Source organism: Pleurodeles waltl, chromosome 7 (genome assembly GCF_031143425.1).
Source record: "Pleurodeles waltl isolate 20211129_DDA chromosome 7, aPleWal1.hap1.20221129, whole genome shotgun sequence".
NCBI lineage: Eukaryota > Metazoa > Chordata > Amphibia > Caudata > Salamandridae > Pleurodeles > Pleurodeles waltl.
Genome location: NC_090446.1, coordinates 1,296,814,221 through 1,296,886,309, shown reverse-complemented (window position 1 = coordinate 1,296,886,309; position 72,089 = coordinate 1,296,814,221).

The following is a 72,089-nucleotide window of genomic DNA, read 5'->3' as shown; positions in this document are numbered from 1 at the left end:
CCTTGACCATGGGGAGGGCGGCAAATGAACTCTTGCTAGTTCTTGTCACTACTTCAGTGACCACCCCGGTTCAAGATCTAGCTGTTTTTTACACAAACACATCTCAGACTAACAACACTGTCTACCAAGAGCCCCTAGATGAAGTGGACCAAAATACAGATGGTATACCTGCTCCCGTGTTTGCAGAGACTGCCTCTGGCTATTTCATTGACATTGATGATTTTTCTTCTGATTCATCCACTACTGTGATTGACACTGTTTCAAAAAGAAGTAAGCTGTATCAATGGCTTAAAAGGAACTATTTGAAATACCCATGGAACTATTTATGGTTCTGTTTGACATTTTTTGCATTATTTTTATGGATTGGTTTTGTGACTGTTTTCTTTTTGCTTGTAAATGGTCACTATATTCCTGATCGCTCTTCTGTGGAGCCTGTTGATGAAGTTTTAACGCCATATCATTCTTCACATAAGGTCTGAAGAGACTTGTCCCCTGTAAATGTTACAGCAATACTGATTTCTGATGGGATTGTGTGGGACAAAGTTCCATTCGATATATACGGCCTACAGAAATTATTCAAATACCATATGTGTTAAAAATTTCAATGACTGATGTAATTACACCTGATGTTGTCTCTGATGATCGGGATGTCCAAACACTTGATTCCATGCTAACTGAAATGAAGGACTATTCTGCCCTTGAAAGTGATGATGTATATGAACATACAATGAATTATCGGGAAATGTTCTGTTATAACAATTGGGGACATTACTACCTACACTGTGCCAGTATTGGCCACTGGATGCAGGCCAGTATTAAACTACCCACAGTGGGAACACTGTTTTACACCACCGGTGGGGAGCCCAAAGTACTATAGTGATAAATTGACATACTTTTCTGGGCATGACACAAAAAAAGCAAAGTCGTATTATTTTAAAATACATCCGGCACAAATTAGGAAAATGTTTCTAACTGATACAAAACTGATTTATTCAGATCCCTTTGTTTCCCGGCTCGCAGTTGAAGGTTACGAATACTGGAAGAGCACTATTGATTTGAAAAGTGTATGGGGAACACAAGATTGGCAGATACAGGGTAGGGAGGCTTCATTTCGAGCATGCCTGATTCCTGTGCAAATGATTTTCTTAAATGACACTATTCAGCAGACATCCTGTCTGGGGTTAGCAAAAATTTAAGACTTGAACACGCCCAGTATCCCCACTCCGGCAAGGTTTAAAGATTGGCAATACTTCCTTAATATCACTGAGGACAAGCTAGATGCAATGGTCAAGGCTGGTACCTACAATTCTTAACTTTCCAGTCCCGGCGGGTGGTTAATATGGCCCACTGACACTAATGAGTGTCAAGCGCGTTTTTTGAACTCTTCAGGGTTTTTTTCAATTAACAGGCCAGACCCTTGCTTTGTATCGGATCAACATACAGGTATAGTTACGACATACAGTGTGAGTAATCTGTGCCAGCAATGGGTACAGACCAACATGTTAGCTGCAGTTAAGAAACACCTGAACACTCTTTCTGAAGATGTAGACTGTCAGGATTTTCTGGTGGATCCTAGGAAACAGCACTCAAAAAGGTTTTTATATGCTATGTCAATGAAATGTGGAATTTTCCCAGTTTGAGGCTGCTGCGCGTTTGAGGCAATTGGATAAACAAAATTTTGAGAAGGCATTAGCTGTTGTCGACAACGGCATGAATACACTGTCCAACAGGATTTATTCACTATTGAATATAGTGTCGTCTGCTATTGATATCACTCAGACAGACTTGTTCCGGTTATATCATGGGCAAACACAGCTACGTTCCATCATGCAGCTGGGTTGGACATTACAGACACTGAAAAGTGGCCGCATTCCATGGAAGTATATTAATGGGAGTGAATTCTTCACTGCTTTTAATTTTTCCAGGGAACAACAGACAATGGCTAAAAGGGAGGCTAGTTTCACCATGCTTCGCGTAGAAAAATTAGATAAGTTGCCCTGCATGGTAGCAGAGAGTCCTTCAACTATCTGGCTCTTACATGGCATAATTAATTTACCGATTTCGACCTTTCGTTTCTTGAGCTGCCTGAAACATCTTGCAGTGGGAAGGTACGAGCAACTAGGAGATAGCTATGTTAAGGAAGAGTTGGAGTTGCCCTTTGACTATAAATGTCTGAACGGCGAAACAGAGGTCTTTCTTAGTGAAAGCCAATGTGAGACTGCTCTTCGTCATTCCATGATATGCAAGCAGGTGTCTCTTCACGGTCTTTGCAATGCAGGGGTCGCAAATTTAGCCTGTTTGCTGAAGGGTACTCCCGTCCCTTTGATTCGCCCGGTATTTCATGTACTTTCCAATGGAAGTTATGTGGTACTGAACGATCAAAACTGTTGCGGCATACGACCAGGAATTGCCTACGCAAACTCGGTCTCGAAGGTCGTTACGTGTTGTGGACATGTTTTGTTTCCCCCCACACGAGAGATAAAAGTATCTTACATGTGGCCCCACATAGATACTATTAATGTGAACTATGACAAGCTGAGCAGGCTAAAGGTGCTATTGTTTCAAAAACAGGTCGCCTTGACATCTGCAAAGGAGAAGTATGCTCTCCAGATTGCGAGATCATCAGCTGAGATACAATCCTTATTAATACCAACTTCCCCAAGCAATTTGGAGAACTGGTATCCAGAATATTCAATGCTTCGAGTACCACTGGGATTGTTCATTTCTTTAAGGCTGTTGGTCTGGTTTCGTGTCCATCTTCCAGTCTGTCTTCAGAGTCATCCCGTCAGCCATCCATTTGCTCTTTTCAAGTGTGTTTGGTGGCTTTCCAATTATTTTGGCTTTGATTGGCGGACTACTACTGCTATTTCTTCTGATTTGCAGTGGTTGTTTCTTTCCAGCTACGCAGAGGAGCTGCTCCCACCAACTCCACTGTGCCGTGAGCACATGGTTCGGATCTTCGGTGCACCCTTGCTGGTGGAATTGGAGCATGACTGGTCGTTGTCATTTCAACCCCTTCTCTGGTGCGTACAACCAGTCTTCCGCTGCATATGGTGCCTCTGGTCTGTCTTGCTGTTGCACCGACATCTCCTGTGGACCACGAACTGCTGATGTCCCCTATGAGGGTTCATACACGGTCATGCCCCTTGAGACTGAGGTTGCTCCTCGAGGCCACCTATGAGCCTTCCGTTTTGAGATCTACTGTGGATGAGGACACTGCAACGGGTAACGTTGCACCAGGAAATAATGCTCACTACTGCTCGGAGGATCTGTTTGTCCGCTCAGCACTCGACTTGACATCAGATGATGTTGACTCATTTTTTAGGTCCTTGGTTGGTGACTTCCATGACACTCTTCAAGATCATGTGTACAGCAAATAATTTTATGAATTGACTTGGCATTCCCTATTCAAAATTATGCATTTAAATTAACATTGCTTTGGCACGCTGTGCTTGTCATGGTTGACATTACCATCTCTGTATGTGTTTTAGCGGAATTGTTTTTATTATCTTATTCACACATTTTAAAGATTTTTTTAGCTGATTTTATGCTTTTTGGCTTTTTAGTTCAGAGCAATTTTAGCGTTTGGGTTCCTGTACCTTCGTCATACCTGTTACGGCAATGGGGAGGGTGTAGTGAATCCTAGTTTGTTTTTAATGGGATAACAGGAGTTAGCTTAGCCTCTGGCTTGCAGACTTGTGCCCCCGTCACCTAGTGACTTTTAACCTACTTAGCTTGCTCTGTCTTAGCCTATTTAATTATTTAATTCTTCTAAGATGGCTGCCTTGTTTATAGGTAGGCCACTTGTTATGAGTTACATTATCAGTGTTACCGCGCTAAGGCGTCAAGATCAAGCAACAAAGACAAACAAACAGTAGGTGTTCACACTTAGGGATTTTCCCTCTCTATACTTTCGAGGGATTGTTTATATTAATTGCTGTCCCAAGCATGTCTGTTATCTATTGTTTGGGAACACACCTACGTCAGGGGTCCTTGTAGATCTGTATAAATACATTGCACTTTAGACAGATAATCAGAGGGATTCCGACCAAAGGGCATCGCCACATTCGCTGATATAGATGCTGCACGTCGTCTTGACGCTGACCTAGTCTTCGTGTCCCTCCGGAGTCTGAGATAGAGACCTCATTCCAAGGTAACAAGGGTTTGGGGCTCCTCTCACGGACATGGCATTGGCAGATTAGGTTTAGCAAACCCAGCTCTCCTTTAGGTAGGAGGTTAGGCCTTTCACATTAAGGTATTAGCGCATATTACATCTCGTATGTCTTTTCTATGCATTGCAAGATGGTGAGGGTCTTTGTAATAATGACTCTTGTCTTCACAATTCTGTTCCTTGCATTATTTATTATCCTAATCATTGCAGTCCATGCAACTTATCGCAAATTGCAGTTATGTTAACCCCTTCTGTGCCCAGGACGTAATGGTTACGTCCTGAGGCACAGTGCTGCTGTGCCCAGGACGTAACCATTACGTCCTGTGCACAGAGCCCAGAGGGAGCGCTAGCGCTCCCTCTGTGGGGTTCCCCCCCACCCCCTCAAGTCAGGGATGGAAGGGGAAGCCCTTCCCCTCCCACCCCCAACCCCCCCTGTGACGTCAGCGCGCGAGCGCGCGCTGATTAGTCACAGGGTCTCCCCCAACGCGCTGGAAAGCAGAGCTTCCAGCGCGATTGAAAGAGAAATGCTTTTGCATTTCTCTTTCAATCCCATGGGGGAGGCCCCGAGAGGCTTCATGCAAGAGGAGCGACCTTTTAGTCAAGGGTCACTCCCGGGGGGGGGGGCAAAATTATTTTAGGCCATCTCTGCCCTCCCTGGGGGCAGATCGGCCAATTGGTATTAGGCCGATCTACCCCCAGGGGGGGCAGAAACCTCTAGGCGCCAGGGCAAATTTTTTTTTTGTGTTTTTTTTTTTCTGTTTGTTTGTTTTGTTAGAGATGGGGAGCGACCCATCAGACAAGGGTCGCTCCCCTGGGGGGCAAACTGTGTTTAGACCATTTCTGCCCCCCTTGGGGGCAGATTGGTCGATTTTAGGTGAATCTGCCCCCAAGGGGGCAGAAACCACTAGGCACCGGGGATTTGTTTTTTGGTGCCAATGTCACGCAGGGGGAGCGACCCCGTAGGCAAGGGTCGCTCCCGGGGGGGGGGGTGTGGGTTCAGGGGGAAAATTTATTTTAGGCCATTTTTCCCCCCCCTGGGGGCAGATCGGCCTATTATTAGGCCGATCTACCCCCAGGGGGGGCAAAAACCTCTTGTTGCCAGGGTTTTTTTTTTTTGTTTGTTTGTTTTTTTAGAGATGGGGAGCGACCCATCAGACAAGGGTCGCTCCCCTGGGGGGCAAACTGTATTTAGAGCATTTCTGCCCCCGTTATTAGGGCAGAAACCACTAGGCACCAGGGATTTGTTTTTTGGCGCCAATGTCACGCAGGGGGATGGGGATGCAAATTTATTTTAGGCCATTTCTGCCCCCCCTGGGGGCAGATCGGCCTATTATTAGGCCGATCTGCCACCAGGGGGGGCAGAAACCTCTAGGCGCCAGGGCAAATTTTTTTTGTGTGTTTTTTTTTTTTTTATGTTTTTTTTTTTAGAGATGGGGAGCGACCCATCAGGCAAGGGTCGCTCCCCTGGGGGGCAAACTGTGTTTAGACCATTTCTGCCCCCCTTGGGGGCAGATTGGTCGATTTTAGGTCAATCTGCCCCCAAGGGGGCAGAAACCACTAGGCACCGGGGATTTGTTTTTTGGCGCCAATGTCACGCAGGGGTAGCGACCCCGTAGGCAAGGGTCGCACCTGGGCAGGAGGGGTTTGGAGGGGTGGGGGGTCAAATTTATTTTAGGGCATTTCCCCCCCCCTGGGGCCGGCTGAGCTAGAGGCCAAAATCCACAGGTAGGCACTTTGCAAAAAACACCTCTGTTTTCTGTGAAAAAATATGTTGTGTCCACGTTGTGTTTTGGGCCATTTCCTTTCGTGGGCGCTGGGCCTACCCACACAAGTGAGGTACCATTTTTATGGAGAGACTTAGGGGAACGCTGGGTGGAAGGAAATTTGTGGCTCCTCTCAGATTCCAGAACTTTCTGTCACCGAAATGAGAGGAGAAAGTGTTTTTTGGCCAGATTTTCATGTTTGCACAGGATTCTGGGTAACAGAACCTGGTCAGAGCCCCGCAAATCACCCCATCTTGGATTCCCCTAGGTCTCTAGTTTTCAAAAATGCGCTGGTTTGCTAGGTTTCCCCAGGTGCCGGCTGAGCTAGAGGCCAAAATCCACACGTAGGCACTGTTTTCTATGAAAAAATGTGATGTGTCCACGTTGTGTTTTGGGCCATTTCCTGTCGCGAGCGCTAGGCCTACCCACACAAGTGAGGTATCATTTTTATCGGGAGACGTGGGGGAACGCTGGGTGGAAGGAAATTTGTGGCTCCTCTCAGATTCCAGAACTTTCTGCCACAGAAATGTGAGGAACATGTGTTTTTTTAGCCAAATTTTGAGGTTTGCAAAGGAGTCTGGGTAACAGAACCTGGTCCGAGCCACACAAGTCACCCCATCTTGGATTCCCCTAGGTCTCTAGTTTTCAGAAATGCACAGGTGTGGTAGGTTTCCCTAGGTGGCGGCTGAGCTACAGGCCAAAATCTACAGGTAGGCACTTTGCAAAAAACACCTCTGTTTTCCTTCAAAAATTTGGATGTGTCCACGTTGCGCTTTGGGGCGTTTCCTGTCGCGGGCGCTAGGCCTACCCACACAAGTGAGGTATCATTTTTATCGGGAGACGTGGGGGAACGCTGGGTGGAAGGAAATTTGTGGCTCCTCTCAGATTCCAGAACTTTCTGCCACTGAAATGTGAGGAACATGTGTTTTTTTAGCCAAATTTTGAGGTTTGCAAAGGATTCTGGGTAACAGAACCTGGTCCGAGCCACACAAGTCACCCCATCTTGGATTCCCCTAGGTCTCTATTTTTCAGAAATGCACAGGTTTGGTAGGTTTCCCTAGGTGGCGGCTGAGCTACAGGCCAAAATCTACAGGTAGGCACTTTGCAAAAAACACCTCTGTTTTCCTTCAAAAATTTGGCTGTGTCCACGTTGCGCTTTGGTGCGTTTCCTGTTGCGGGCGCTAGGCCTACCCACACAAGTGAGGTATCATTTTTATCGGGAGATGTGGGGGAACGCTGGGTGGAAGGAAATTTGTGGCTCCTCTCAGATTCCAGAACTTTCTGCCACAGAAATGTGAGGAACATGTGTTTTTTTAGCCAAATTATGAGGTTTGCAAAGGATTCTGGGTAACAGAACCTGATCCGAGCCACACAAGTCACCCCATCTTGGATTCCCCTAGGTCTCTAGTTTTCAGAAATGCACAGGTTTGGTAGATTTCCCTAGGTGGCGGCTGAGCTACAGGCCAAAATCTACAGGTAGGCACTTTGCAAAAAACACCTCTGTTTTCCTTCAAAAATTTGGATGTGTCCACGTTGCGCTTTGGGGCGTTTCCTGTCACGGGCGCTAGGCCTACCCACACAAGTGAGGTATCATTTTTATCGGGAGACGTGGGGGAACGCTGGGTGGAAGGAAATTTGTGGCTCCTCTCAGATTCCAGAACTTTCTGCCACTGAAATGTGAGGAACATGTGTTTTTTTAGCCAAATTTTGAGGTTTGCAAAGGATTCTGGGTAACAGAACCTGGTCCGAGCCACACAAGTCACCCCATCTTGGATTCCCCTAGGTCTCTAGTTTTCAGAAATGCACAGGTTTGGTAGGTTTCCCTAGGTGGCGGCTGAGCTACAGGCCAAAATCTACAGGTAGGCACTTTGCAAAAAACACCTCTGTTTTCCTTCAAAAATTTGGCTGTGTCCACGTTGCGCTTTGGTGCGTTTCCTGTCGCGGGCGCTAGGCCTACCCACACAAGTGAGGTATCATTTTTATCGGGAGACGTGGGGGAACGCTGGGTGGAAGGAAATTTGTGGCTCCTCTCATATTCCAGGACTTTCTGCCACAGAAATGTGAGGAACATGTGTTTTTTTAGCCAAATTATGAGGTTTGCAAAGGATTCTGGGTAACAGAACCTGATCCGAGCCACACAAGTCACCCCATCTTGGATGCCCCTAGGTCTCTAGTTTTCAGAAATGTACAGGTTTGGTAGGTTTCCCTAGGTGGCGGCTGAGCTACAGGCCAAAATCTACAGGTAGGCACTTTGCAAAAAACACCTCTGTTTTCCTTAAAAAATGTGGCTGTGTCCACGTTGCGCTTTGGGGCGTTTCCTGTCGCGGGCGCCAGGCCTACCCACACAAGTGAGGTATAATTTTTATCGGGAGACGTGGGGGAACGCTGGGTAGAAGGACATTTGTGGCTCCTCTCAGATTCCAGAACTTTCTGCCACAGAAATGTGAGGAACATGTGTTTTTTTAGCCAAATTATGAGGTTTGCAAAGGATTCTGGGTAACAGAACCTGATCCGAGCCACACAAGTCACCCCATCTTGGATGCCCCTAGGTCTCTAGTTTTCAGAAATGTACAGGTTTGGTAGGTTTCCCTAGGTGGCGGCTGAGCTACAGGCCAAAATCTACAGGTAGGCACTTTGCAAAAAACACCTCTGTTTTCCTTAAAAAATGTGGCTGTGTCCACGTTGCGCTTTGGGGCGTTTCCTGTCGCGGGCGCTAGGCCTACCCACACAAGTGAGGTATCATTTTTATCGGGAGACGTGGGGGAACGCTGGGTGGGAAGAAATTTGTGGCTCCTCTCAGATTCCAGAACTTTCTGCCACAGAAATGGGAGGAACATGTGTTTTTTTAGCCAAATTTTGAGGTTTGCGAAGGATTCTGGGTAACAGAACCTGGTCCGAGCCACACAAGTCACCCCATCTTGGATTCCCCTAGGTCTCTAGTTTTCAGAAATGCACAGGTTTGGTAGATTTCCCTAGGTGGCGGCTGAGCTACAGGCCAAAACCTACAGGTAGGCACTTTGCAAAAAACACCTCTGTTTTCCTTCAAAAATTTGGATGTGTCCACGTTGCGCTTTGGGGCGTTTCCTGTCGCGGGCGCTAGGCCTACCCACACAAGTGAGGTATCATTTTTATCGGGAGACGTGGGGGAACGCTGGGTGGAAGGAAATTTGTGGCTCCTCTCAGATTCCAGAACTTTCTGCCACTGAAATGTGAGGAACATGTGTTTTTTTAGCCAAATTTTGAGGTTTGCAAAGGATTCTGGGTAACAGAACCTGGTCCGAGCCACACAAGTCACCCCATCTTGGATTCCCCTAGGTCTCTATTTTTCAGAAATGCACAGGTTTGGTAGGTTTCCCTAGGTGGCGGCTGAGCTACAGGCCAAAATCTACAGGTAGGCACTTTGCAAAAAACACCTCTGTTTTCCTTCAAAAATTTGGCTGTGTCCACGTTGCGCTTTGGTGCGTTTCCTGTTGCGGGCGCTAGGCCTACCCACACAAGTGAGGTATCATTTTTATCGGGAGACGTGGGGGAACGCTGGGTGGAAGGAAATTTGTGGCTCCTCTCAGATTCCAGAACTTTCTGCCACAGAAATGTGAGGAACATGTGTTTTTTTAGCCAAATTATGAGGTTTGCAAAGGATTCTGGGTAACAGAACCTGATCCGAGCCACACAAGTCACCCCATCTTGGATTCCCCTAGGTCTCTAGTTTTCAGAAATGCACAGGTTTGGTAGATTTCCCTAGGTGGCGGCTGAGCTACAGGCCAAAATCTACAGGTAGGCACTTTGCAAAAAACACCTCTGTTTTCCTTCAAAAATTTGGATGTGTCCACGTTGCGCTTTGGGGCGTTTCCTGTCACGGGCGCTAGGCCTACCCACACAAGTGAGGTATCATTTTTATCGGGAGACGTGGGGGAACGCTGGGTGGAAGGAAATTTGTGGCTCCTCTCAGATTCCAGAACTTTCTGCCACTGAAATGTGAGGAACATGTGTTTTTTTATCCAAATTTTGAGGTTTGCAAAGGATTCTGGGTAACAGAACCTGGTCCGAGCCACACAAGTCACCCCATCTTGGATTCCCCTAGGTCTCTAGTTTTCAGAAATGCACAGGTTTGGTAGGTTTCCCTAGGTGGCGGCTGAGCTACAGGCCAAAATCTACAGGTAGGCACTTTGCAAAAAACACCTGTTTTCCTTCAAAAATTTGGCTGTGTCCACGTTGCGCTTTGGTGCGTTTCCTGTCGCGGGCGCTAGGCCTACCCACACAAGTGAGGTATCATTTTTATCGGGAGACGTGGGGGAACGGTGGGTGGAAGGAAATTTGTGGCTCCTCTCAGATTCCAGAACTTTCTGCCACAGAAATGTGAGGAACATGTGTTTTTTTAGCCAAATTATGAGGTTTGCAAAGGATTCTGGGTAACAGAACCTGATCCGAGCCACACAAGTCACCCCATCTTGGATGCCCCTAGGTCTCTAGTTTTCAGAAATGTACAGGTTTGGTAGGTTTCCCTAGGTGGCGGCTGAGCTACAGGCCAAAATCTACAGGTAGGCACTTTGCAAAAAACACCTCTGTTTTCCTTAAAAAATGTGGCTGTGTCCACGTTGCGCTTTGGGGCGTTTCCTGTCGCGGGCGCTAGGCCTACCCACACAAGTGAGGTATCATTTTTATCGGGAGACGTGGGGGAACGCTGGGTAGAAGGAAATTTGTGGCTCCTCTCAGATTCCAGAACTTTCTGCCACAGAAATGTGAGGAACATGTGTTTTTTTAGCCAAATTATGAGGTTTGCAAAGGATTCTGGGTAACAGAACCTGATCCGAGCCACACAAGTCACCCCATCTTGGATGCCCCTAGGTCTCTAGTTTTCAGAAATGTACAGGTTTGGTAGGTTTCCCTAGGTGGCGGCTGAGCTACAGGCCAAAATCTACAGGTAGGCACTTTGCAAAAAACACCTCTGTTTTCCTTAAAAAATGTGGCTGTGTCCACGTTGCGCTTTGGGGCGTTTCCTGTCGCGGGCGCTAGGCCTACCCACACAAGTGAGGTATCATTTTTATCGGGAGACGTGGGGGAACGCTGGGTGGGAAGAAATTTGTGGCTCCTCTCAGATTCCAGAACTTTCTGCCACAGAAATGTGAGGAACATGTGTTTTTTTAGCCAAATTTTGAGGTTTGCGAAGGATTCTGGGTAACAGAACCTGGTCCGAGCCACACAAGTCACCCCATCTTGGATTCCCCTAGGTCTCTAGTTTTCAGAAATGCACAGGTTTGGTAGATTTCCCTAGGTGGCGGCTGAGCTACAGGCCAAAATCTACAGGTAGGCACTTTGCAAAAAACACCTCTGTTTTCCTTCAAAAATTTGGATGTGTCCACGTTGCGCTTTGGGGCGTTTCCTGTCGTGGGCGCTAGGCCTACCCACACAAGTGAGGTATCATTTTTATCGGGAGACGTGGGGGAACGCTGGGTGGAAGGAAATTTGTGGCTCCTCTCAGATTCCAGAACATTCTGCCACTGAAATGTGAGGAACATGTGTTTTTTTAGCCAAAGTTTGAGGTTTGCAAAGGATTCTGGGTAACAGAACCTGGTCCGAGCCACACAAGTCACCCCATCTTGGATTCCCCTAGGTCTCTAGTTTTCAGAAATGCACAGGTTTGGTAGGTTTCCCTAGGTGGCGGCTGAGCTACAGGCCAAAATCTACAGGTAGGCACTTTGCAAAAAACACCTCTGTTTTCCTTCAAAAATTTGGCTGTGTCCACGTTGCGCTTTGGTGCGTTTCCTGTCGCGGGCGCTAGGCCTACCCACACAAGTGAGGTATCATTTTTATCGGGAGACGTGCGGGAACGCTGGGTGGAAGGAAATTTGTGGCTCCTCTCAGATTCCAGAACTTTCTGCCACAGAAATGTGAGGAACATGTGTTTTTTTAGCCAAATTATGAGGTTTGCAAAGGATTCTGGGTAACAGAACCTGATCCGAGCCACACAAGTCACCCCATCTTGGATGCCCCTAGGTCTCTAGTTTTCAGAAATGTACAGGTTTGGTAGGTTTCCCTAGGTGGCGGCTGAGCTACAGGCCAAAATCTACAGGTAGGCACTTTGCAAAAAACACCTCTGTTTTCCTTAAAAAATGTGGCTGTGTCCACGTTGCGCTTTGGGGCGTTTCCTGTCGCGGGCGCTAGGCCTACCCACACAAGTGAGGTATCATTTTTATCGGGAGACGTGGGGGAACGCTGGGTAGAAGGAAATTTGTGGCTCCTCTCAGATTCCAGAACTTTCTGCCACAGAAATGTGAGGAACATGTGTTTTTTTAGCCAAATTATGAGGTTTGCAAAGGATTCTGGGTAACAGAACCTGATCCGAGCCACACAAGTCACCCCATCTTGGATGCCCCTAGGTCTCTAGTTTTCAGAAATGTACAGGTTTGGTAGGTTTCCCTAGGTGGCGGCTGAGCTACAGGCCAAAATCTACAGGTAGGCACTTTGCAAAAAACACCTCTGTTTTCCTTAAAAAATGTGGCTGTGTCCACGTTGCGCTTTGGGGCGTTTCCTGTCGCGGGCGCTAGGCCTACCCACACAAGTGAGGTATCATTTTTATCGGGAGACGTGGGGGAACGCTGGGTGGGAAGAAATTTGTGGCTCCTCTCAGATTCCAGAACTTTCTGCCACAGAAATGTGAGGAACATGTGTTTTTTTAGCCAAATTTTGAGGTTTGCGAAGGATTCTGGGTAACAGAACCTGGTCCGAGCCACACAAGTCACCCCATCTTGGATTCCCCTAGGTCTCTAGTTTTCAGAAATGCACAGGTTTGGTAGATTTCCCTAGGTGGCGGCTGAGCTACAGGCCAAAATCTACAGGTAGGCACTTTGCAAAAAACACCTCTGTTTTCCTTCAAAAATTTGGATGTGTCCACGTTGCGCTTTGGGGCGTTTCCTGTCGTGGGCGCTAGGCCTACCCACACAAGTGAGGTATCATTTTTATCGGGAGACGTGGGGGAACGCTGGGTGGAAGGAAATTTGTGGCTCCTCTCAGATTCCAGAACATTCTGCCACTGAAATGTGAGGAACATGTGTTTTTTTAGCCAAAGTTTGAGGTTTGCAAAGGATTCTGGGTAACAGAACCTGGTCCGAGCCACACAAGTCACCCCATCTTGGATTCCCCTAGGTCTCTAGTTTTCAGAAATGCACAGGTTTGGTAGGTTTCCCTAGGTGGCGGCTGAGCTACAGGCCAAAATCTACAGGTAGGCACTTTGCAAAAAACACCTCTGTTTTCCTTCAAAAATTTGGCTGTGTCCACGTTGCACTTTGGGGCGTTTCCTGTCGCGGGCGCTAGGCCTACCCACACAAGTGAGGTATCATTTTTATCGGGAGACGTGCGGGAACGCTGGGTGGAAGGAAATTTGTGGCTCCTCTCAGATTCCAGAACTTTCTGCCACAGAAATGTGAGGAACATGTGTTTTTTTAGCCAAATTATGAGGTTTGCAAAGGATTCTGGGTAACAGAACCTGATCCGAGCCACACAAGTCACCCCATCTTGGATGCCCCTAGGTCTCTAGTTTTCAGAAATGTACAGGTTTGGTAGGTTTCCCTAGGTGGCGGCTGAGCTACAGGCCAAAATCTACAGGTAGGCACTTTGCAAAAAACACCTCTGTTTTCCTTAAAAAATGTGGCTGTGTCCACGTTGCGCTTTGGGGAGTTTCCTGTCGCGGGCGCTAGGCCTACCCACACAAGTGAGGTATCATTTTTATCGGGAGACGTGGGGGAACGCTGGGTAGAAGGAAATTTGTGGCTCCTCTCAGATTCCAGAACTTTCTGCCACAGAAATGTGAGGAACATGTGTTTTTTTAGCCAAATTATGAGGTTTGCAAAGGATTCTGGGTAACAGAACCTGATCCGAGCCACACAAGTCACCCCATCTTGGATGCCCCTAGGTCTCTAGTTTTCAGAAATGTACAGGTTTGGTAGGTTTCCCTAGGTGGCGGCTGAGCTACAGGCCAAAATCTACAGGTAGGCACTTTGCAAAAAACACCTCTGTTTTCCTTAAAAAATGTGGCTGTGTCCACGTTGCGCTTTGGGGCGTTTCCTGTCGCGGGCGCTAGGCCTACCCACACAAGTGAGGTATCATTTTTATCGGGAGACGTGGGGGAACGCTGGGTGGGAAGAAATTTGTGGCTCCTCTCAGATTCCAGAACTTTCTGCCACAGAAATGTGAGGAACATGTGTTTTTTTAGCCAAATTTTGAGGTTTGCGAAGGATTCTGGGTAACAGAACCTGGTCCGAGCCACACAAGTCACCCCATCTTGGATTCCCCTAGGTCTCTAGTTTTCAGAAATGCACAGGTTTGGTAGATTTCCCTAGGTGGCGGCTGAGCTACAGGCCAAAATCTACAGGTAGGCACTTTGCAAAAAACACCTCTGTTTTCCTTCAAAAATTTGGATGTGTCCACGTTGCGCTTTGGGGCGTTTCCTGTCGTGGGCGCTAGGCCTACCCACACAAGTGAGGTATCATTTTTATCGGGAGACGTGGGGGAACGCTGGGTGGAAGGAAATTTGTGGCTCCTCTCAGATTCCAGAACATTCTGCCACTGAAATGTGAGGAACATGTGTTTTTTTAGCCAAAGTTTGAGGTTTGCAAAGGATTCTGGGTAACAGAACCTGGTCCGAGCCACACAAGTCACCCCATCTTGGATTCCTCTAGGTCTCTAGTTTTCAGAAATGCACAGGTTTGGTAGGTTTCCCTAGGTGGCGGCTGAGCTACAGGCCAAAATCTACAGGTAGGCACTTTGCAAAAAACACCTCTGTTTTCCTTCAAAAATTTGGCTGTGTCCACGTTGCGCTTTGGGTGTTTCCTGTCGCGGGCGCTAGGCCTACCCACACAAGTGAGGTATCATTTTTATCGGGAGACGTGCGGGAACGCTGGGTGGAAGGAAATTTGTGGCTCCTCTCAGATTCCAGAACTTTCTGCCACAGAAATGTGAAGAACATGTGTTTTTTTAGCCAAATTTTGAGGTTTGCGAAGGATTCTGGGTAACAGAACCTGGTCCGAGCCACACAAGTCACCCCATCTTGGATTCCCCTAGGTCTCTAGTTTTCAGAAATGCACAGGTTTGGTAGATTTCCCTAGGTGGCGGCTGAGCTACAGGCCAAAATCTACAGGTAGGCACTTTGCAAAAAACACCTCTGTTTTCCTTAAAAAATTTGGATGTGTCCACGTTGCGCTTTGGGGCGTTTCCTGTCACGGGCGCTAGGCCTACCCACACAAGTGAGGTATCATTTTTATCGGGAGACGTGGGGGAACGCTGGGTGGAAGGAAATTTGTGGCTCCTCTCAGATTCCAGAACTTTCTGCCACAGAAATGTGAAGAACATGTGTTTTTTTAGCCAAATTTTGAGGTTTGCGAAGGATTCTGGGTAACAGAACCTGGTCCGAGCCACACAAGTCACCCCATCTTGGATTCCCCTAGGTCTCTAGTTTTCAGAAATGCACAGGTTTGGTAGGTTTCCATAGGTGGCGGCTGAGCTACAGGCCAAAATCTACAGGTAGGCACTTTGCAAAAAACACCTCTGTTTTCCTTCAAAAATTTGGATGTGTCCACGTTGCGCTTTGGGGCGTTTCCTGTCGCGGGCGCTAGGCCTACCCACACAAGTGAGGTATCATTTTTATCGGGAGACGTGGGGGAACGCTGGGTGGAAGGAAATTTGTAGCTCCTCTCAGATTCCAGAACTTTCTGCCACTGAAATGTGAGGAACATGTGTTTTTTTAGCCAAATTGTGAGGTTTGCAAAGGATTCTGGGTAACAGAACCTGGTCCGAGCCACACAAGTCACCCCATCTTGGATTCCCCTAGGTCTCTAGTTTTCAGAAATGCACAGGTTTGGTAGGTTTCCTTAGTTGGCGGCTGAGCTACAGGCCAAAATCTACAGGTAGGCACTTTGCAAAAAACACCTCTGTTTTCCTTCAAAAATTTGGATGTGTCCACATTGCGCTTTGGGGCGTTTCCTGTCGCGGGCGCTAGGCCTACCCACACAAGTGAGGTATCATTTTTATCGGGAGACGTGGGGGAACGCTGGGTGGAAGGAAATTTGTGGCTCCTCTCAGAATCCAGAACTTTATGCCACAGAAATGTGAGGAACATGTGTTTTTTTAGCCAAATTTTGAGGTTTGCAAAGGATTCTGGGTAACAGAACCTGGTCCGAGCCACACAAGTCACCCCATCTTGGATTCCCCTAGGTCTCTAGTTTTCAGAAATGCACAGGTTTGGTAGATTTCCCTAGGTGGCGGCTGAGCTAGAGGCCAAAATCTACAGGTAGGCACTTTGCTAAAAACAGCTCTGTTTTCTGTGATGTGTCCACGTTGTGTTTTGGGGCATTTCCTGTTGCGGGCGCTAGGCCTACCCACACAAGTGAGGTATCATTTTTATCGGGAGACTTGGGGGAACATAGAATAGTAAAACAAGTGTTATTGCCCCTTGTTTTTCTCTACATTTTTCCCTTCCAAATGTAAGACAGTGTGTAAAAAAGACGTCTATTTGAGAAATGCCCTGTAATTCACATGCTAGTATGGGCACCCCGGAATTCAGAGATGTGCAAATAACCACTGCTTCTCAACACCTTATCTTGTGCCCATTTTGGAAATACAAAGGTTTTCTTGATAGCTATTTTTTACTCTTTATATTTCAGCAAATGAATTGCTGTATACCCGGCATAGAATGAAATCCCACTGCAGGGTGCAGGTCATTTATTGGCTCTGGGTACCTACAGTTCTTGATGAACCTACAAACCCTATATATCCCCGCAACCAGAAGAGTCCAGCAGACGTAACGGTATATAGCTTTTAAAAATCTGACATTGCAGGTAAAAGTTACAGAGTAAAACGTAGAGAAAAAGTGATGTTTTTTTCACCTCAATTTCAATATTTTTCTTTTTCAGTTGTTATTTTCTGTAGGAAACCCTTGTAGGATCTACACAAATTACCCCTTGCTGAATTCAGAATTTTTTCTACTTTTCAGAAATGTTGCGGTTTCTGGGATCCAGCATTGGTTTCATGCCCATTTCTGTCACTGACTGGAAGGAGGCTGAAAGCACAAAAAATCGTAAAAATGGGGTATGTCCCAGTAAAATGCCAAAATTGTGTTGAAAAATTGGGTTTTCTGATTCAAGTCTGCCTGTTCCTGAAAGCTGGGAAGCTGGTGATTTTAGCACCGCAAACCCTTTGTTGATGCCCTTTTCAGGGGAAAAACCACAAGCCTTCTTCTGCAGCCCATTTTTCCCATTTTTTTGAAAAAAACGAAATTTTCACTGTTTTTTGGCTAATTTCTTGGCCTCCTTCTGGGGAACCCACAAAGTCTGGGTACCTCTAGAATCCCTAGGATGTTGGAAAAAAAGGATGCAAATTTGGCGTGGGTAGCTTATGTGAACAAAAAGTTATGAGGGCCTAAGCGCGAACTGCTCCAAATAGCCATAAAAAGGCTCAGCACAGGAGGGGGAAAAGGCCTGGCAGCGAAGGGGTTAAATAAAAACTATTGAAACTTTACTGCATCTTTGTCATTGCCTGTGTTTGTATGAGACATGATATATCTGTGAAAAAGGGGTAATCTCCGTTTAACCACGACATTCCCTGAGATGTCTTATTCTTGAGTCCATGCGTAAAGGCTGACACAAAACACCTTTTACTATTGTGTTTCTGGTGAGGTGCTGCTATTGAGCCGGTAAGGTTGGGACAACAGTTGCGACTTGTTGTAGGAAAGGCGTAGTGGTCTACAAACAAAAGTACTGTCATCCTTTAACCAGCAGTCTTGCCCAGAGCAAGAGTCCAAACTACGACATTAGAACCAGATTTGTTGCTTGGTGTGACATTGGTTATCTGTTGTTCCTTAACCCCTTCTCCGCCATGGACATAATGGTTACGTCCCATGGGGCAGCACTCAGGCACCACGGATGTAACCATTACGTCCTGGGACCGACCCTCGGAGGAAGCACTAACCCCTTGGGCAAGGGTCACCCCCCCAAAGGGGACACATGACTGTTGGCCATTTCTGCCTCCCTTGGGGGAAGATCAGCCTATTGTTTTTCGGTCCATCTGCCCCCAAGTGGGGCAGAAGCCACTAAGGCGCCAGGGATTTATTATTTTTGTTTTGTTTGTGGGGGGGCGGCCCCTTGGGCAAGGGTCATCCCCCAAAGCGGGCATACAACTGTTGGGCATTTCTCCCCGGCCAATTTTGTTTAGGCCCATCTGCCCACACGGGGGGCAGAAGCCACTAAGGCACCAGAGATTGTTTTTGTTTCTGTTGTTTTGTGTAGGGGGCGGCCCCTTGGGCAATGGTTCTCCCCGCTCAAAGAGGGCCATAACTGCTGGTCATTTTAGCCCCCCTGGGGGCCAGATTGGCTTATTATTTTTAGACCCATCTGCCCCCAGAAACCACTAGACACCAGGGGAAATTTCTAAATATTTGGTGGCGGGGTGTTTGTCGACTGGCAAAGTATTTGCATTTGTGATTATAATGTTTTATTTCTCTTTTTTGTTCTACTTCAAAACTTTTGCTTCCTTTGCTGTGACTCCTTGCGGTTCTGACAGTGGTTGACCAGCAGTTTACGTAGTTGTTTTAGGTAAAAAAATTATTTTGACTCCAAATGACTTTTGCTGCCATGCATGAATGAAATTTTGTAAGTGGTGTACTACATGCAGGATTGTGTGTGAAATTGTCCTTAGATTAGTGCACAAAAATATTTTTGTTCGTAGGAACGATCATGGCTAGCCGCAGATAACAGCTCAGCAGGTTGTTGGTATGCTTTTTGAGTTGTCTTCAGACCATGATTATGAGACTGACTCTGCATCTGAGGCAGAGGAAGAAGTGGGTGATTCTGGCAGTGAATTTTCTGTCCAAGAGTAATCTTCTGATGAGGAAGCCACTCTCAATGCAGATGAAGGGCCTGTTTTAGAGGAGGACACTGATGTGCCAATAGTGCAGCAACCTGGGCTGAAAGGCTTCCCATTGGAAGACCTGAACTCTGGGTTGCTCCAAACATGGAGCAGCCATAGTTGCCTGTCTTTACTGGTCTCCCGGGTTGTAGAATGAATACAGAAAACTTTTTGCCTGTCAATTTCTTTCAGTTGTTTATGGACGATGTATTTTTAGAAGAGGCTGTTTAGCAGACTAATTTGTATGCAGAGCAGTATGTGAGGGACAACGCTGCCAGACTTAGGCCACACTCTACAGCTAGCCAGTGGATTCCCACAAATCTGGAAGAGTTGAAAAAGTTCTTTAACTTTTTTGATGGGGCTGATAAGGAAGCCGTCACTGTCTTCATATTGGTCTACCAGTCCCTTGATGGCAAATGCTATATTTCCTGCAACCTTGAGTCATAAAATGAGCTTCTTCTTCGGATGCTGCATTTTGTTGATAATGCTTTAGCCTTGCCACAAGATCACCCTGATTCTGGCCGTCTTTTTAAGCTTAGACCTGTCCTTGATCATTTTGTAGATCGGTTTTCAGAGGTCTATGTTCCAGGGAAAGAAAGCTGTGGACGAGTCTTTGGTCCTGTTCAAGGGTCATTTGTTTTTTAGGCAGTACATTCTTAGCAAGAGGGAATGGTATGGAATTAAAATGTATATGCTGTCTGAAAGTATTACAGGATACGTTTATAATTCCCGGATCTACACTGGTAGGGATACCAGTATTGACCCCCTTTGTTTTCTGCCCACCTTTGGAGTTAGTAGGAAAATTGTGTTGGAACTTGGTAGACGACTGTTTAACAATGGTCACCATTTGTACGTAGATAACTTCTACACTGGAGTGCAGTTGTTCAGGGAATTGTTCAGGGTGGACACTGTTGCTTGTGGCACAATCCGTTCTAACCAGAAAGGCGATTCAAGGGAGTTTCTCTGTAAAAAACTTGAGAGGGGACAGAGGAGTGCCTTGCGGAATGATAAGCTGCTAGCTCTGAAATTTTCAGACAGGAGGGATGTCTATATGCTAACTACTTTCCATGATGAGAGTACTTCCCCTGTGACTGTTTGGGGTCAGGTTGCCGAAGTGCACAAACCTGTGTGCACTTTTGACTACAATAAGCACATGGGTGGTGTTGATAGAGTAGATCAGAGGTTGGAACCTTACACTGCTGTTCATAAGGCTTACGTTTGGTATAAGAAATTAGAAATTCATCTTTTCCATTTGGCAACTTTTAATGCTTTTGTTGTGTTCAAGAATAGTACTCCAGAGTCAAGGATAACATTTGTGAAATTTCAGGAGTCTGTCGTAGCGAGCCTTGTTGTGGTGGAACAGACAAGAGTTCCTAGAGAAGCAGTGGTGGAGGATGTGGCTAGATTGAAAGATCGCTACTTTGCTTGCTACATTGCTCAGCACATTCCACCCACGCCCAAAAAAGACTTTCCCTCTAAGAAATATAGGGGCATATTTATACTCCCTTTGCGCCGAATTTGCGTCGTTTTTTTCGACGCAAATTCAACGCAAAACGAACTCCATATTTATACTTTGGCGTTAGACGCGTCTAGCGCCAAAGTTCATGGAGTTAGCGTCATTTTTTGCGTGAACACCTTGCTTGCGTTAATGAGATGCAAGGTAGGCGTTCCCGTCTTAAAAAATGACTGTGATGCATATGCGTCGTATTTATACTTCCGGGCAAAAATGACGCCCGGGAGTGGGCGGGACTAAAAAACCCGCATTTGCGCCGGATTTTAGCGCCTGGGTCAGGGCAGGCGTTAAGGGACCTGTGGGCTCAGATTGAGCCCAGAGGTGCCCTCCCAAGCCCCCAGGGACACCCCCTGCCACCCTTGCCCACCCCAGGAGGACACCCAAGGATGGAGGGATCCATCCCAGGGAAGAAAAGGTAAGTTGTGGTAAGTATTTTTTTAAAAAAAAAATTGTGGCATAGGGGGGCCTGATTTGTGCCCCCCTACATGCCACTATGCCCAATGACCATGCCCAGGGGACAGAAGTCCCCTGGGCATGGCCATTGAGCAAGGGGGCATGACTCCTGTCTTTGCTAAGACAGGAGTCATGTTAATGGCGTCTGGGCGCCAAAAACAAATGGCGCAAATCGGGTTAAGATGATTTTTTTGCCTCAGCCTGACTTGCCCCATTTTTGGACGCCCAAACGCCATTTTTCCCTACGCCGGCGCTGCCTGGTTTACGTGGTTTTTTTTCACGCACACCAGGCAGCGCCGGTCGGCTAACGCCGGCTAACGCCATTCAATAAATACGGCGCCCGCATGGCGCTTCAGAATGGCGTTAGCCGGCGCTAATTTTTTTGGCGCAAAACTGCGTTAGCGCAGTTTTGCGTCAAAAAGTATAAATATGGCCTGTAGAGTCTGTGCTCGAAGAGGTATCTGGAGGGAGACTCGGATGTACTGCCCCGATGGTCCTTCAAAGCCTTGGCTGTGTGTGTGTGACTGTTTCAGGAGTCCACACCCAAGACAATTATTGGGAACTACAGTGAGCGTAAACTGCCTGTTTTATATTTTCATATGTTCAGTTTCACGGTTTCACGGTTGGTATTACTGTCATGTATTTAGTTAGAGTTTTTGTGTTTGTAGTTTGTACTTATTTATAATTAGTGGTTTCTTTGTTGTTTAAAATTTAAAAAAAGTGATGGTGGTGTGTGTGGGGTGGCGCTTGGCTGGCTGTGTGTGTGAAGTGGCGCTTGGCTGGCAGTGTGTGTGGAGTAGCGCTTGGCTGGCTGTGTGTGTGGAGTGGAGCTTGGCTGGCGGTGTGTTTGGAGTGGCGCTTGGCTGGCAGTGTAAATAGTGACTTATGTTTGGCCACTACAACACACTGCTAGCCAAACACTAATCCACATACTTCCTTCAGCTGGTGTGATTGCTTTGTCAGGTATGTGGGTGTATGAAAGTGATGGGCCCTTGAATGGCACTGTCTGTTGATGTTAGTGTTGTAATGTGCTGGGCCCGCGGCGTGAATGGTCTTGTGCATGTCACGTATGAAAGGTGTGTGAATGGACTGTAAAGCGGTTGGTGCCTTGTTGCGGGTTTACAGCTCACAAGATGAGAGTCATTGGTTCAGTTATTAACAGTGCATTTCATTTTTGTGAAATCTCTTGTTAATAAAATTTTATCTACTGAACCATCAATCACCCTCGTGCCAAATCCAACCAGTATGTGTGGTAAAAATGAAAAAACCTGCTCCACTATAATCAGGCATCGAAGCACACCCGTGACATGCTAGGTGTCTCGGGTGGGACCCTGATGAAGCATGCCACCAACTAGGTTGGTGGGTGAGGGGTCTAGATAACATAACTTAAGTGTGTTTCTTTTCACAATTTTAGTGTTTGGAACATCACAGAAGGACGTGGTCTATTACAAACCTACTTGTTTTTGCTGGAGGGGCATCTGCGTTTTTGGTCCCGGGTGCGGTGGTCATCTAGGGAAGCCTACCAAACCCAGACATTTTTCAGAAATAGACACCCGGTGGAGTCCTGGGAGGTGTGGCTTGCATGGATCCCCCAACATTTTCTTACCCATGCCCCCTGCAAAGCTCAAAATTTGCTTAAAAAAGCATATATTTTTCTCACTTTTATTTGTAGGATCACCATACCGGCACAAATTTCCTACCACCCAGCATTCCCCTCAGTCTCCAAAGTAAAATGATACCTCATTGGTGTGGGTCGCCAAAGCAAAGTCAGCCTAAAAATGTATTTAAAAAATAATTGTGCTTATCAACTCGCTGTGCTATCCCCTCATTCTCTACACGTTTTGGCCTTTTCCTTTTGCAGGCACCTGGGCCACCCACACAAGTGAGGTATAATTTTTATCGGCAGCCCAAGGAGAACACTTGGTGGTAGGAACTTTGTACCGGCACTGTGATCCTACAAAGAAAAGTAGCTATATTTAAGGTTTGCAGAGGAGTCTGGGTAAGAAAATGTTGGGAGATCCACACAAGCCACTCCCTTGACTCCTCCAGGTGTCTAGTTTTCAAAAATATCTGGGTTTGGTAGGTTTCCCTAGATGACCGACGCACTTGGGACCAAAAACGCAGCAAAACCCCCATCAAAAACATGTAGTTTTGTAATAGATCATTTTGATGGGTCCACGTTGTGTTTTGGGGCATTTACTAATGCCGACACTGGGTCTACCCACACAAGTGAGGTACCATTTTTATCGGGAGACCTGAGGGAATGCTGGGTATAAGGAAGTTTGTGGCTTCCCTCAGAGTCCAGAACTTTCCATCAACGAAAAGTATTTTTTTGCCAAATTTTGAGGTTTGCAAAGGATTCTGGGTAAGAGAACCTAGCGATGGCCCCACAAGTCACCCCATTCTGAATTCCCCAACGTGTCTAGTTTTAAAAAATGTATAGGTTTGCTAGGTTTCCCTGGGTGCCGGCTGAGCTGGAGGCAAAAATCCACAGCTAGGCACTTGCAAACAAACAGGTCAGTTTTCTTTGGGAAAATGTGATGTGTCTGTGTTGTGTTTTGGGGCATTTCCTGTCACGGGCACTAGGCCTACCCACAAAAGTGAGGTACCATTTTTATGGGGAGACTTGGGGGAATGCTGGTTGGAATGAAATGTGTGGCTCCTCTCAGATTCCAGAACTTTCTATCACCGAAATGTGAGGTAAAAGTAATTTATTTGCCAAATTCTGAGGTTTGTTAAAGGACTGTGGGTAACAGAACCTGGTGAACTAGAGGCCAAAATCCACAGCTAGGCACTTTTCAAAAAACACGTCAGATTTCAATGTAAAAATGTGATGTGTCCATATTGCACTTCCGGTAGCGGGCATTAGGCCTACCCATGCAAGTAAGTTACCATTTTTATCAGGAGACTCAATCAATCAATCAAACAAATTTCTTAAGCGCACTACTCACCCGGTAGGGTCTCAAGGTGCTGGGGGGGGTTACTGCTCAAAAAGCCATGTTTTGAGGTGCTTTCTGAAGGTTAGGAGGTCCTGGGTCTTGCGTAGGTTGGTAAGTTTCAGATCTTGGCGGCGAGGTGGGAGAAGGATCTGCCGCCGGAAGTGGTGCGTTGGATGCGGGGGAGTGTAGTGAGGTCGGCAGAGTGGAGCTGTCGAGTTGGTTTGTGGAAGTTGATTCGTTCGTTTAGATAGGATGGTCCAGTGTTGTGGAGGGCTCTGTGTGAGCGTGGACAAGGATTTTGAAGATTATCCTTTTGTTGATGGGCAGCCAGTGTAGGGATCTGAGGTGGGCGGAGATGTGTTCGTGGCGGGGGAGGTTGAGGATGAGACGTGCGGCTGCGTTCTGGATTCGCTGGAGTTTTCTCTGAAGCTTGGCTGTGGTCCCTGCGTAGAGGGCGTTGCCGTAGTCCAGTCTGCTGCTTATGAGGGCGTGAGTGACCATTCTTCTTGTTTCTAAAGGAATCCATTTGAAAGTCTTGCGTAGCATGCAAAGGGTGTTGAAGCAGGAGGATGATATGGCGTTGATTTGTTGAGTCATGGAGAGAGATGAGTCCAGTATGATGCCAAGATTGCATGCGTGGGTGGTGGGTGTTGTGGCTGGTCCAAGGGTGGTGGGCCACCAAGAGTCGTTCCATGCTGTGTTGTTGGGGCTGAAGAGGATGATCTCTGTTTTTTCTGAGTGCAATTTGAGGTGGCTTGCTGTCATCCAGTTAGCGATGGCGAGGGGTCCGGCGTGTAGGTTATTCTTGGCAGTAGATGGGTTCATCGTGAGGGAGATGATGAGCTGGGTGTCGATACCGTATGAAATGATGGTGAGGCCATGGGGGCAGATGATGTTGGCGAGAGGAGCCATGTAGATATTGAAATGGGTGGGGCTGAGGGAGGATCTTTGGGCGACCCCACAGATGGTCTTGGTGGCTGTCGACCGGAAAGGAGGGAGGTGAACTTTTTGGGTTCTTTCGGTGAGGAATGAGGTGAGCCAGGCCATGGCTTTGTGGCGAATTCCAACATCGAAGAGGCGTGTGCGGAGGGTTTGGTGGCATAAGGTGTCAAAAGCTGCAGAGAGATCTAGGAGGATGAGGGCGATGGTCTCGCCCTTGTCCAGTCTGGTCCTGATGTCGTCTGTACAGGTGATGAGGGTGGTCTTGGTGCTGTGGTTTTTGCGGAATCCAGACTGGGAGACGTTGAGAATGTTGTTGTCTTCTAGGAAGCAAGACAGTTGTATGTTTACTATCTTCTCTATGACCTTTGCGGGGAAGGGGAGTAGAGAGATGGGTCAGTAGTTTGTGAGGTCTTCAGGGTTTGCTTTGGGTTTTTTGAGAAGAGCGTTGACTTTGGCGTGTTTCCAAATATCTGGGAAGGTTGCGGTCTCAAAGGAACTGTTGATGACTGCCTGGAGCTTGAGAGCGATGATTTGGCTGGCCTTGTTGAAGATGTGGTGGGGGCAAGGGTCTGTTGGGGAGCCTGAGTGGATGGAGCTGATGGTATTGCCGATTTCTTTGTCCCTGGTGGGGGTCCAGGTGTTCAGTAGGATGGTGCGGCAGGGTGTTGTGGTGTTGGTTGTGTCGGTGGTGGTGCTGGTGGGTGATGATGATGTGTATGTCTGCGATCTTGCGGTGGAAGTAGTTGGAGAGGGAGTTGCAGAGATCTTGGGAGTGTGGAGGGTCGATGGTGCAGGATTTGGGTTTTGGTGAGTTCTTTGATGATAGCAAAAAGTTGCTTGCTGTTGTATGTGTTGTTGTCTATGCATTCTTTGTAGAAGGATCGTTTGGAGGTCCGGATGAGTTGGTGATGTTTGGGCATGGCTGATTTGATGGCGGAGAAGTTGCTCATTGAGGGTTCTTGGCGCCAGGCTTTCTAAATTTTTCGGCATTCTTGTTTGGAAGACGGAAGTTCTGTGGTAAACCAGGGGGCGGTCTTGATGGTGCAGGTGTTGTTGTTTATTTTTAATGGGGCGAGGGAGTCTGCGCATGTTTCTAGCCATCGTGGGAGGTTGAGGGCGGCAGCTTTGGGGTCATTTGTACTGGGAGGAGGGGCTTGTGCGAGGTTAGAGATTAGTTGTTCTTTGCAGATCTTGTTCCACTTGCGGTAGGGAGTAGGATGTTGTTGGTGGTGGGTGGGGGGGTTTCAGGAAGAGAAATGGATGCAGTGATGGTCAGTCCAGTGGAGTTCGGTGGTGTGAGTGAAGGCGATGTGGCTGCTGGAGGTGAAGATGGCGTCTAGCGTGTGTCCGGCTGAGTGGATGGGTGAGGTGACCAGTTGCTTGAAGCCGAGGTTTGTGAGGTTGTCTAGCAGGGCCGTGGAGTTGCAGTCGTGGGTGCTTTCCAGGTGAAAGTTAAGGTCACCAAGGAGTAGGTAGTCTGTGGAGGTGAGGGCATAGGAGCTGATAGTGTCAGCGATGGTGTCACAGAATGGGGGACGGGGTCCTGGTGGTCTGTTGATGAGGGTTCCTCTTAGGGTGGTTTTGGCGTTGATGTGTACCTGAAAGTGTAGGTGCTCTGCGTTGTCTAGGGTGTTGTTGTGTTGGTGGAAATCTTGATGGAGTTTTTGTGTATTATGGCGATTCCTCCTCCTGGTTTGTTGGTGCGGTCTCTACAGGTGATTTTGTATCCTTCTGGGATGGCTATGGCGATGTCGGGTTCTGATGAGGAGTTCATCCATGTTTCAGTGAGTAAGGCGATGTCGGGAGAGTTTGTGGTGAGTAGGTCCCAAAGCTCGATGGCGTGCTTGTGGACAGAGCGGGTGTTAAGGAGGATGCAGTTGAGGTGATTGGGGGGCTTGCTGTTGTTGTGGTGCTTGTTGGTGTTGGTATGAGTGCAAGAGAAGTGGCAAGAGTGGCATGTGAAAGGTCTGTGTGTGTGTCTAGGGTTGGCCTGGGCGCAGGCGGTGTGCCGGCTGGGGTTGAGAGCAAGGAGCTCTGTGGAGGAGTAGTGGAACATGGGGAGGCTGGAGGAGCGTGGACCAGGGGGACGGGCACTGGGCATGGTCCAGGCGCGGATGGGCGCAGACGGGCTTGCCTCTGGCACGCTGCAGCACAGCGGCCGCCATTAGTAAGGAGAGGTGGGAGGGAGGAGCAGCTGGGAGGCGCAAGGGAGTGGCCAATGGGGGCGTGAGGGGGGCCGGGGCTGCAGGGGACGCAGCGGCAGGGTCAGAACAAACCGGCAAGAGCCGGAAAAGGGAAAACGGGCACAATACGAAGTGGAGTAGAAAATGGGCACAAGTAAAGTTCAAAACTGTGTAATACGAAAAACAAATTGCAAAAAACGAAATACGATATACAAAAAATGAAAAAAACAAAATACACAGTACAAAGCAGATACGCCTAGCACTAGGCACCAGGGATGGGGTGCCAGCGGGTGCCTGCGGGTGGTGGAGGGCCTCGAACTTCTCTTTGGAGGGCCTCAAACTTCTCTTTGCAGCAACGGTGGGGTCAGGGGCATGGAGGCAGGGTGGTGGAGCCGAGTGTACTCCTGGCCCAAAACAGGTCAGGGGGTCACACTAGGCGCCGCGCAGCGGCCGCCATTAAGAAGGGGAGATGGGAGGGAGGAGCACCTGGGAGGCGGGAGGCAGGAAGGAGTGGCCAATGAGGGTGTGAGGGGGGCGGGCCGCAGGGGACGCTGCGGCAGGGTCAGAATAAACCGGCAAGAGCCAGAAAAGGGAAAACGGGCACAATAAGAAGTGGAGCAGAAAGTGGGCACAGGTAAGGTTCAAAACAGTCAATCAATCAATTTGTAAAGTGCGCTACATACCCGTGAGGGTTTCAAGGCGCTGGCGGGGGGGATGGAGGGTGCTGCTACTGCTCGAAGAGCCAAGTCTTGAGGAGTTTTCTGAAGGAAAGAAGGTCCTGGGTCTGTCGTAGATCCGGCGGGAGGGTGTTCCAGGTCATGGCGGCGAGGTACGAGAATGATCTGCCGCCGGAAGATTTGCATCGGATGCGGGGGATGGAGGCGAGGGCGAGGTTAGCAGAGCGGAGAAGCCGGGTGGGGGTGTAGAAGCTGAGTCTGTTGTTCAGGTATGATGGTCCAGTGTTGTGGAGTGCCTTGTGTGCGTGGGTGAGGAGCTTGAAGGTAATCCTCTTGTTGACGGGGAGCCAGTGAAGGTCTCTTAGGTGGGGGGTGATGTGGCAGTGGCGAGGGATGTTGAGGATGAGTCAGGCGGAGGCGTTTTGGATGAGTTGGAGGCGTTGGAGAAGTTTGGATGAGATACTGGTGTAGAGGGCGTTGCCGTAGTCGAGTCTGCTGCTGACGAGGGCCTGGGTTACTGTTTTTCTTGTTTCTGTTGGGACCCATTTGTAAACTCTGTGAAGCATGCAGAGGGTGTTGTAGCAGGAGGAGGAGATGGCAGGAGGAGACAGGAGGGATGTCTATATGCTAACTACTTTCCATGATGAGAGTACTTCCCCTGTGACTGTTTGGGGTCAGGTTGCCGAAGTGCACAAACCTGTGTGCACTTTTGACTACAATAAGCACATGGGTGGTGTTGATAGAGTAGATCAGAGGTTGGAACCTTACACTGCTGTTCATAAGGCTTACGTTTGGTATAAGAAATTAGAAATTCATCTTTTCCATTTGGCAACTTTTAATGCTTTTGTTGTGTTCAAGAATAGTTCTCCAGAGTCAAGGATAACATTTGTGAAATTTCAGGAGTCTGTCGTAGCGAGCCTTGTTGTGGTGGAACAGACAAGAGTTCCTAGAGAAGCAGTGGTGGAGGATGTGGCTAGATTGAAAGATCGCTACTTTGCTTGCTACATTGCTCAGCACATTCCACCCATGCCCAAAAAAGACTTTCCCTCTAAGAAATATAGGGGAATATTTATACTCCCTTTGCGCCGAATTTGCGTCGTTTTTTTCGACGCAAAACGAACTCCATATTTATACTTTGGCGTTAGACGCGTCTAGCGCCAAAGTTCATGGAGTTAGCGTCATTTTTTTGCGTGAACACCTTCCTTGCGTTAATGAGATGCAAGGTAGGCGTTCCCGTCTTAAAAAATGACTGCGATGCATATGCGTCGTATTTATACTCCCGGGCAAAAATGACGCCCGGGAGTGGGCGGGACTAAAAAACCCGCATTTGCGCCGGATTTTAGCGCCTGGGTCAGGGCAGGCGTTAAGGGACCTGTGGGCTCAGATTGAGCCCAGAGGTGCCCTCCCAAGCCCCCAGGGACACCCCCTGCCACCCTTGCCCACCCCAGGAGGACACCCAAGGATGGAGGGATCCATCCCAGGGAAGAAAAGGTAAGTTGTGGTAAGTATTTTTTTTTAAAAAAAATTGTGGCATAGGGGGGCCTGATTTGTGCCCCCCTACATGCCACTATGCCCAATGACCATGCCCAGGGGACAGAAGTCCCCTGGGCATGGCCATTGAGCAAGGGGGCATGACTCCTGTCTTTGCTAAGACAGGAGTCATGTTAATGGCGTCTGGGCGCCAAAAACAAATGGCGCAAATCGGGTTAAGATGATTTTTTTGCCTCAGCCTGACTTGCCCCATTTTTGGACGCCCAAACGCCATTTTTTCCTACGCCGGCGCTGCCTGGTTTACGTGTTTTTTTTTCACGCACACCAGGCAGCGCCGGTCGGCTAACGCCGGCTAATGCCATTCAATAAATACGGCGCCCGCATGGCGCTTCAGAATGGCGTTAGCCGGCGCTCATTTTTTTGGCGCAAAACTGCGTTAGCGCAGTTTTGCGTCAAAAAGTATAAATATGGCCTGTAGAGTCTGTGCTCGAAGAGGTATCTGGAGGGAGACTCGGATGTACTGCCCCGATGGTCCTTCAAAGCCTTGGCTGTGTGTGTGTGACTGTTTCAGGAGTCCACACCCAAGACAATTATTGGGAACTACAGTGAGCGTAAACTGCCTGTTTTATATTTTCATATGTTCAGTTTCACGGTTTCACGGTTGGTATTACTGTCATGTATTTAGTTAGAGTTTTTGTGTTTGTAGTTTGTACTTATTTATAATTAGTGGTTTCTTTGTTGTTTAAAATTTAAAAAAAGTGATGGTGGTGTGTGTGGGGTGGCGCTTGGCTGGCTGTGTGTGTGGAGTGGCGCTTGGCTGGCAGTGTAAATAGTGACTTATGTTTGGCCACTACAACACACTACGAGCCAAACACTAATCCACATACTTCCTTCAGCTGGTGTGATTGCTTTGTCAGGTATGTGGGTGTATGAAAGTGATGGGCCCTTGAATGGCACTGTCTGTTGATGTTAGTGTTGTAATGTGCTGGGCCCGCGGCGTGAATGGTCTTGTGCATGTCACGTATGAAAGGTGTGTGAATGGACTGTAAAGCGGTTGGTGCCTTGTTGCGGGTTTACAGCTCACAAGATGAGAGTCATTGGTTCAGTTATTAACAGTGCATTTCATTTTTGCGAAATCTCTTGTTAATAAAATTTGATCTACTGAACCATCACTCACCCTCGTGCCAAATCCAACCAGTATGTGTGGTAAAAATGAAAAAACCTGCTCCACTATAATCAGGCATCGAAGCACACCCGTGACATGCTAGGTGTCTCGGGTGGGACCCTGATGAAGCATGCCACCAACTAGGTTGGTGGGTGAGGGGTCTAGTTAACATAACTTAAGTGTGTTTCTTTTCACAATTTTAGTGTTTGGAACATCACAGAAGGACGTGGTCTATTACAAACCTACTTGTTTTTGCTGGAGGGGCATCTGCGTTTTTGGTCCCGGGTGCGGTGGTCATCTAGGGAAGCCTACCAAACCCAGACATTTTTCAGAAATAGACACCCGGTGGAGTCCTGGGAGGTGTGGCTTGCATGGATCCCCCAACATTTTCTTACCCATGCCCCCTGCAAAGCTCAAAATTTGCTTAAAAAAGCATATATTTTTCTCACTTTTATTTGTAGGATCACCGTACCGGCACAAATTTCCTACCACCCAGCATTCCCCTCAGTCTCCAAAGTAAAATGATACCTCATTGGTGTGGGTCGCCAAAGCAAAGTCAGCCTAAAAATGTATTTAAAAAATAATTGTGCTTATCAACTCGCTGTGCTATCCCCTCATTCTCTACACGTTTTGGCCTTTTCCTTTTGCAGGCACCTGGGCCACCCACACAAGTGAGGTATAATTTTTATCGGCAGCCCAAGGAGAACACTTGGTGGTAGGAACTTTGTACCGGCACTGTGATCCTACAAAGAAAAGTAGCTATATTAAAGGTTTGCAGAGGAGTCTGGGTAAGAAAATGTTGGGAGATCCACACAAGCCACTCCCTTGAACCCTCCAGGTGTCTAGTTTTCAAAAATATCTGGGTTTGGTAGGTTTCCATAGATGACCGACGCACTTGGGACCAAAAACGCAGCAAAACCCCCATCAAAAACATGTAGTTTTGTAATAGATCATTTTGATGGGTCCACGTTGTGTTTTGGGGCATTTACTAATGCCGACACTGGGTCTACCCACACAAGTGAGGTACCATTTTTATCGGGAGACCTGAGGGAATGCTGGGTATAAGGAAGTTTGTGGCTTCCCTCAGAGTCCAGAACTTTCCATCAACGAAAAGTATTTTTTTGCCAAATTTTGAGGTTTGCAAAGGATTCTGGGTAAGAGAACCTAGCGATGGCCCCACAAGTCACCCCATTCTGAATTCCCCAACGTGTCTAGTTTTAAAAAATGTATAGGTTTGCTAGGTTTCCCTGGGTGCCGGCTGAGCTGGAGGCAAAAATCCACAGCTAGGCACTTGCAAACAAACAGGTCAGTTTTCTTTGGGAAAATGTGATGTGTCTGTGTTGTGTTTTGGGGCATTTCCTGTCACGGGCACTAGGCCTACCCACAAAAGTGAGGTACCATTTTTATGGGGAGACTTGGGGGAATGCTGGTTGGAATGAAATGTGTGGCTCCTCTCAGATTCCAGAACTTTCTATCACCGAAATGTGAGGTAAAAGTAATTTATTTGCCAAATTCTGAGGTTTGTTAAAGGACTGTGGGTAACAGAACCTGGTGAACTAGAGGCCAAAATCCACAGCTAGGCACTTTTCAAAAAACACGTCAGATTTCAATGTAAAAATGTGATGTGTCCATATTGCACTTCCGGTAGCGGGCATTAGGCCTACCCATGCAAGTAAGTTACCATTTTTATCAGGAGACTCAATCAATCAATCAAACAAATTTCTTAAGCGCACTACTCACCCGGTAGGGTCTCAAGGTGCTGGGGGGGGTTACTGCTCAAAAAGCCATGTTTTGAGGTGCTTTCTGAAGGTTAGGAGGTCCTGGGTCTTGCGTAGGTTGGTAAGTTTCAGATCTTGGCGGCGAGGTGGGAGAAGGATCTGCCGCCGGAAGTGGTGCGTTGGATGCGGGGGAGTGTAGTGAGGTCGGCAGAGTGGAGCTGTCGAGTTGGTTTGTGGAAGTTGATTCGTTCGTTTAGATAGGATGGTCCAGTGTTGTGGAGGGCTCTGTGTGAGCGTGGACAAGGATTTTGAAGATTATCCTTTTGTTGATGGGCAGCCAGTGTAGGGATCTGAGGTGGGCGGAGATGTGTTCGTGGCGGGGGAGGTTGAGGATGAGACGTGCGGCTGCGTTCTGGATTCGCTGGAGTTTTCTCTGAAGCTTGGCTGTGGTCCCTGCGTAGAGGGCGTTGCCGTAGTCCAGTCTGCTGCTTATGAGGGCGTGAGTGACCAATCTTCTTGTTTCTAAAGGAATCCATTTGAAAGTCTTGCGTAGCATGCGAAGGGTGTTGAAGCAGGAGGATGATATGGCGTTGATTTGTTGAGTCATGGAGAGAGATGAGTCCAGTATGATGCCAAGATTGCATGCGTGGGTGGTGGGTGTTGTGGCTGGTCCAAGGGTGGTGGGCCACCAAGAGTCGTTCCATGCTGTGTTGTTGGGGCTGAAGAGGATGATCTCTGTTTTTTCTGAGTGCAATTTGAGGTGGCTTGCTGTCATCCAGTTAGCGATGGCGAGGGGTCCGGCGTGTAGGTTATTCTTGGCAGTAGATGGGTTCATCGTGAGGGAGATGATGAGCTGGGTGTCGATACCGTATGAAATGATGGTGAGGCCATGGGGGCAGATGATGTTGGCGAGAGGAGCCATGTAGATATAGAAATGGGTGGGGCTGAGGGAGGATCTTTGGGCGACCCCACAGATGGTCTTGGTGGCTGTCGACCGGAAAGGAGGGAGGTGAACTTTTTGGGTTCTTTCGGTGAGGAATGAGGTGAGCCAGGCCATGGCTTTGTGGCGAATTCCAACATCGAAGAGGCGTGTGCGGAGGGTTTGGTGGCATAAGGTGTCAAAAGCTGCAGAGAGATCTAGGAGGATGAGGGCGATGGTCTCGCCCTTGTCCAGTCTGGTCCTGATGTCGTCTGTACAGGTGATGAGGGTGGTCTTGGTGCTGTGGTTTTTGCGGAATCCAGACTGGGAGACGTTGAGAATGTTGTTGTCTTCTAGGAAGCAAGACAGTTGTATGTTTACTATCTTCTCTATGACCTTTGCGGGGAAGGGGAGTAGAGAGATGGGTCAGTAGTTTGTGAGGTCTTCAGGGTTTGCTTTGGGTTTTTTGAGAAGAGCGTTGACTTTGGCGTGTTTCCAAATATCTGGGAAGGTTGCGGTCTCAAAGGAACTGTTGATGACTGCCTGGAGCTTGAGAGCGATGATTTGGCTGGCCTTGTTGAAGATGTGGTGGGGGCAAGGGTCTGTTGGGGAGCCTGAGTGGATGGAGCTGATGGTATTGCCGATTTCTTTGTCCCTGGTGGGGGTCCAGGTGTTCAGTAGGATGGTGCGGCAGGGTGTTGTGGTGTTGGTTGTGTCGGTGGTGGTGCTGGTGGGTGATGATGATGTGTATGTCTGCGATCTTGCGGTGGAAGTAGTTGGAGAGGGAGTTGCAGAGATCTTGGGAGTGTGGAGGGTCGATGGTGCAGGATTTGGGTTTTGGTGAGTTCTTTGATGATAGCAAAAAGTTGCTTGCTGTTGTATGTGTTGTTGTCTATGCATTCTTTGTAGAAGGATCGTTTGGAGGTCCGGATGAGTTGGTGATGTTTGGGCATGGCTGATTTGATGGCGGAGAAGTTGCTCATTGAGGGTTCTTGGCGCCAGGCTTTCTCAATTTTTCAGCATTCTTGTTTGGAAGACGGAAGTTCTGTGGTAAACCAGGGGGCGGTCTTGATGGTGCAGGTGTTGTTGTTTATTTTTAATGGGGCGAGGGAGTCTGCGCATGTTTCTAGCCATCGTGGGAGGTTGAGGGCGGCAGCGTTGGGGTCATTTGTACTGGGAGGAGGGGCTTGTGCGAGGTTAGAGATTAGTTGTTCTTTGCAGATCTTGTTCCACTTGCGGTAGGGAGTAGGATGTTGTTGGTGGTGGGTGGGGGGGTTTCAGGAAAGAGAAATGGATGCAGTGATGGTCAGTCCAGTGGAGTTCGGTGGTGTGAGTGAAGGCGATGTGGCTGCTGGAGGTGAAGATGGCGTCTAGCGTGTGTCCGGCTGAGTGGATGGGTGAGGTGACCAGTTGCTTGAAGCCGAGGTTTGTGAGGTTGTCTAGCAGGGCCGTGGAGTTGCAGTCGTGGGTGCTTTCCAGGTGAAAGTTAAGGTCACCAAGGAGTAGGTAGTCTGTGGAGGTGAGGGCATAGGAGCTGATAGTGTCAGCGATGGTGTCACAGAATGGGGGACGGGGTCCTGGTGGTCTGTTGATGAGGGTTCCTCTTAGGGTGGTTTTGGCGTTGATGTGTACCTGAAAGTGTAGGTGCTCTGCGTTGTCTAGGGTGTCGTTGTGTTGGTGGAAATCTTGATGGAGTTTTTGTGTATTATGGCGATTCCTCCTCCTGGTTTGTTGGTGCGGTCTCTACAGGTGATTTTGTATCCTTCTGGGATGGCTATGGCGATGTCGGGTGCTGATGAGGAGTTCATCCATGTTTCAGTGAGTAAGGCGATGTCGGGAGAGTTTGTGGTGAGTAGGTCCCAAAGCTCGATGGCGTGCTTGTGGACAGAGCGGGTGTTAAGGAGGATGCAGTTGAGGTGATTGGGGGGCTTGCTGTTGTTGTGGTGCTTGTTGGTGTTGGTATGAGTGCAAGAGAAGTGGCAAGAGTGGCATGTGAAAGGTCTGTGTGTGTGTCTAGGGTTGGCCTGGGCGCAGGCGGTGTGCCGGCTGGGGTTGAGAGCAAGGAGCTCTGTGGAGGAGTAGTGGAACATGGGGAGGCTGGAGGAGCGTGGACCAGGGGGACGGGCACTGGGCATGGTCCAGGCGCGGATGGGCGCAGACGGGCTTGCCTCTGGCACGCTGCCGCACAGCGGCCGCCATTAGTAAGGAGAGGTGGAAGGGAGGAGCAGCTGGGAGGTGCAAGGGAGTGGCCAATGGGGGCGCGAGGGGGGCCGGGGCTGCAGGGGACGCAGCGGCAGGGTCAGAACAAACCGGCAAGAGCCGGAAAAGGGAAAACGGGCACAATACGAAGTGGAGTAGAAAATGGGCACAAGTAAAGTTCAAAACTGTGTAATACGAAAAACAAATTGCAAAAAACGAAATACGATATACAAAAAATGAAAAAAACAAAATACACAGTACAAAGCAGATACGCCTAGCACTAGGCACCAGGGATGGGGTGCCAGCGGGTGCCTGCAGGTGGTGGAGGGCCTCGAACTTCTCTTTGGAGGGCCTCAAACTTCTCTTTGCAGCAATGGTGGGGTCAGGGGCATGGAGGCAGGGTGGTGGAGCCGAGTGTACTCCTGGCCCAAAACAGGTCAGGGGGTCACACTAGGCGCCGCGCAGCGGCCGCCATTAAGAAGGGGAGATGGGAGGGAGGAGCACCTGGGAGGCGGGAGGCAGGAAGGAGTGGCCAATGAGGGTGTGAGGGGGGCGGGCCGCAGGGGACGCTGCGGCAGGGTCAGAATAAACCGGCAAGAGCCAGAAAAGGGAAAACGGGCACAATAAGAAGTGGAGCAGAAAGTGGGCACAGGTAAGGTTCAAAACAGTCAATCAATCAATTTGTAAAGTGCGCTACATACCCGTGAGGGTTTCAAGGCGCTGGCGGGGGGGATGGAGGGTGCTGCTACTGCTCGAAGAGCCAAGTCTTGAGGAGTTTTCTGAAGGAAAGAAGGTCCTGGGTCTGTCGTAGATCCGGCGGGAGGGTGTTCCAGGTCATGGCGGCGAGGTACGAGAATGATCTGCCGCCGGAAGATTTGCATCGGATGCGGGGGATGGAGGCGAGGGCGAGGTTAGCAGAGCGGAGAAGCCGGGTGGGGGTGTAGAAGCTGAGTCTGTTGTTCAGGTATGATGGTCCAGTGTTGTGGAGTGCCTTGTGTGCGTGGGTGAGGAGCTTGAAGGTAATCCTCTTGTTGACGGGGAGCCAGTGAAGGTCTCTTAGGTGGGGGGTGATGTGGCAGTGGCGAGGGATGTTGAGGATGAGTCAGGCGGAGGCGTTTTGGATGAGTTGGAGGCGTTGGAGAAGTTTGGATGAGATACTGGTGTAGAGGGCGTTGCCGTAGTCGAGTCTGCTGCTGACGAGGGCCTGGGTTACTGTTTTTCTTGTTTCTGTTGGGACCCATTTGTAAACTCTGTGAAGCATGCAGAGGGTGTTGTAGCAGGAGGAGGAGATGGCGCCGACCTGCTTTGACATGGAGAGTGAGGAGTCGAGGGTGAAGCCGAGGTTTTGTGCGCTGTCGGTGGGTGTCGATGGGGGACCTAGCGTGGACGGCCACCATGAGTTGTCCCAGGCGGAGGGGGTGTGCCCAAAGATGAGGACCTCTGTTTTGTCCGAGTTCAGTTTTAGCCGGCTGTCTCTCATCCAGTCGTCGATGGCTTTTAGTCCCTCGTGGAGGTTGGTTTTGGCGGTGTGCAGGTCCTTGGTGAGGGAGAGGATGAGTTGGGTGTCATCGGCGTAGGAGATGATGTTGAGGTTGTGCTGGCAGGCCACTTGTGCGAGGGGGGCCATGTAGATGTTGAACAGTGGAAGTTTTTCAGGTCCTTTGCGTCCGCCTTTGGTTTCTTGAGAAGGGCGTTGATTTTGGCGTGTTTCCAGCTTTCCGGGAATCTTGCAGTTTGGAAGGAGATGTTGATGGCTTTCCGTAGGTGTGGTGCGATGGCTGTGTCTGCTTTGTTGAAGATGTGGTGTGGGCAGGTGTCTGATGGTGATCCGGAGTGGATGGAGTTCATGGTCTTGCGGGTATCGTTGTCGCTGATGTTGGTCCAGGAGGTCAGTCGGCTGTAGCGGGTGGAGTTCGTGGTGGGTGGGGAGTTGAAGCTGTTGTGGATGTCCATGATTTTTTGGTGGAAGGCGGTTGCTAGGGCGTCGCATAGTTCTTGGGAGGGGGTGATGTCGTTGACGGTGGCGTTTGAGTTGGAGAGTTCTTTTACGATGCTGAAAAGTTCTTTGCAGTCGTGGGCATTGTTTTCTAGGCGGGTTTTGAAGGAGGATCTTTTTGCTAGCCTGATGAGTTGGTGGTGTTTGCGTGTGGCATCCTTGAGTGCCGTGTTGTTGTCTAGAGTTCGTTCGAGTAGCCATATTTGCTTGAGTTTTCGGCAGTGGCGTTTGGAGGCTTGGAGGTCGTCGGTGAACCAGGTGGCTTTTTTGTTGATGTGGTTGTTGGAGGGTTTTCTGAGTGGAGCAAGGCGGTCGGCGCAGTCATTGATCCATAGCTTGAGGTTGTGTGCCGCAATGTCGGGGTCGATGGGTGGTTTCTGGGCTAGGGCGTTGGTTAGTTGAAATTCGGTGACTTTGCCCCATTGAAGGTGTGGTGGTTGTTCGGTGAGGTGGTGTTCTGTCTGTTTCTTGAAGGTGAAGTGGGTGCAGTGGTGGTCGGTCCAGTAGAGTTCGGTGGTATGGTTGAAGGTGACGTGGTTGCTTGTGGAGAAGATGGGGTCAAGGGTGTGACCAGCTGTGTGGGTGGGTGTGTTGACAAGCTGTGTGAAGCCGAGGTTGGCGAGGTTTTCGGTCAGGGTGGTGGAGTTGGTGTCATTGTTGTTTTCGAGGTGAAAGTTCAGGTCCTCGAGGAGGATATAGTCCATGGAGGCGAGTGCGTGGGTGCTGGCCAGGTCGGCGATGGCGTTGCTGAAAGGTGCCCTGGGGGTCTATAGATGAGTGTTCCTCTGAGCGTGGTGTGGGGGTCGGTGCGGACTTGGAAGTGAAGTAGTTCGGCGGTGCTGAAGGAATAGTCCAGGGTGGTTTTGACTTCGAGGGTGGCTTTGTGGACGATGGCTATGCCTCCTCCGATTCTGTTGATGCGGTCTCGGCGCGCGACTTTGTATCCGTTCGGGATGGCTATGGCGATGTCGTGTGCTAAGGAGTCGTTCCACCAAGTGCGGGGGAACACAGAATAGAAGAACAAGTGTTATTGCCCCTTGTCTTTCTCTACATTTTTTCCTTCCAAATGTAAGACAGTGTGTAAAAAATACATCTATTTGAGAAATGACCTGTAATTCACATGCTAGTATGGGGACCCCGGAATTCAGAGATGTGCAAATAACCACTGCTTCTCAACACCTTATCTTGTGCCCATTTTGGAAATACAAAGGTTTCCTAGGTACCTATTTTTCACTCTTTATATTTCACCAAATTAATATTTGTTTTCCTGGTATACAGTGAAAACCCACTGCAAGGTGCAGCTCCGTTATTGGCTCGGGGTACCTAGGGTTCTTGATGAAGCTGCAAGCCATATATATCCCCGCAACCAGGAGAGTCCAGCAGATGTAACGGTATATTGCTTTAAAAAATCTGCCATAGATGGAAAAAGTTATAGAAGAAAACGTGGACAGAAATGGCTCTTTTTCACCTCATTTACAATATTTTTTAATTTAGCTGTTACTTTCTGTAGGAAAACCTTGAAGAATCTACACAAATGACCTCTTGCTGAATTTAAAATGTTGTCTACTTATCAGAAATGTTGAGCTGTCCGGGATCCCCCATTGGTTTCACACCCATTTCTGTCACTAACTGGAAGAAGGCTGAAAGCAGAAAAAATTGTATAAATGGGGTATGTCCCAGTAAATGCCAAAATTGTGTTGAAAAATGTGGTTTTCTGATTCAAGTCTGCCTGTTCCTGAAGGCTGGGAAGATGGTGATTTTAGTACTGCAAACCATTTGTTGATGCCATTTTCAGAGAAAAACACATGCTATCTTCTGTAGCCCTTTTTTCCAATTTTTCTGAGAAAAAAAAACGAAATTGGATCTGTAATTTGGATAATTTTTTGGTCTCCTCCAGTGGAACCCACAAACTCTGGGTACCTCCAGAATCTCTATGATGTTGGAAAAAAAGGACGCAAATTTGACGTGGATAGCTTATGTGGACAAAACTTTATGAGGGCCTAGGCGCAAACTGCCCCGAATAGCCAAAAAAAGGCTTGGCACAGGAGGGGGAAAATGCCTGGCAGTGAAGGGGTTAAACAGCATACACAAGCTTTGGGAAAACACTACCCACGGATGCCAAGCCAAATAACGGTAACAAGTACTTATAAGCTGGGAATGGTGCAAAAAAAGTGATGAAAGATTGAGAGTTGGACTCAAGTGCACCCTGATGCTACGCTGCTTTCAGGTCTGCTATCATGGAATACTTAGCATCGCCTAGCATGAATAGCATTTCCTGTATTTTAGGTAGCGAATGACACTCAATTACAATCTTCTTGCTGTGAGAGCACAAATCTACAGAATATCTTTTTTGACCCCTTTCTTTTTTGCATTAACAACAGCAGAAATCTATTCCACCACATTGACGGGCTTAATAATCCCTTGCACACACAATTTATCCTGTGATCTGAATTCACCTCTGATACTGACAGGCACATTACTCACCTCATGTGTAACAGAAATAGCACCCTCCTTCAAAACAATTTTGTGCTCAAACCATTTCATGCAACCATTTTTTGTCTGTTAAGACGTCACCAAACTTGCTCAAAATATCACTCACACTTGCATCCATCCCACTGTCAAGATCAGGGATATTAGGAGGCACAAAATCAATAAGAGCAGTAGATAGGCAGGCAGGGAAAGAATAGGAAGAAGCAACATTGGAGGACTTGGAGAGCTGGTCACCATTATGACGACTGGGGCTCAATGGTGTCAGGCATGCCTTTCAAATAAAAAAAAACACTAATAGACCAATTAGAAGGAAGCCCCAAAGGAAGGAAGAAGCTTCTAGGGAAATTCAAGAATTATCAGAAACATATCAGTTGCCCTGCAACTGCTTAGTTGTGCGGCTGTCGGAGTCATGATTCTCACCCACTATTTACTCCTTGACTACACTTTTGTTTGTTTCCTCCCTTCCTTTCCTTGTTTCCTCGCCCCTTTACAGTTGTCTAACTTGTTTGACTCACTCTCTACTATATCTCTTGTCTAACTGTACCAGTTATGTGATGGACATACCTCGATGGCATGTTCCTCTGGTGCGTCCTACCATAACATTCCTTTTGTCTCAACAGTAAGTCATCTTAGACAGAAACAGTTGTATTTATAGAAAGCAGAGGTGGACCGGAGTGACATGCCATGTGGAAGTTTACAAAGAGAGGCAATTATTTTAGTGCTGTTGATAGATTATGAGGATTACTTATTAATGTTCAACTGGGTAAATATCGAAACTTCACAGGTTAAGATATGTTACATTTAGGTTACTGATTTTATCATCCAATAGGATTCCAAAAATGTTACTTCCTGTTTACGTTTCTTATGTTGTTCCTGGGCTATGACAATTAATTGTTTTATCATGTTATTCGATACCTGCCTGAGACTGTCTTCCCATCTTTTAACTTTTTGGGGTCCCTAGTGTCTGCTGAGGGAAAGATCAGTATTCAGGGACCCCTTGGAATCTACCTTTTTATAAGTATTTCTTTAAGGATGATGATTCCTAGCATTCAGTTGTTTCTTTTTAAATCGCTTATCCAAAGCTTGGAATGTAGATTTAGAATAGGAAGAGATTTGATTTGTGATTGTTATGAGTATCTTTGCCGTATGCATCGCATACCTCATCTATGTAATTTGATTGTTTTTCTCTGCTGGATTTAAATTCTGCCATTTGTTGATTAGTATACTGCTTTTTAAAATGTATAGATAGGGGAAAGATAGGGAACACCTCTGAAAAATTGCTTTAAAAGTGAAAGGGTTGTAAGCTTCAGCCCTCTTTTCTGTAATTCTCTGTTCTATTTTTCTAAGTGGTTTGTGAATACATCCTACTAGGTCAACGCCCAAGAACTTAAAAATATATTGAGTGTGTACATGAGGGATGCATTTACCACTTGACATACATCACACAATATCTAATTCCACAGATGTATGTTCATTTATATTTTTCCAAATTTCCAAAAAGGTTTGTATAATACAACATACACATCAATTCAAAAAACGTGATCACAAACAAAATATATTATTTGCAGTTTTCATCTAGTGTAAGACTTTATTCCAGATGTCACAAACTGTTTGGACAAAGCTCGAAGAGTTCCAGGCCTCCTGGGTACTTGCTAATGGGATACAAGTTCCAAAGTCCTGTCTCTATTTTATTTAGCTTTGACCAATTGCTTGTTACTTCCTGTTTCCATTGGAATTGTAGTTTGGATAAAAAAGTGATTTTGTTAAATAAACAAAACGTGATCAAACAAAGTGCTGTGATATTTTAAAACGACTGATGTACATTCTAGGGAGAAACCTACTATTCGTTACGTGATTTGTGTACATTAAACACTTATATTAACATGATTGTCTATGAAATTCATTCTTTGAAACTATTTCAATCCTCACAGTGCATATGCGTTCAAGTGCCCGCTGGATCCTGTAGTTATTCAAACCATACATGTATTTCTTATAAAATCCACAAATCTAACTGGTTTCATTCAACATGTCTGACCATTACTGTTTAAGCTCTGTCCGTACTGTTTACATGAACATGTTAATTTTTAATACCAATGATTTTTCTGTCCAAAGTGCTTTTATTTGGCCCTCTAGTGGACTGATTTCAGATGTTGCTGATACTGTGCTGCACCTTCATCGGTTGATATTTTATTAAATTTCGATCTCTCTATTTGAACATCATTTAGAGTTCCTCTTCCAAGAGATACACATGTAAAATAAAGTGAATGTAAGTGTTTGAGTGCTTATGAGTGAGGCAATTTTTTTTTGTTCCAGTATTTCCTCTCGGATTTCTAAACTCTTAACCATGTTCTTTTTAGTAAACTAGTCTTTTTTTAACCCTTGCTGTTGGAATGATTTCCTTGGATGCTATCTTTACATTTGTTGTTATATTTCTGGGTGATGCTATATTCAGTTTATATCACATGCTATGTAGATTTCAAATCCTTTCATTCAAATCAAATTATTTGATTTTTTTCTATTGCATCACCTCTCAGTAATTTATATTGCATAATTATTGCTGATTGTTTTCCTGTTCCTTCCTATCCTATATGTCTCTATATTTGTAGGTGGACATATAACCCCCCATCCTGGTTAAGCCCATGTGGTGTTAATGTGCGTAATGATAAAATGAAGTGAGATTCTTTTTATCGCAGGTTTCATTCTTTATCACCTCCTCTTTCCATCTTTTCCACTCTGACTATACCATAAAACTTCAGTTTAGACCAATCGCTTTGATGTTGTTGCTCCATGTGGCTAGCGCATTAAGTCTATCCTTGTTTTTCATAGCCCGTACATGTTCCAGGATTCGTTTCTTTAGTTTACAATTAATGCTTCCAACATATTGCAAGCCACATGGACATTCAATCACATAAACCACATATTGGCTTTTGCATGTTATCTTTTGTCTGATATTTAGTTTTTGAGTATTTTGCTGTGATGAATTCTTGTTTTTTTGATCGCAATTGCACACAATTTGCACAGTTTGCTCTTCCAAAAACCTGGATGTTTTAACCAGTTTTCTTTTTTGTTGTGAAATGGGTCTGCACTAGTTTGTCTTCTAAATTTTAGGCTCTTCTGTACCTTATTTACAGGTGACTGCCCATTATGTTGGCAACCGTTGGGTCGTGTTGCAGCAAGACCCAATGATTTCTCAGAATTTGGCCTAGTTGTTTTGCTTCCACTGAATAGGTTGTGATTAAACTTATGGTGCCTGTGTCCTTCTTGTTCTTTTTCTCATATAGGATTTGCATTCTATTTATTTTCTTAATTCTGGTCAGTCCCATCTTTATTGCATGTCTTGGGTACTTTCTTGATTCAGATCATTTGATGGTCTCCCTATTATGTTTTTCCATTTCATTTTCTCTTGAATGATTCCTTTTGATCCTCATGAGCTCTCAAAGGGGATGCTCTATTTTAGACTTTGTTGATGAGAGCTAACTGCGTGCAATACAATATTTGTGTCTGTGAGGGAGGATACACTGCTTGATATATCTGCTTTGGCCTGCTCCAGCTGGTCTTGTTGTTTTAGAGTGTTGTACCTTCTTGCAAATGTGAATATTTGCCTCTCCTCATAATCTGATTTGTCTCTCTGAAACTTGGTTTTTTTTCTGAATCTCACATCCTCTTTATGTTTCTCTATTCTCTGGTAGCTAGAATGCTAATTGTTAACTCCTAAATGAAAATCAAAAAAAGACTCAAAAGAAACTTCAAACTGAAAAGTACATTGAAAAATAAAAACTCACCATTGGCCAAAATAAATCTGACGCCAAATCTAGACATGATTCACCTCGACATCAAAAAAGAAAGAACGATGAAAGCAAAAATTAGCACATAGATGAAGAAATAAAAGATGATATTATACTCCAAATGCCACATGGACAAGAGAGGTATTCCTTACTAAATCACTAAGGAACTTCAGTCTAAGGCACTGCTATTAGGAAATAGCATTTGCCATTATTATTCTGAACCCTTATGTGCAAATGAAATTAATGCTCAGGTGCATTCCTTTTTGCAACAAATTTGCTTAACAGAGCCCCAGGCCTACAGAGGTGACTTCAACAGTCACCTCATATTTAGCTCAGACACAGAAGGCTACATGGTGGGCGGATTAATAATATCTCTTGTTTGAAAGCATTCAGTTGTCTTTCTTTCAAAAAACAATCTTGCCCTTTTCTTTAGAACTACTCTAAGAGGTTCAACAACCATGGCATAGTCATGAACAAACCTACTACAATGTTAAATAAGTCCAAATGTTAATGAAAGCATCCTTATCCTTCAGTTTTGCTCCTTTGATTTCTGACAGCATATAACAAAGGCATGAATATGTGTCCTAAATACTCCAAAGTGTGTCAAGAACTTAAATTACCTTTACTTACAGCCATACCTCTATCCCTGAGGATGCTTAACATACAAGCCAACCTAGTGCTATTTTGTGTCTTCAAATAGTTTCCGGACACCGACGAAGTTGAACAAAAGGGACTTATTCAAAAGGACACACAAGGACAGCACACAACATTCCCTGATTACTTTTTACAGCCTCCCACAGCAACTGTAAGAGCCTGCAACTTTCACCAAGATAAGACAATGCTAAGATTCTAAAGTTAAAGGGACAATGCAAAAGTGAGTAGAGCAATATATATGTATACATAGACATGAAAACATAGCACACATCTCCCCGTCCATAAACTAAAAGAAGAAAAGTGAAAAGAGGTGAAATGAACCACTTCAAACTTTCCTACATGAGAGTTCAGAGACAACATGCTGTAACAAACTGAAAACCAGAAAGACGTTTAATGATTACACTAAAAAAATGCATGCTTACTCAAAATATAATCCTGCAAATATCTAGGTGCACAAACCTGTCATCTCCTACTCCCAACAACCCAGTCAGGCACACCATGCCCTTAATTTCCACCCTCACTTCAACATCCCTCACAGAATTCACCTAAGCCTCAACACCCCTCTCGTAACTGCCCTAAGCATCAACCTTCTCTACACATTCAAAATTGGGCATCCCTGAACCTTGATTACGACCTGTACCAACCCCACCAACATCTCCAAGCCACCAGTAATCCAATCCTGCCAAACAATGACCATCTCTTTACTGCTGATCATTAACAGTGGTTTCCTTACTCCCAATATCAACCTTATTTCTGACCAGAGCATACTCCATCACTTTCCATTCCCCACCATTATTGCATGCTTAGAAACTTTTACTACACATGCACTGGGAAAACAATTTATAATTGCCTTTCTAAGAACTCACAGGTCTCTTAAGCCTCACTAGATCACCCACCTGAAACAGTACCTATCTCACCTTGTTCATGGCATCGTATTTTTTTTTACCTTTCAAACCAACAGTGCCCTCAAAATCACTGGTGGAATTAACAAATTCCCTCTCAAAATCAATTCTCTCTCCATAGACAATTCATCTTTTAGTTTAAGATACATCTTGATTCCCCCTTCCACATTTCTTTCAAGCAGCCAACCCTTGACATACATTTTATAAGTGTGATTTGACATTTGTCTCTTTCTGAACACTGCACCCACTCCTTGAGTGTAATAGAAACACCACTGACAGTAATTCCACCAACCTTTCCCTTATACATTCAACGTAATCTCCAATTTGGTCTCCAAACAAACCTTCTAGAGAGCGCCTTGACAACAAAATTAGCTCTGAAATTCTTTCCTCCAGGAACATGCCTCACCTCCCAATTAAATTTATAAATTCTTGCTAACAATCTCACCAACCTTTGACTTGCCCTACTAAAGCATTTCTGAGATATCAAATACAGCAACTGCTTATGCTGGGTAAGCAATGAAAATTTCCTCCCCCACAAATAAGTGGAACAGTGTTTAATGGTCCACACATAAGCCAACGCCTTCCTCTCAATGGTGCTGTAATTCCTTTCAGATGCAGACAAACACCTTGAAGCAAAAGCAACCATACATTTTTTCCTTTTAATCATTTGGGTGAGAAGTGCTCCAAGACCCACACCGATTGTATCCACAGTTATTATAGAATTCATATCAACTCTGAAAGCACTCAGAGAACAAATGCATTATTCTGCTCCATATCCCCCACGCATACTTTTTCCCTTTGCATAGAATTTTCTATAGCGGTCCTGTCTGTAAGGTAAAATTATATATAAATCGGGAGTAGTACACTGAAATTCCCCTAAAAGGACCTTACTTGATCTTTATCAAAAAAAGCTTAGGGCTTCTTTGTTAGCATCCACCAAATCTGCCTTAGGGTTGATTCCCTTCCCTGACAGCATATGCCCCTAATATTCCACTTCCCTCACAGAGAATAGAAATGTTTCCTTTATAACAGTGATACCATGGGCCATATTTATACTTTTTGACGCAAAACTGCGCTAACGCAGTTTTGCGCCCAAAAAATGAGCGCCGGCTAACGCCATTCTGAAGCGCCATGCGGGCGCCGTATTTATTGAATGGTGTTAGCCGACCGGCGCTGCCTGGTGTGCGTGAAAAAAAACGACGTAAACCAGGCAGCGCCGGCGTAGGGAAAAATGGCGTTTGGGTGTCCAAAAATGGAGCAAGTCAGGCTGAGGCAAAAAAATCGTCTTAACCCGATTTGCGCCATTTTTTTTTGGCGCCCAGACGCCATTAACATGACTCCTGTCTTAGCAAAGACAGGAGTCATGCCCCCTTGCCCAATGGCCATGCCCAGGGGACTTCTGTCCCCTGGGCATGGTCATTGGGCATAGTGGCATGTAGGGGGGCACAAATCAGGCCCCCCTATGCCACAAAAAATAATTAAAAAAAATACTTACCACAACTTACCTTTTCTTCCCTGGGATGGGTCCCTCCATCCTTGGGTGTCCTCCTGGGGTGGGCAAGGGTGGCAGGGGGTGTCCCTGGGGGCAGGGGAGGGCACCTCTAGGCTCAATCTGAGCCCACAGGTCCCTTAACCCCTGCCCGGACCCAGGCGTTAAAAAGAGGCGCAAATGCGGGGTTTTTTGCCACGCCCACTCCCGGGCGTCATTTTTGCCCGGGAGTATAAATACCACGCACATGCCTGGGAGTCATTTTTTAAGACGGGAACGCCTACCTTGCATATCATTAACGCAAGGAAGGTGTTCACGCCAAAAAATGACGCTAACTCCATGAACTTTGGCGCTAGACGGGTCTAACGCCAAAGTATAAATATGGAGTTAGTTTTGCGTCGAATTTGCAGCGAAAAAAACGACGCAAATTCGGCGCAAACGGAGTATAAATATGCCCCCATGACTTTTGTAACTTGCTCAACACTTTGCCCCAAACATTTGCATGACTGTCTTCATCATTTGTAAAAAACAGGATATCATCTGGATACGCCAACACATATGTTCTGTCATCAAACAAATGAAACATCAATTTTTGAAAATTTTATGGTGCTGAGGCCAAGCCGAATGGTATATGCAAGAACCTGCGTGCCACAATGGGGGTGCTAAAGGCAGTCAAGGATTTGGATTCATCACATAGTTCCACATGGCAGCAAGATGCTTTCAAGTTAATAGTGGAAAACACCTTAGCATGCCCTAATTGGGCCAACATTTCATGGATTTTAGAAAGCAGAAAGTAGACAGCCCAAATATTCTTTTTCAGTGACCTAAGGTCAATACACAACCTACCCTCTCCCTTTTTTTCTTTGCTACTACAATATGAGAAATCCATTAAAAAGATTTGGTTCAATAACTTTCTCCACATGTAGCATTTCCAAATGTTCCTTCAATTGACTACTGATGCTCAAAGGAACCTTCCCGATCTTGTGTAACAGGCACAGCATCTCCTTTCAGCACTATTTTATGTTTGTATCCTTGCACCAAACCTAATTTATCTTGGAACAAGGACTCATGCATCCAAAGTAATTGGTGTAAGGTAGTGTGGAGCAAAGTAGGGCATATCTACTAATAAAATGGGAAATTCTGTGCCACGTTAATACCACCTAATACCATCTCAAAGGCACCTTGATCCCTCCATCCGAGAATGTTATAACCCTTTTAGGCTACATATACTTTAGTATAAATAGATCTATTTTAATACGCAAACTTGTCAGGGAAATAACCCATCAAGTCTATAGAATGACCACCAAAAGCCACTTTGTGAATGTCTGGAGGAAGCATTTCAACTGAACTCCACTCTTTCAAGTACACCATGTTAGTAATTACGGTAATAAGAGAACCTGAATCAACTGTGATCTCCAACTTTATACCCCAACACCAATTTTATAAATGGGATCACCTCCTTTTAATTAATTTTGATAAGTATCAACTGTTATACTGTTATCATCTCCTATTATACTGTCCGTCTCCACATTAGTGCCCTTGGAAGAGTCTGATTATTGACATATACCACCTTTATTGTGTTTCTACACACCCTAGCAAAGTGTCATTTTTTCCTACATTCATCAAACAAGTCTTCCCTAGTACATTACAGATGTTAGCATTAGCCAAATGTGTATTCAACCCACATCTGAAGGAATTAGAACTTCAATTTGTAATTGTTTTTTCTACTTTCCTGAGGTCTGAATGACTGAAATATGTTCCACATCCATGAAGGTTTTGCAGTTACTTAATTCCTTCAATGCCATTACAGACCTTTCTATGCCTCTGGCTATCTCCAAAGTTCCCTTTATATTGAGACTGCGCAACAAAGCAACTTGTCTTGGTTGCTAATATCATAACAATTAACTACTTATGATCCTTTAGATAATCATCCAAATTCCCATCAAACTCACAGGTAGAAGCCAAACATGAAGTGCTGCTAGGAAATTGTCAACTGATTTATGGTGCAACTGTCTCCTTGAGAAAAATCTATGATGTTCAACAATTATGCTGGTTTCATATTTGAAATGGTTCTACAATCTGTTGACCACTTCAGTGTACACATACCATTCAATTCCTGATGTCTGAGTGGTAGATGTTCAAGAATTCTCTGCCCTTCTGATCCCAAACAGTTAAACTTGGAGTCATCAATAGCAATTAAATAACTGTGAACATTCTTGTACTATTGCTTCCACTTAAACTTGTAGACACCTGGCTCAAATAGAAAAGTAGTGGGAACAGTGGCACTTTGCATACCAAGGCTTTATTTGAATGGAATTATCATACGAAAACTAACCTGAAGCAAGTTTGTGTGATCTATAGCAAATCACGCACGACCACACTGCACAGGCCCAGCAATAGTCCATGAGCAAATCCACAATGAGGAGATGAGTGGGTGTTGTAGTGTAACCGTATTGTATATTATACAGTGTAGGTCATGAAGTTGTCAAAAACATTTAATAACTTCTGCAAGCCATTTGCGGTTCTTGCCATCAAGACCGCATCATCCGCATATAATAAACCCGTTAGAGGGTGGGAGCCAATTAAGGGGCATTCAGACTTCATCTCTACTAGCAACTTCTCTAGCCCATTCAAATATAAACAAAGAGGGTTTGCCATCCACTATAGTCACAGATAATGGGAAACAGTTTACTTCTCTTAAGTTTCAAAAGTTTCTTAGAGATAATGTAATTTACCATGACAAAACTTCACTTTATTCACCTACTATGAATGGTCTTGTGAAAAGATTTTTGAAACTGTAAGAGCAGCCTTTGCCATTAAGCTGGATGTTAGGGAGTTTGTTTTAGAAAAAATGTGGGCGTATCATTCTACTCCCAACCTTGGTACAGGGGTTTCCCCATTTTGTGTGCTTAAAGGTCTCATGGCTTGCACATCTCTCATGCCTTCCTAGATCAAGAAGGAATTACCCATATTAGATATCAAAGCTATGTTTGGGGAAGCTAAACAAATGTAGAGGAAAAAATAAAAGTGGGAAGCAAACAGATTACTGATAAATGAAGGCAAGAACAATCCAAGTTAACGATGGTGATTGTGTTAAAATCAAGCTCTTCCCTATCATGTAAAAAGGTGAATCTAAGTTTTCAGAGGGTTTTAAAGTTATCAGAATTGGTAAAACTAAGGTTAAACTAAACAATGGTTTATGGTGGAAAGACCAAACTGGCTAAAGTTATTAAAGGACTTTTAACTTATGACTCTTATGTAGATGAGAGTGATTTGCACTTTTCTTCACAGTTGCTTTCTTTTTCAGATTCTAAGGCCAAATTGCATATTGCCGAAGATGACCCTGGAGAAAGTTCAGGTATTAATGATTCTGAGGTCTATTTTGAGTTCATTGAACCCACTGCCTCAACTAGTTTAAAGGATATTTCTGTTCAAAACAAAGATGTTTCTGATTCTGATTTTCAAGTTATTGAACAAAATACTTCGTCTATGAGTTGTGATGGTTCGTCCTGCACAGGGGATCAGTTGTAGAAGGACTGTCGACATAGGAGAAAAAAATCGCAACACCTAAAAAATCTTTCTGATTTTATTTTTAGTTAAGCTTGCAATTGTTTTTCTACTTTGTTTTAATTATTTTCATAGTTTTTACAGTTGTATTATCCTTATTTATTTTATTTATGTAAAAGGGAGGAGATACGTTGTAGTGTAAACTTATTTTATGTCATACAGTGTATATTACTGTGTTACTTCTTGTTACATTACTGTTTAACTAAGCACAAGCTGTTTACTGGCCGTGCTTTGTGTTCTAACTTCTACTTGTTGGAATGTTTGAGTTTAATTTCCTGGCAGTTGGAGTCTATGCTCTGTCGTGATTAGTCGCACCCTCCACTGCCTGGGAGATTTCCTATAATAAAGCTTAACAGTTACCCTTAACTGTTGTTTGCTGTGAATGCCACAGTCGGGTTACAATGGGCTAAAATAGGATTAACTAGCAATCTGTGCTGAAGACAGTTAGGGGGTCATTCCGACCCTGGCGGTCCATGACCGCCAGGGCGGAGGGCAGCGGAAGCACCGCCAACAGGCTGGCGGTGCTTCCTGGGCTATTCGGACCGCCGCGGTCAGAAAAGGGGAACCGGCGGTTTCCCGCCGGTTTTCCCCTGGCCCAGGGAATCCTCCATGGCGGCGCTGCTTGCAGCGCCGCCACGGGGATTCCGACCCCCTTCCCGCCAGCCTGTTTCTGGCAGTTGTCACCGCCAGAACCAGGATGGCGGGAACGGGTGTCGTGGGGCCCCCTCACAGGGCCCCATACAGATTTTCACTGTCTGCTTAGCAGACAGTGAAAATCGCGACGGGTGCCACTGCACCCGTCGCACCCCTGCAACTCCACCGGCTCCATTCGGAGCCGGCTTCCTCGTTGCAGGGGCTTTCCCGCTGGGCCGGCGGGCCGCTTTTTGGCGGTCGCCCGCCGGCCCAGCGGGAAAGTTGGAATGGCCACCGCGGTCTTTTGACCGTGGGGCGGTCATTCGGCGGTAACCGAATGACCGCCTTAGTGTACTGTAAGCGTTACTTTGGCGTGGAGCGCAGACATCTTGCAGCATAGGAGGAACCGTCACAGGTAATAGTGCTGCTTGCACAAGGCTTTTGCTAAAGCGAAAGCCTGTAACACGTTCAGTGCCAAGGAGTGTACAAGAACTACTCACAAGAGTGAGGCCTCTGTCCAGCGCGAGTGCTTAACAGAAACATGCACTATGGGAAGCGCGTTTTATAGTAACGAGTAACAATACCCCAAAGGCTATCCAACATGATGGGCTAAAGTCATTAGGCAGAAATGACCAGTTCACCAGTTGTTCCCCAACACAACCAAATATACTCCAAACTAGAAAAGCAGGAAAACTTTCACAGTAGATCTTCATACGTGAAGTTCTTCTGTTCCTGGAGAAGAGATGTGGATCCCATCTTCATTGCTAAGTTATGTTGTGTCTTCAAATAGATTTCGGACAGTGGTGAAGTTCAACAAAAGGGATTTATTCAAAAGGGCACACAGAAGGATAGCACACAACATTCCATGATGACTGCTCCAGCTTCCCAGAGCTACTGTCAGAGCCTGGAGCTTTCACCAGGACAAGACAGAGCTAAGAGTCTAATCTTAAGGAGGCAATATAAACGCGAATACAGCAATACATTTGTTAATTCAAAACAAGAAAATATAAAAATTATGATCTCTTGTGGTGTTAGCATAAACAAGGATGTCATTCTGAAATGTTTGAACCCCACCTAGATCGGCAAACAAACATTCATCAGGTTCTGAAACTCAATGTGCACTGTTGCTAGGCCAAACAGCAGCCTCGGGTATTTGAATGTCCCAAGACGCTTTACTAAAGTGGTAAAATGCTGTGAATGAGGTAAAAGTGTCACTCGGTGGTATGCAGACCTCAGATTTAAGATGTTGAAGAACTTTCCTTTCCAATAGCTGCTAACATGGTGTGTATCTTAGGTAATGGTTGACAATCAAAATGTTGTTAAGTGCACTTATTTCTGCAAATAAACTTAAATCACCTGTTTTTTTTCTTCCTATAACAACAACGGAAGCCCACTCTGAAGAATATGTGGGTTCAATAATGCCATTGAGTCACAGCTGATCAAGTTTTTTTTTAAATCATAATCAATGCTCAGAGATTCTGGTGGAACTTGTGCACAAGAGGGATTGCTCTATCTTTCAATCTTATGCAAAGTGGCCAGACGTCAATCTGCTGTACTGCATCGTTGTCACTAAACCGCTGTTAGTACTGTATGCATCCCAGGCAGTGCTAAGTTGAGGGCTTTGATATCACTGGGGCGCGCTGAACATTGGAAGGGGGACTATGAGTCCCAGACTGCTCTAGGCCCCAGGAGGCGGCCATCTCACTGCACCAGCTGCCCCTAATCACCTCGCCAGCAGCGCTGTAAAGCACAAGGAGGACAACGCAGCACGGGGCGCGCGGGGTCAAGAACAGGCCCATCCATGCCAGTCGGAGCCAGAAGGAGGCTGGGCTGGACCACCCCTTCAACATCCATCATCAAGAACTTAGCAAATCAACAGTGGGTCCGCACTATGGCCCTCATTCTGACCCTGGCGGTTCCCTACCGCCAGGGCCAACGGGGGCGGGAGCACCGCCGACAGGCCGGCGGTGCTCCCTTGGTCATTCTGACCGCGGCGCTTTGGCCGCGGTCAGAACGGGAAAACCGTCGGTCTCCCGCCGGTTTTCCACTGACCCTTAGAATCCTCCAAGGCGGCGCAGCTCGCTGCGCTGCCGAGGGGATTCTGACCCCCCCTACCGCCATCCTGTTCATGGCGGGAAAGCCGCCATGAACAGGATGGCGGTAGGGGGGGTCGCGGGGCCCCTGGGGGCCCCTGCCGTGCCCATGCCCATGGCATGGGCACGGCAGGGGCCCCCTAACAGGGCCCAACTAGGCTTTTCAGTGTCTGCGATGCAGACACTGAAAAGCGCGACGGGTGTTGCTGCACCCGTCGCACGCCTTCCACTCCGCCGGCTCGATTCCGAGCCGGCTTCCTTGTGGAAGGCGCTTTCCCGCTGGGCCGGCGGGCGATCTGAATCAGATCGCCCGCCGGCCCAGCAGGAAAGTCAGAATACCCCTCGCGGTCAATTGACCGCGGGGCGGTATTCAGGCGGATTCCGACGGGCGGGCGGCAACCGCCGCCCGCCTAGGTCGGAATGACCACCTATATCCCACAGCAGTCCAGGAGGCAGAGGAAGCTGCATACCGCCTCCTGCGGCGACTGGAGGTGCACTGAATGATCTCTGCTTCCGGCAGTTGGGGGCCACAGAAGGGGCTGGGCTCACTTATTCGATTCTTATTTGCAATCTCATGAGCAGTGGGAAGTTTGCTAGGAGGTAAGTGCTTGAGCCTCTGGTTGGTGCTTGCAGGGACCCCTTACTTTAATCTCGCAGCATGCCTAAAGCTAAGACGTCTTGTCGTAAGACAACTAGCAAGGCCGCCCCCTGGCCTACGAGCTCTATAGGTCAAGTAGGTCCCTGCAAGTCGAGTATGGACACATTTATAGTAAGGGCTGTGGGGATAATCGATAAGGAAATTGAGCTGGTAGAGCGTTGGCTTTCTGTATCCTCCCTACGTTCCCCGCCCGTGGGGATGCTGCGGGTGCTGGGAGCCTCATTAATAGGAGCTTCTAATGATGAAGAGCTGGTTGGGAGGGGAGGTAATAGTGAGGTGACGCCCTGTGATGATCCTGTGGCAGTTGGGATTCAGGGGGACGTGGACGAGCCAGTGCAGGCTCAGAGGCCTCACAATGTTTCTTGTCATAATGCCTTTTATATTTTTGTTTGGCTTTTTCTAAATGCTGTTGAATCAGTTTCTGGGTTTGATGTAAATGCTGAATGGCTTCTGACACAGCTGGAGTAAGAGAACTTTCTTGAGGAATTGTGATGGGCAAGGTGTCAGGATGATAGCCAAATAAACCAAAAAAGGGTGTAACGCCAATAGAAGTGTGGAATGAGTTATTGTAAGCTAACTCAGCTAACCAGAGCATAGATGTCCAAGAATGAAGTGCCTTTTCAGCATAGGCACGTAGGTATTGTTTCAAAGTCTGATTTAGTCTCTCCGTTTGACCATCTGTTTGAGGATGGTGACTAGTAGATAGCGTAGATGTCACTTGGAGTGTTTTACACCATGTCTTCCAGAAATTGGAGGAAAATTGTGACCCCCGATCGGAGAGGATAACCTTTGGCAGTCCATGATAACAAACCACTCTGTTCAGTAAAATAGTTGCCAATTCACTAGAAGTGGGCAATTTTTTACAGGCGATGAAATGTCCATATTTCGTGAGACTATCTACTACCACCAGAATTACTGAATGCTGTTGAACCACTGGCAGACGGGTAATAAAGTCTAAAGAAATGTGCTCCCATGGACGACTTGGGGTTGGAAGTGGATGTAACAACCGTTTTGGTTTTGAATGACTTGTTTTAATGCGAGCACAAACTTCACAGTTGTTTACCATTGCTTTTACATCTTTTGTTAGGGTAGGCCACCAAAAATAGCATTGGATCAGTTCAAGAGTTTTAGGAGTACCTGGGTGACCTGCCGTAGGTATACCATGCAACCAATGAAACACTGTCTTGCGAAGTTTGGTAGTGGGTACGAACAAACGAGCGTCATAAAAGGGTAAACCTTGCTTGATTGACCTTTTGGGATCTGCTTGGGCCCATGTTTGCCATTTTTCAACAGTGAAAGAGTTGTGAATTTCTTCAAAGAAATCTTCAGTTTTTATGATACATAGAACCTTGTCAGGAGCAATGATAGCTCTGGAGGCTTGAAATGCAGGCAACGTGGTAGACTCTTGACGGGACAAGGTGTCAGCCTTGCGATTATCTTTACCAGGCCGGAAGGTTACTACAAAATCAAATTCGGCAAAAAAAAAGCAGCCAGCGTAATTGCAGAGGGGTCAAAAGTCTGGGGGAACTCATGAATTGAAGATTATGATGATCAGTATGTACTGTGACAGTGTATTTAGCACCCAACAAATAATGTCTCCATTCTTTAAAGGCGCCACGAATCGCCAGAAGCTCTTTTTCAGCAATGACATAGTTCTGTTCGGCTTCGTTCAACTTCCGAGACATATAAGCTATAGGATGAAGTTGACCAGTGTCTTTATTTCGTTGTGATAAGACGGCTCCTATTGCTACATCTGAAGCATCAGCTTCCACTATGAAAGGTTGATTTGCATCAGGATGAGTCAAGACTGGGGCAGTGGAGAAAGCTTCCTTCAAAGTCGAGAAGGCTTGATCAGCTTCTGGGGACCATACAAACTTTTCTTTCTTTCTTAGTAGCTTAGTGATTGGAGCCACTGTCTGGGAGAAATGATTTATGAACCTCCGGTAAAAATTAGCAAACCCCAGGAAACATTGTACATCACGAACAGTCTTTGGGGTGGGCCAATTAGATACGGCTTTTGCTTTCTTTTCTGCCATCACCATACCTTGAGGGGTAAGAATAACCCCTAAAACCTCAACTGTGGTAACATGAAACTCACACTTGGTTAGTTTGCAATATAAATGGTGTTTTCGAAGGGCTGCAAGAATTTTCTTGACATGTTGGACATGTTCGTTTTCATTGTCTGAGTAGATCAAAATGTCATCGATGTAGACTATGGCAAATATGTCAAGGTACTCTCTAAGAACGTCATTCAAGAAAAATTGAAATGCTGCTGGAGCATTACACAGACCAAAAGGCATGACGGTGTATTCAAAAAGGCCATATCTTGTCTTGAACGCTGTTTTCCATTCGTCACCCTCTCTCATTCTGACTAAATGATAAGCACCTCGAAGGTCAAGCTTTGTGTAGATTTTTGCTCTCTTTACTTGTTCCAATAAGACCGGAATTAGGGGCAAAGGATATTTATTCTTGATGGTGACTTTGTCCAAACCCCTATAGTCGATGCAAGTTCGAAGTTCTCCATTAGCTTTTGGAACAAAAAACAAAGGCGAAGCTGCAGGAGACTTTGAGGGGCGAATGAAGCCATTCTCCAAAAATTGATGTAGGTATTTTCATAAATGTTGATTTTCATGTTCTGACAGTGCATATACACGATAGTTGGGAAGTATCGCACCTGGGGCTAGATCAATTTGACAGTCATAAGATCTATGAGGAGGTAGAGTCTCTGCTCCTTTCTCATCAAATACATCTTTGTAAGATGAATACTGTTTGGGCAGCTGAATTTCTTTCTCCGCGGCAGTAGCTATGTAAGAGTTGCAAACTTTTGGTACTTGAATCTTTTGGAGACATTGTTCGTTACATAGCACAGATGAGAACACGATTTTTCGTTCTGCCCAATTGATCTCCGGATTGTGATGAGTTAACCATGGCAAGCCGAGGATAATCCCATATGGGGGAGCATGGATCACGTCAAGGATGATTTTCTCTTTATGTTTCTTTCTTTGATTCTTATCTTCACAAATCATCGACAAGGGGATAGTCTGAAGAGTTACCAGACCTCCAGTCAAGAGTTTTCCATCGACTGCCTGGATGATTTCTGGGGTCTTCTTTTCAATACATGGGATCCCCCATGCACGAACCAATTGGACATCAACAAAGTTCCCAGTAGCCCCAGAATTGACTAGAGCTTTTTTGAAATAGATCTTTTTCTTCACCTGAACTCTTATTTCCAGTTTAAGATATCTAGATTGTGAAGGGTCCACGGTGACATCCAAGAGCAACCCTTCTCTGCATCTTGGGTGTTTTAGTTTTCCAACTCGACTGGTGCATTGGCTGCGACCTTCTGAACTGGACCTTGCTTGTTCTTTGGTTTGATTGGACAATCTTTGGCAAAGTGACCTTTTCGCCCACAATAAAGACATTGTCCATTTTTTCTGCGTAGGTCCTTTTCATCTTTGGTCAAAGGTCTTCTGATGGTTCCAATTTCCATCGGTTCCGGCGTTCTTTCTTTCGGAGTTCTTGAGTCTCTGTTATCATGAACGCGCCATGAATATTTTTCAATCTTTTTGTGCGTTCCTTTACGTTCTGCTAAACAATGATGAAGTCTCAAGACAAGATTTATTAATTCTTGACAGTCTGTAGGTTGTGGATCGATTTGCGCTAAGATATCTTTTAGTTCCTCTTTGAGTCCCTTGTAAAACAAGACCGCTTGTTTTTCTTCAGGCCAGGATGTCTCGGCAACCAGCCGGTTAAAGTTGGCTAAATATGACACTAGGTCTTGATTCCCTTGGCGTAAATCTAATAATTCACGATCTGCTGACTGTGTTACAGTTCTACGATCAAAAACTCTCTCAAATTCACGAACAAAATTTCTCCAGTTGTACAACAAGGGACTATTTTTACGCACAAGATGAATTGCCCAAGTAGCTGCATCCCCAGGCAGATATGATAACAAGAAAGCTACTTTGGACTGGGCATCGGGGAAAGTATTTGGTCTGCAGGTGAAGTGTAGTTCCACTTGAACCAGGAAAGATTGCGCTTTCAAAGGGTCACCTGAGAAACGTTCTGGGGGAGCTAAAGGAATTGCAGAAGGAACATTTAGGGAAATCGGATTACTTCCAGAAGCCTGAGAAGAAGTACCTGGCCAAGACACTCCTGTGGGACTTTGTTCCTTCTTCTCTACCTTATCTTGCAACTGACTCACTCTCTCTGCTAAGCTAGTTGTCAATTCTTTGGATGATACCACCTCTGCTTGGAGCTGGGTGATAGCCTTGATTAACTCATCTAGCGTGGCCATGCTGAGAACATACCCAAGCCAGGAGGATAATAATTCGTGGGCTCACTATTCTGTCAGAGTCACTAGATCCTCGGGGTCTGTGCACGTTCCCAACACGTCCACCACTGAACAGCTCCAAGACTCTGATAGATAAATCACAGAGACTGAGAGAGTTCAAGAGGGGAAGAGGGGATTAGGAAGGGAACAGCTGGGAAGGAGACCTGTAGTAAGAAAAAGGTTAGAACACACAATATGAAAATTATATCTCCTGAAATCAATACTAGACTATGATTCTAAGCCTAGTCACTCTGAAAACATGAACAATCTAAGAGTTAAGTTTAAAATGATTAAGTTTCAAGATGGCCGGATACCTGTAGGGGAATCAAGATGAATTAAATGAAAACTTTCTTATTCAAGTACTTTCCTTTAGATGAGAATCAGAAAAACATTCTGACTAAATTTTAAACCAGTCATATAAATCCTGTTTTGAGAATGTATACTAGGACCATACAATATTGCATCTAGAAACTCTGGCCTTCTGTGTACTCTTAAAATGTTTCAACACAAATTGCGCATATTGCAGATATATATATATATAGTAAACACCATAAAAGGATTGTGCACCAAGAATAACACGATATGGATTCAGGAAATAAATCACATAACTTGTCAACTCGAATATTACATAATAAATATCTTAGAATAGTGGCATACAATAAACGACATGAAATAAACTCGAGGAGAGAATTGTGCGTCTTGCCGATTCGAGTGTCACCATGTAAAATACCAAGAAATGGTAACACGCAATGAATATCAAGGTCAAATCATCATTAATCGAATCGCGCTTCTTTTGCCGATTCTTAAGCCGCCATGTAAATGTCAAGAAATGGTAGCGCGCAATGAATAACAAAGTTAAATCCTCATGAAACGAGTTGCGCATCTTGTCAATTCGTAAAACATCATGCAAATGTCAAGAAATAGTAGCGCGCAATGGACAACAATGTTTAAACACCATAAAACGAATTGCGCGTCTTGCCGATTCTTAAGCCACCATGCCAATGTCAAGAAATGGTAGCACGCAATGAATAACAAAGTCAAACCTTTATGAAACCAATCGCGCGTCTTGCCTATTTGTAAACTACCATATAAATGTCAAGAAATGGTAGCGCGCAAGTAATCTGTTACTCATTTAAGAATTAAACCAAGAATATGAAAATTCTCAATAACGGTGTCAGGACAGTCCAACCACCGTCTTACCGCCTGGAACAATGATCACCAATGAAGGATGAAGGGCAGAAGACTGGAAAATCCAACTAGGCCGCCGGAACAGGAGCTCAGGAAGAAGCTGCTGCTCTGCACCGGGACCTCTGAATAGTGAGCACTGGGAGTTGGGCTGGCTCTCTTTTATAGAGTCTTGGCCCAGCCCAGAACCACGCCCAGGCATGTTGCAGGGAAAGTCTCTGGAAGGCCCTGGAAAGGGGCCACACCCTAACACACTCTGAAAACCTGCAGCAATACATTGCAAAGGAACAGTATTTGTAAGCATATTAAAAAGAAGTTTTCAGGATTGAACTCTGCAATGCAAAAGGTTAAACCACAACATATCAGCACAATGCATAAATTACTTTGTTTTGAGAGTGCTGGGTTTTTGCATTTTTGTCGCCAATAGAGAGCGTACTGCTCTGGTGTTGACAATGATTCCAACCTTGAAAGGGTGTCAGAATTTGATTGTCTAGGTATCACCTTGTCCCTAAAATTAAAATGGGACTCCCAAGTAGTAAAAAGTTCCCTAACACTAGCACATAGATCTAACGCCATTCTTCGATTCTTCAGAGCCACAAACACTCGCTCTATCTCACCAGCTCTCGAGGCTTATCGAGCTAAGGCCCTCAATGCAGTAGCCTATGGAGCAGAAATATGGGGGTATGCTAACTCACATAGGATAGAGATAGCTGAAAACAATTTTATTAGGGCGCTAGCGGCCGTACCACCTAGAACCCCGCTTATACCCTTGAGATATAATATGGGTATTAATCGGGTGATTGATCAAATACAGCTAAAAACCCTTCTCGTTTGGGTACAGGTTTGGTCTACCCCCGAGTTGGCCACGTATAGTGCATGTTTAAGACACTTGGTAAGGCTAGACCTAGCTCGGAAAGTCCCTTGGCTGGGCTTTGTCTTCGCATGGTTTAAAAAGTTGAAGTTTGAGGCACTTTGGGAACAGCCGGACCAAATCCGCCGTGAAGACAAACAGGTAGTTAAGGTAGCTTACTGGCAGTATATTAGGGAGCGCCAACAGTATAGGGCTAACCTGTGTCATCTCACAGAAACATATCTGGAATTCACAGTTGTGCCCAAATTTGAAGATTTCCTGGACTATGTTACGCCACCTAGGGCAAAAAGTTTGTATCTGCGATTTAGATACGGATGCTTGCCCTTAAACACTTTCTGTAGTTCGTGGCGAGGTGGTGGGCCATCAGTCTTATGCCCCCTGTGTAACTCTAAGCCTGAAACGGTCAATCATATTGTTATTGTCTGCCCTGGGCACCGAGCCTCAAGGCGGCGGTGGCTTAGGCCAGTTTGCTTATCCCTGGGGATTGGGGATTATCGAGTGGTGATGCACCTGTTTAAGACAAGCACAGACAAGACTTTAGTCCATCCTATGAGCTGTTGTCTCCTGGGTGTGGGGATCAGAAGAGATAGGGCTCTGGCTCGGGAGGGGGCATGCGAGAGGGCTGGGGGAGTTATTCCACATGAAGTTTAAAGAATCTGGTAAAGTAAGGCCCTTGATAGGCTTGTTGTTGCGCTGCCACTTTACGAGGATCGATAGTGGGCTGGTTCTATAGCTAACATAGAAGCCATGCTCTGAATGAGCATTGGTGGTAGTTTAGGAGGGGCATACACGTTTTAAACTGGTGTTTTTAATTGCCGAAAAGGTTTTAAGGATTTATACGCTGATTATGTGGAGCTAACAAAACCCTCACAGAGTTGGCTGTAGTAATATATTGTGACAAGTAATATAGGGTATTGTGACAGACCGAACAAGATGAGGACAACTGAAACAAGAAGTTGTGGTGCTCAGGTAAGTGTTTTATTGTTCTCTAAACAAAAAGATAAATCAAGTGTGAGTTCGTTCTGCTGTTACTCTTAGTCTCTCGTGAAGTTCTTCTTGGAAATGATGTGTCTTTCCCCTTTCTTCTCTTTAGGTGGAGGCACTGTCAGTCTCTCGGACGTCCCATGTGGATATCGGAAAAGGAAATAAGGAAAACGAGGGTAAGTGGGACGTTAAGAGATACGTCTTTCTTATTAAATTTATCAGACTGGGGTAGACAACAAAGGGGAGGGGGTGGTGTCTGTGTGGAACAGAGGGAAGTGCTTATTACTAATTTACTAGCGTGTTATTGTGTCCCTAGTGCTTCTTTGTGCCCTCCCACCTCTTTTCCCCATTCACCCTCTACCCCTTCCCTAGTTTCCTTCCCCAGTCCCCTTCCCTGCCGTGCACCCTTTATTGGCCCAGAAGGACCGTACCTTCGTAAGCCACGACCCTCCGGGGCCGTGGCTGGCGTTGAGGTGGTCCTCCCTGAGGTAGGTTTCAACACGGCTTCCTGGCTCCAGTTCTCCGTCCTCCAGGTGGTGTTCCCTCTCTTGGTCTCTCGTCGCGCTTGCCGTCGGATCCCTTGCCTCGGTCTCCCTCCGTTCTTCGTCGTCTCCGTCTTCTTCCTCCTTGTCTCCGTTTCCTTCCTCCTCCTCCTTTCCTCTTCTTGCCGGCTCCACCGGCTTTTCATGGGCGACGTCTTTTCGTGGCCAATCCGTGGCCGGGAAACCTATCCAGGTTTCCCTGGCAACGTCCTGACGCCGGCCTCCATCGGGACGCGTCTCCCCGGTAACAGGGAGACGCGGAGATGACGTGTTAGAGGAGTCCGATACGTCATCTCCGGCCTCCCGTCTCGCGGTGATCGGGTTTACCCCGTCACAGGTATATAAGAAATGGAGCACCTTAGAAGACTAGAGATCGATTAGTCATTGCCGTCTTTTATGCGAATTTCATTTTTACTGTTTTTATGTTAGTAATATATCATTCTATATTTATTAATGTATTGTTTTGTATAATGTATTTTTTATGCATGCTTTTAGGGCAAACCGCTAAAATAAAGTATTTCAATCAATCACTGAACCGCCATGGTTCCTTCAAGTGTTTAAAGCATCACTTTGGAAGGAAGGCCGTGGCTTGTCTACAAGGTGTGCTTACATGCAGCTGTCATGGTAGCAGCGAATAGCTGATTTTGTCATTGTATTCTACATGGCAGCAATCTTTATTGTAGACAACAAGTTTTTCAAATGATTTTGTGTGGTGGATTTTGGACTTCTGCAACAGACAGATTAGTCTGAAAATCCTATGGGAACGGCAACAATAAGTAAGGAGCGTTTCTTTGCCATCATTGCTGCAATTTCATGTGACACTTAACCGAACTTACTTGAGAGTTTTGACACTGATTTGCTGTGTTTTCAGCCCTGTAGCCCCACTATATCAGTTCTACCTGTATTCAATTACTGAGGCCACAGCACAAGGAATCAGTCAACTAGCACTGTACTTACAGAGTTCAGGAAAACCAAACCTGGAGAAAACTACTCATGTAGCTAATTATAATCAGGAACTTTCGACTTAGATTAATCACTTTATATGGATAATAAAGTTACCAAACATTGTGGGCCATACTGTCAACCTACCACTATGTGCAGCAGTGGTGTAACAAAATTGGAGCCCCCGTCCCCGCACAGCACATGGAGGGGGCCCTTCTCCGGACTCATGCAGGAGCTCTCAGGCCAGGGTACTGTTTTGAAGAGGCTCCCTGGGGCTCGCCCCCTCCGCACTGCCTGTGCTGCAGAGGCCTTTGGTATGCCAGTAATGTGTAGTGTGTAATGGATCCTCAAAATCATAGCAGCTTCGGGTTCACCCATTACGATTTACACTTGCTATGAAATAAAGTTTATGTGATCGACGCCAATATTTAAAGGATACTTTACGACCCAGATGACATTAAGAAACAAACAAGATGCGTTTATTAAACAGCAGAGCCAAAGGTGTGCATGCCAGTTATTCAGAGTCAAATGGGAATGCCACAAGACATTACAGAGAAGAAGCTTTTCTAACTTCCTGATTTAAGAGTGATGAACACAAAGTTTGGATTTGAAAAATAAACTCAGTTGCCATGTTAAAAATATGTTCTCAGTAAAAAGACTTTCACAGGCTGTGTAGTGGCCTTTTAATCTTAAGAAGAAAAAATGACAGCATGGTATCCTAGGGAACCGTTGCTTTGTGACATCACAGTGCAATACACAGACATTTCATAAGGCTATGAAACAGAAGCCTTAGAAAGGATTACATCCAAACATCTACGCATAGAGCCAAAGACTTCAGGGAATGAAGGAGAGTTTGCGTTAATTTAAAGCTCATGTAAAGATTGAAGCAGTGTGGCAGATCACCAGGAGGATAGCACCAAAGACCAGATATCAGAATAGTTCACAAATGTAAAAACAAAATGTCGAAACAATGGGACACTTTGGCGAGCCAGAGGAAGCAAAGTACAAAAAATACCTGTGCAACGAAAGTCAAATATCACTGTCCCCATGAATCGCAGATTCACTTCTATTACAGAGAGGCCACTGATATACTGTCTAGTAATCGTCATGCGTTTTCAGGATTTTTCCAACCCACTCATTGTTGTGGCTCGAATGATAGTCAGGTAAGTTGCCATATAATACTCCCTGAAGATTTGTATTGACATGCTGATAGCAACTAGAAGAAGTTGTGTAATTGCTAGACACCACTATTGTCTTATGGTTTATGTGGGGTGTGAGTGGTATTACAATCTTTCACTGGGCACGTTGTGGAAAAAACACACTAATAGAAGTAACACAGGAAAGAGATTGAGATGAAAAATTTAGGCCTTAAGCATTTTTTCTAAAATATCAGGAACAACTTTCATTCACTGAGGTCACAGAAAATGGCATGCCAGTATTACAGAAAGCATGCTAACTTATTAGTTCAAAGTAAGAGAAACAGGTACTTATCACGAAAGTACAGGTTTTCATTTGCTGTCATTGAGTACGTTGCAATATTTGAAATTTCATAATAAGAACATGAGGGGCATGTCAAATTCCTAAGGAAGCATTAGCCCATCCATAGAAGTGTGATTGCTTATCTTGGGAAGAAGAAGGACTCGGATAATACATGGTCTTAGAATTAGGCATAAGCTTGCACTCAATCAGTCTACCCAGTGATGAGAACAGATGCCCACCAATGAATGTTATCTTGCCAGCTCAATGTTAAGCATGTCTAGCTAAGGGTAAAGAATGCTTTAAGTGTGGGAAAGGTGGACATTTTGGGGATGTATGTCAAAGCATATGCAAGAGGGTGTCCAGTGTGCAGGAGAATTTCATGGACGATGATTCACCTGTTGAAAATGTGGTGCTGTTTGTAAGAGAACATGGTATGGGTGAAGGGGTTAATTCTGAAAGTGCTCCGAATTCGAATATTAGAGGAAAAAGGAATGACAATTTGTCTTGTCAAAGGTACTTTTTTGCCTGGGAAGAAGATTATTTGGGGCACACTATTACAGACATTTCTCCCAAGAAAGATTTGTTAGAGTGAGTTTGAAGCATGCAGATAACTGATGGTAAAGAACAACTTGTCATTCTTGGGTTTATGCGAATACTGCTATAGATTTGTACAAAGATTTTCTGATATTGTGCTTCCTTTGAAATCCTTACTTAAAAAAGGAGCTATTTTTGAGTGGTCTGAAGTACATACTTCTAGCTTTAATATTCTAAAAGAGGCAGTCCTTCAATCTAAACCGTTGTTGTAGTTCACCCACAATGCTGTGAATGTGGTCACAATGGATGCCAGCACCTTTGGTTTAAGTGCTGTTTTTAGTCAAATCCAGTGTAGAACGCACCACTGCTTTTGCTTCTAGACCATGTTCAGTTGTTGAGTCTAGATATTCCACCACAGAACAAGAAGCCATTAGGGTGTACTTGGTAATTGAATACAGTTTAGGATGTATTTGTAGGGTAAACATTTCCATTTGAAGACTGACCATAAACCTTTGTTTTTATTGCTACCAAAACATGGTATGGGTAAAGCTTCATCCAGATTAGTGAGGTTGCTTGTCAAATTGTATAAGTACAATTTCACTGTGATGCATACACCAGGAATTCAAAATGTGAGAGCAGACTGTTCGTCTAGGCTATCGGGTGAAGTTCGGCCTTCCAATGGTATACGTTCACAAGAAGAATGTCTGGTGGCAACTTTGGAGGATGTGGTACTTTCTGCAGGGCAAGTTTTATCAAAAGAAGAGTGGTTGAATACTGTTGCTATGGCCATATCATTGCATGCCACATTGTACAATCACATTTTCTCCTTTTAAGGTGCTCAAGGGGAGAAAACCAAGACAAGAATTAAATCCAAGTTGGCTATTTTCCTGTGGGCCGACCTGTAATTTAAAGGAAATGTGAGATACTGTCAAGAGTAATGTTGGAAAGAAGAAAACAAAAAATTTTCATATTCAAACAAACTCCATTATATGTTGGAGATGGTGTCAAAATCAGATTGCCTGTACATGTCAAAAAGAAAGCTCCAAATTTTCCAAGGTATGCAGAATTCTAAAAATGTGAAAAACATCAGCTTTGTTTAGCAATAGCACATGGTGGTGTAGTTCTAGATCAGCGAGGGTGGAATACAGACAAAAAGGATTCAAATGTGAATGATGAACCTGATTTTGCATGCAAATCAGTTGGGAAGAGCAATATTGATGACAGGGGAGTAGTCATTCCTGAGATTGCTATTCCATCCGGAGGTATGGGAAATAGGAAAATAAATACTAAGTTACCTAAACAAGTTGAGGATTCTGTTATACACTAATTTGTTGCATGGCAGCCATGTTCATAGTAAGCATTCTACATTCTACGCATTCTATATTCTACAGCTATTTTTGTTGTACCTACATGTACTACAGTTCTCATAACATGGTTGGTTATGTATCTTTGCTTTAACTGGTCATTTATTGTTTATGCATATGCTACATTCCAGGTTCTCTTTGGGGATTCTAGATCAGTTGGATCTTGTGTTGATTGTGCATGGATGCTCCAATAAAGAGCTACGACTTGGTTGCATACAACCGTTGTATCAGCCTTACTTACTCACCACAGTGTGCCATGACATAGGTCTGTCTCACAAATTGTGGTCTTTTTGGATGGGCGGGGCACCCAAAGTGCTACCTTCATAGTGGTGAAAGGCTACTGCCTTTGCCAGGAGTTAAGCAGCAGGAGCACAGTGGTGGCAGCATACTGTGTAGTGATTAGTAGGAGTGAACAGGTACTTTTTACCTGTGTCACTGGAGTGAGGCCTACATGCTCACTCATTTAAAATTTCCACTGCTGTGGACTTAACTCACCCTTGCCCTACATCAATTGGGTGTGTAGTGCTGCACAACCCGTACGTGGTATACATGTGTTAGGTCTATATATGCCTGTGAATGGTACGATTCAGGGATAATGCAGTGCTGTGTAGGGTGTGTATATTTTATTCATGTGCTCTGTGTATGTGTGCCTGTTCATGCTACAATACATAAAGGATTTAGGGCTGTACGGTGCAGTATGCTATATGCATGTACTGGTTGTATGAGTGCCTGTGAATGATACAGTACATGGAAGACTCTAGATTCCATTTTGGGAGACCCAGGGCTGACTGGAGGAACATGAGGAGGAGAGGTAGAGGAATCCCCCCAGACAGATTTGTCTATTGCTGCATTTCCGCAAGTTGGGTGGGACATACTGGGGACTGCAGGAAGCTTGAGCCAGGCGTATTTGTACACTTCAAGGGGGCTCTTTGATTGAGAGAGATATCCCTGGAAAGGGGCCTGGGCACATCTCAAGAAGGAAATGGGGCTTAAAAGAGAATTGTAAAGAGTAGGGTGGAGGCCCTAAGATAACCTTTTGATACACACATCCAGGTGTGAATCTCTAATCACTCTCACAGCCTGTGGTTTAGAGCTATCAGATTAGGAGTTGCTCCTGCTCTAACAGACTACTTTCTAGAGGAAGAGAGATCAGAGGAAAGGGCACTTCAAAATGCCCCGGACCCCTCAAAAAAAGCTTCAAGGACTCAGACTCTAAATCACATTTGGTGTCACAGGAAATGGACTACAAGAAGGGGAGCTTGAGACCCCAAAAACTGTCAATTATCAAGTAGCCAGATGGGCTATGTGAGGAGGAGAAGCTCTGAAAGACGTCTGTTTGAGACCAGGGCTGGGAACAAAGGCCTACTAGTTTCCCAGCTGAGTGAGGGGACATCACCCAGGAAATCAGAGACCACCTGCCCCTGGAGCCCAGAGAACTAGCGCCTGCCTGCTTGTCAAGAACAGTGTGCGGGAGAGGAGAGTTTGGAGGGAGTGAGATCCAGTGGAGGAATCCTGGTGAGTCGACTCCCATAGAGAGAAGTGAGAATATGGCTGCTGTACTGATTGAGTCACTGTCCATGTGCATGAAAAAGCCTGTGACCCCAGTATGCCATGTGGGTCCGCTGTGAAGATTGCTGCCATGTCGATCAGACCATAGCCCGTGTGAGATATTAATTCTGTGACACCGTATGCCAGGTGGGACTACCGTGAAGTTTGCTTTTGTGCTGATCTGGACATAGCTTGTGAGCAGAGGAGGAACAGTGACACAGTATGTCAAGGGGCCACAGGGCAGAGAAAGAAGCATGATCTGGTCAAGACTATCAACAGAGGAAGGAGAACGCTATGCTCACCCAAGAGGGCATAAGCTGTGAATGAGGACTGGCACCAGGATCATCCCACCCCTTTCTATCTATGGGAAGAAACTGGAGGAACTTATCAAGCATTGCAGGAGCACTGAGACCCCCCTGGCTGCCCCGGTTGCAGAATCATGTGTGAAAAAATAGAGGGTACCCAACCGCAGACCTCCTGGGCCATGTGTCAAAGACTGACCAGAGGCAGCCATTGCACCTTTTGTGTCCGCGAAGGAGGCACACTCAGAGCCTCCAGTCACTCAGATTCTGCTGGTGTGGGTATGAGTAAATTTTGTGCCAGGCATCCCCAGGGGAACTTGCTTGTCAGAAAGTGCTGTGGCGCCCATACACTTTTGACTTTAATTGAGAGTTTGAGTGAGACTCCTTAGACTACTAGTGGGGCTCAACCTGCATGTCACCTATAGTGAAGGAGGAATAACCATTACTGATCACTGGTGGGGAGTGGGACTCAGGGACCAGCCTATGAAACACTAGAGCCCTGACTTTAGAGGACTGTGTGTATTGTCAATGTCGTATTTTAATTTGCGGTCGTATATAAATGCTCCTTTTTGTTTATAAAGCAAGTATTTGACTGGACAATATTTAATTGGTGCCACTGAAGGGATTTCGAGTTGTAAACCTGTGTTCACCCCCTGGGTCGACCATCCCTTGAGAAGTCTTGGACTGCTCAATCCACACTATCATTGAGAGTCAAGTGCTGAAGAGGTACTTGGCCTAGCTGCTCAGAATCTGTACTAGGTTGGGCACTGGAACATCGGGGTAAAAGACCTCAACCCCCACGGTTGGGTCACTAAAGATTACAGGAGTCTGTAGCATCAATGTAGGTTAAATCTTAATTCATGTACTCATAATATAAGTCACAAAACCAAGACCAAGGCGCAATTAAGGTGGGAAAAGGAACTAGAGAGGGAGTTATCGGAAGATGAATGGGAGAGTGTCTTTTATAGGGCGCATCACACAGCTTATAATTCAGCAGGTACAGAGACAGCCTACAAAGTGGCCTCCTCCTGGTATTACACCCCAAATAGGATCCATGCTTGGGATCATGCCAAATCTAATCTTTGCTGGAGGGGTTGCGGGGCTCCCTTGTGCATTTATTATGGCATTGTCCTAAACTACACCGGTACTGGAAGGACATAATAGACATTGTGGACAAAGCTTTTGACACTAAGATCCCTAGATTTCCTGCCTATGTTCTACTGGGCCTTCCCAATCCTCTCACTTTTCCTCTTAGATCATTGAAGGGCCGGCAGATGGCTTTAGCTTTGAATGCAGCAGTACAGCTGTTGTTATCTGCGTGGGGGACAGAGCGGATCCCGACGACAGTATCGTGGCTGCATAAGCTCTGGTTTTTCCTCGCCATGGGAAAGCTTACCCTGACTTCTCAGCAGCAGAGCGGGGACTTTAAAGAACTTTGGCAACCATTTTTATGTATCCTGTCCGGGGAGTTTCCAGAGCTGACATGCCCAACTTATCTGAGGGTTTTGAATTTGAGCTGACTCTAGGGGATTGCACCTGTAAGGAGATGTATATATAGGATTAGATTTATAGGGTATAAGAGCCTGAGATTGTTTGATCACCGTATTGTTAGCCAGAAGTGGGGAAACATAGTTGTTTTAAATCTTTAACGCTTTTTTTACTGTTTCGCATGAAGTAAGCTGAAAGGAGCCTTCTGGCAATATTGAGAAGTATTGTATATGCAATGTTCTATAATTGAAACTAATAAACAGATTTGATCCATAATATAAGTCACAAGTACCACAATATTACCACATTAGGAGCAATGATGGTAAGGCGCTCTGCCCCCTTTTGAGAAAAGACTACAACTGAGTCATTTTAGCACCTTCGGAAAAAGACATGGCACATCTCAGACACAATGACAAGATGCACAGAGAGAATGAATCACCTCTTCTTCAGAAACATGTGACACATTTTCCACTCTGAAAATCAAGATTTGCAAGTCCAAAGAAAGGTTAGCATCATATAGGGTTTAAAGCTTATAAGTTGTATGCCTGTACTCTGTTTGTGTGGAGGATGGGTGTACACACCACTGGGGGGTATGCCTGCGTGCTGTGTGCTTGAAAAATGCATACTTCACTTCTTCACTTGTTAATTGGCTGTGTTCTGTTTGCATGGCAGTCCATGTCAACTCTTAATGTTGAAGTTAATCATTAATGTGTGTGCCATGTGCGACAAATTATAAGGGTGTGTATTTTACTGTTTTCACTGTCTAAGGTTGTGTGTATTACTCTTTGTCCAGTATGACGGTGTGTGACGTTGTGGATATTGGATTTTCCTCTGTGTTGGGCTGTGTATGGTGCAATTTAGTTTTGAGCACATTTCTAGTATGCTTTGGTTTATTAGGTTGTATTACTATTTTTTTGCAGTTTATTCAGAACCTTCAGTTTTCTTGGTTCTATAGTGTCTATTTTAGCATATGGTTCTTAGTTTCTTACTTCTGAACTGTATTTCATGTTCTAAGGTAGGTACTCAGCACCCAGCAATTGCTTTACTTTCCTGTTTTCTGCTGGTTCGTGGTGCATGGTGTAGGAGATTGGCCCTCTATGTACTGTGCAAAGCTAGGCATACTGTTCAGGGGGTCCAGGCAACCACACGTTGGTTTACAGAGGTAAAAACTAGATCACCTAATGCTCTAATTGTTATGGTACCTTGGCCGAGCAGTTCGGCTAATCTTGGAGAAGTGCAAAGCATTTGTTGTACTCACAGTATCAATAAATGAAACCACACACTCAAAAGCTTAACTCAAGACTAATTTACAAAAATACTTCAGATTTTTATAAAAGTTTTAAGACCAAGATCATCCCGATCAGGTAAGTAATTTTAAATTTATGAATTTTTAGAGCTTTAAAAAAGTAAGCCTTTTTGTGCTATGCACAATAGGAATCAATAGAGAAATATTTGGAAAATTCACAGTAAATCAGGCAATGCGTTTACCAGTGTCTTCTTTTTCAGGTGCAACAAGGTCATCAATGGGTACCCTGGACCAGCTGGAGAAGTCCTGGTGCCAGGCCACTGTGGGGGACCACTTGGAAAAGCAATTCACTGGCAGACTTAAAGGTAAGTGCGGTGGGTCACCTTGGGATGTTCAGGTCGCAAGTGGGGGGGAAACCCTTAGAGCACAGCTGTATCTTTGGTGCAGGGCACAGGGCGGCCAGGTGCAGAGCGAATCTGTGAGCCAGGAGTTGTGCGCAAGGGTGCCCTTGGAAGCAGGAGGCAGTTCATTTTGAGGGTCGCTTGCAGGTCAGCGGGGGCACTCTGGAGAAAGGTCCAGGCTTTGGAGGGAGGCCCAGGCGATTCCTGAATCCCTCGACTGGGGCTTCCTCTCGATCCTTATTCAGTCCAGAATGGACTGTCCTTCTGGGTCTCCGATGTGAGGTGACTGATACCCCAGGGCTATTGCACGGTCTAACCACTAAAAAGCGCAATGCCACCAAACTTGGCACACTGGTAGGATTTGTCCTCACGGTATGAAGGAGAAAGCTTGGTCCAGCTCTGGTGTCTGGTTCCTTGGTCAGTGGACAGTTAGTGAAGTGGCCTTCATTGGATCTTTGGTTCCTTGGGGTTACAGAGTGATGCCTTCACTCTGGAGGGAGATATTTGGCAATTTTTGAAGAGTAGAAGTCCTCTGAGAGTTTGTAGAGTCTGTCCAACGTCCAAGCAACACCTCAGTGGCGATTGTCAAGCCCTGGATGCAGCAGGCTGAGTTGGCGCCTTTTCTTGGGCAGCAGGACTTCAGTTCTCGAGCCTTGGATCTTCTTTGTTGCTGGTCTTCTTTTGTCCTTCAAAACTGATTTCTTGGTCTAGGGATGTCCACTAAATAATGTATTAAGTGGGAGTTTTAGGGGGTACCTAGTAGTGACTAAGGGTCATCTACTTTAGGGTGGCTACACCCACTAAATAACCACTTCCTGTGGGCAGAGATCACTTCCCTACACCTGATTATCTATTTTCCTTCCATGTACGATGGAGGAAAATGAAATGGAGAGGTCACCTCGCATGCAACACCTTAGGTGTGGTGCAAGCCAGGACTGACCACTTCTCCTACCCTTAGTCTGTTTTCCTGCTGTTGCTCCCCACCTCCCCCCAAAAGTGGGGCTTTGCAACAGCGGCAGCCATGTGCTGCTAGCAGCAGGCCTGGGGGTCGAGTTTCAAGGGCAGTAAGCCCTTTGAAGCTCACCAGCTGGGCATTGCACATTCCTGATGGAGGGGGTGCTTGCACCTCCACCCAGGAAGGGCTTTCTTCTGAATCCCAGAGAGCAGGATCTCTCAACCCAGGGTTTCAGAATCTTGTCTGGTGGTGGCAGGGTGGGTGTGTCAGCCAGCAACCATGCCAAGTTAGTTAGCTTTTGCAGGGGGCACTTCTAAGATGACCAATGGGTACATTTTGGAATAAATCCACCACTGGTACCAGTTTGGATTTATCACTCTGAGTTAATGATACCAACCATGGTAGCCATCATGTAGCTGTGAAACTCATACAGACAAGTGTCCAGCACATGAATTAAAATGGCTGCCGTGTTCACTTACTATGTCCCAGGTTTGACAACGACACAGTAGGGGCCTATTGCTCATGCCCCTAGAGGGTGGGACAATCTGTGCTGCTGCCCTTAGGGGCCTACCTATAGTACCCCATGCCCTGGGTACCTAAGCACCATTTACTAGGGTCTTA